Genomic DNA, 56,419 nt, shown 5'->3' with positions numbered 1-56,419 from the left:
TAGCTGGCCATGAGAATAGGGCAATGGTGCTTTGAAAAAAGGGCAGCTATTCCTTTGGAGGTAAACTTAATGCCCCACTCGGCCACCTAAGGCAAAGTCGTTGGTTCAATGGGCCTCTTGACTCACAGACATTAGCTGAACTCCTGGGCCTAGATCCTTGGTTGGCTACATCGAAACCTAGCAGGGTCCAATGGGCTGTAGTCACTCAGGCCTCAGTGGCAGCCGGGTAAATCCAGGAGCAGGCCCTTGCTATCAGTAGCTGGAACTCAAAGCAGTGCTCTGACACTGGCCAGCCCTCCCACTGATGGAGCGCGACACAGGGTTATGAACTTTTGGATGGTTGCCAATGACCTGTCTGGTATACCAGCTGAAAACCTAGACTGGCAGATTAAAGATACCTCTCTTTGAGGGGCACCTGGGTGGCTCAGTGGGTTAAGCTGCTGCCTTCGGCTGAGGTCATGATCTCAGGGTCCTGGGATCGAGCAGCAGGGAGCCTGCTTCCTCCTCTCTCTCTCTGCCTGCCTCTCTGCCTACTTGTGATCTCTCTCTGTCAAATAAATAAATAAAATCTTAAAAAAAAAAAAAGATACCTCTCTTTGGGCATTACACTTAAATAAATTGTTCAACTTCTGTAAGTTAAAAAAATGAATATTAAAATTATATACTTTTTCCTGTCATACTGCCAAAAATGACAAGTTTAGCAAAACCTAGTACTGGCCAGAAAATGGATGCAAAGCTATTCCAAAACACTATCAGTGGCATGGAAAATGTTCACCATTTTGAAAGGCAAGCTGACTGAAAATGCACATGATTTTGGCTGGCTGGATGATTCTGCTTCTGTGTATCCAAGAGAAATAATCCAACTCTCTAAGAGGCAGGTACTAGCATGTTTCTACAAGTGAGATTAACCCTCCATTAAGTTTTGCCTATGCCTTCTCTCCTGTTACCTACCATTTTAATTTCTATACAATTCCCAGCAAACTGTAATATTCAAGAATCAATACATACATACCTGTCATCTTTGAATCCCCCCAGGATTCCACTGAAATGTTTTTTTTTTCACCGTAACATTAAAACCGTAACATTAATGTCTTGGGGCTTATCTTCATCTTTTTCTATCACTATACAGCAGTCAACACAGAGTGAAATTACACTCTCTACCAGGTGCTTTCACATAGGATACCTCACACAGCAGCACATGACCGCCTTAAACCCTCTGAAGTAAGTGGTATCAATACTCTTACAGATGAGGCAACACACTTAGAGCATCTTGCCTGAGATGGCAAACAACAGTTCAGGGGAACAAACCCAGAGTAAGCGCCAAGTCCATCGGTTCTGCTACTAATGGCTGGTCCTGGAACTCTCTTGTACTGGTGTCCTTTAGAGTTATTTTCTGTTATTTAACAAAACCAAAGACCAAGATTAAATAGTATTAAGGCCTAACATACTCAAAGACCAAGTACTCTTATTATTGACTTTCTAGAAGCATATAAGAATAAGCTCATCTAAGGATTAAGAATTCAAATTCCCACATCTACAGTTACTACTGACTTACATGGAAACAACCAAGCAAATACTGTTTCGTAGCAATTGGCAGACTTTAATATTCAAGAAAAATTAAGTCCATCATACACATTAAAAATATAGGAAATTTCATGCAGACATGAAGCTTCCAATTCAGCCTTTGTGGCAACTTTTAGAATGAGAATTACATATAAATACAGTACATTTTACAGTTCCCAAACTTCATAATTTTATACTGTGATTTATACAGCTTCTCTTTATATTTTACATTTCCCATCTTGCTCACTTGATTAAAATACCCTAACCTGCACCGCTTCAGAATATGGAAAAAAGGGGGGGAAGCAAGCACAATGACCTATCTCCTCCTGCTTTATGAAAATGAAAACATTTGTGTATCAAGCTAATATAAGGAATTAGAACAAAAAATTTTAAGGCTTACATACTTTAGTAGCTAGGACTACACATAAGAAATAGAAAATTAAATCCTCCAGTGACATTTCTATTATTGACTGATACCACAATTTTCAAGTTTTGAATATATTAACTACAAAAGCAATGAGAAAAAAAGTGATGAGGATTTATGTAGAATATTTGAAAACCAGTAGTCATGATAGGAGAAGTTAAAAACAAATGAAATAACTGATTTCAGAATCAACGAAAAGCTAAGCTGTAATTTAGAAATGTAAGTAATATTATTAAAGAGTAAAACCTGATAGCCAAAATTTTAAGTAATAAAGCCGAGTCCTTGCTACCAATATATTTTTGCCTCTATGAGAAAATAAAGATCATTTGTTCTGATACAAGTAAAAAAGTGAATACCAGTCAGTGAATAAAAAGCTTTTCTATATTACTCAAAAACAGCCTGTATTCCTTTCCTTTCAGTGGATTTTTTAAATACTTAGGATCCTTTTAAACTTTTTTTTTTTCCCTGAAACAAACAAAAACAAATTTGGATTTTTACCCCCTACCAATTAATTGAAAATTCATTCACATGGTAGTTAATGAAAATTCTAATAACTGAACGTCTGCCAAGTATTGGGGGTAGAGGGAGACACAAAAAAGAAATAGTTTTGGGGTTGTTTTTTTTTTTAAACTCAAGAGGCTAAGGCCTCCAGAATTTAGCAAGTCAAATAAACTTCACAGAGCCCTTTACTGCATAACAGGAGCAAAGGCCACAAGAACTCCCTCACTGTCCACGGAAAAGCTCCTACTAATAAGATGCCAAATTGCGTGGACTCTCCCAACCTAACAAAAAAGGCCTAAAGATTCACGAGTAAGTTTTCCTATTAGAACATGACATTAATCCTACAGCACATTATTGAGATTAAGTCTATCTAATTCAAATTGCCACAGAGGTCATATAATGCCATCATAATCACCTGTGAAAATATCCAACAAGAGTACTTCCTTTTCCCAAGAAAAGGTTACAACATCAGTCATCTCTGCTTTCCAAGCTACTAGAAACAAAATAATAAACATAAAAATATATATAAAGGAAAACTCCCTCCAATAGAAAAGATCTGCTAGAGGTAGAAATTTAAAGCAGCATATACTGTTTCAACTCCAGCTATCAGGGAACAAAATTGGTGTTAATCTAAAATTACATGAATGGCTGCTGCTTACAATATTGAAGATACAGACCACGGGCAGTAAGTTATCCCTGAATTTCATATTCAGAATTTCCCCACGGTAATACCATCATGACAGTTTATTGGAAAAAAAAAAAAAAAGTGCTTGCTTTTGTGATCCAGGTAATTTAAAAAAAAGACATTATTGTAAACATTCACTGACAAACTGTATTCACTTCTAGTTTAAAATCATACATTTCAAATGGGAGATTTTATTATTTCCCCATTTTCTGAGCAGTACCTTGAATAAAGGCTTTTGTGCCTCACGAAAGAGTGTTCAGATCTCATACATTTCAGAGTGATTCATGATGAGTATGCTTTCAAATAATGTTCAGGTTAGTATGCCCCAAAGACTCTCAGTTACTTGAATGCTTAAATGCATTTTACTGGCCTGTGATCTTATTAAATTCAGCATTTCATAAAAATGAAATGGTTGATGCTTCTCTAAATTCAGCTGAGCTAGAAAAAAAATAATTTGAGTGATTAAAAGGACACACACACATTTTATGAATGGATTGCTTAGGTCCAAAGCAAACGGAAGTCCCAATTCCAGATGCTGAATGTGACAGAGGATCCTCAGACTCTTCTAAAAATAATATGTGCAATGCACACAAAACAAAGATTTGGGGGGACTTCGATACTAGTAGTCATTAATATGGCAGACTTGCAACAGACAGCTTCATGAAGACCACTGGAGATAAAGTTTTCTCTACTGAAAGACAATTCTGGGCTTCAGGGAAAATGTATACTTGAAGACATTTCCTCCATTTTTACTTCTGTAGTACAAATATGCATGGCATAGTATATTTCTGAAAAAGCGATAGACGTATTAAGAAAATAGACGCTATTTCTAAATTTTGTTAGGAATAAGAAGGCACCACTGATTTGAGGTTGTGTCCTGTCATTGGGAGAGTTGATTTTGAGTTGTTTATTTCAGGATTTGCTCTTATCAAACTCTTTTCCTGCTGATACCACTTGAGAACGTTACTGTGGTTTACGGACCACAAACAAGACACATTCATAGTAGTATTTCATCATGGAGAGATCATTCACAGTATACGTTGACAAGACAGATTCTTTTTCCACCTGGAATGCAAACAATAACCGTAATGATGGCGATGACCATGAGGATAATACAAACAGTACTTGTGACAGGTTCCACTGCAAACGTACTCTATTGACTTCTCACATACACATACCCCCTTAAGATTGGCATTATTAGCAATCGCACTTTACAAAGAACAGATTGCTCACGGTCACAGCAGTAGTAAGAGCTGGAGCTCTCCATGACTCTGTTACATTGCTTCTCTTCATTTTTAAGAACAAATCTGTTGTTTATTTTTTTTAATGAATGAAATGCTTTTAAATAAACATACAACTAAAACACAAATCAAAGTGTCATAAAACCTTCTCATCACATGATCAAAAAGACCGAACACTACAGAAGTACACACAGTGAACGCTGTCACTGCCCGCCCCACTCCGTCTGCTCCTCCAGACGCTCCTGGGTTTGGCATCTGCCCGGCTACCAGGGCCGACACAGTTGAAAACGGGAAGCTGCCATGTACTGAGAGCTGACTGATGACATCAGGGATTAGTTTTCCATTTACCTACACACTACGCCAAAGCCTAATAATTCTAAAAGCCAACTACTATTTTCACTTTGTGGATGAGAGAACAATTAAGAAGTCAAGTCAGGAAATGTCATGATATTCCCATTCCTAGGAGCGCTGGAAGTGAAACGTCGTTCTATCCTTACCTCCACCTGGAATCCATACTGCAGAACGACATTTTTTATATCTTCATAGCTCAATTCTATGGAAAGTTCATTTGCCAAATTTTCAAAGTGGTAAAGTAGGGGACCTATGGTTTAAAGATATTATGAATGAATTACTTAAATATGGTCAGGCACTAGTTGCTGTGGTAGAACTCCAAAGTGAATTATAAGATGGGTGAAACGAACAAAAAGGAGAACAGAACCTTTACATCTGCCAAGGGCATGTGTCCAGACCCCTGAAACTTTGGCCCATTCGAGTGCTGGGCCCACACCAGTGCGGAGGGAGTCCCTGTGGCACACCAGGGCTGCACTGTGACTCTCCACATAGGAGCCTTACACCTGTAACTCCGAGGTCACGGAGGGAGCACCTGGATCAGAGTCCCTACATCCCGAAAGTATACTGTAATTGTAATTCCTTAGTAAATGCACAACTGCAACTGCAGACTGCGTATCATGTGAAAACAGAAGGGTCCTCAAGCCAGCCGAGGTCTAAGAGAGTGCGTGCACATGGTGGGAAGTTACAGGCAAGGTTTCCTGGAAGGAAGATGTGACACCAGATCTGGCTCTTTAAGTGCACAACTCCCATCTCAGCTCTAACACTCACTGATCGTGGGCCTGTGGACCCGTCCCCAGCTCCGCAACACCCAGTACACTTGGCACAGAGAAGGCGTTCAGTCAGTGACAGCAACCACAGCTTTTTAAAATGACATTCCCCCTTTACTATTTTCTCATTCCATGTATCCAAGAACTATGACCTGACTCCAACCAGAGTCTCCAGGCTTTCAATCTCTCACGTTCTGCCCAGTCCGTCGTCAGCCTCGTCCAGGCCACACTATCATTCAATAGTTACTTTAGGACTAACCTAAACAATCTTCTCTTTTCCTTTCATTGGCATAACTATAAGTCCAGTGCCCATCTCACGTCCCCTTCCCCTCATACAATGTGCTAATCACAGGATTTAAGAGTAACAAGACAGCTTCTCCTCCTAAGAGGCTCATCACTCTGTGGAACATACTTACTAAGTGTTAAAACGTTTTTCTTCCTCTCCTCTTTTCTTACCCTACATAAACCACTAGGAAAAATGACTATGAATATATACGTTAGTACTCTTTTCAGAAGAAAACAATGGTTCACCATCAAACTATTCTGTCAAGCTTAACTTCCTGTTAGTTTTATTAGGACTAGCAAAAATGACAGCAGCTACCATTTACTGAGCACTGCTGTGTCCTAGACCATCCCGATGCCTTTGAAGCCCTATTATAAACACGAAGAGCCTCAGAGCAGTCCGTCCGGCTCTAAAGTGTGTTATGTTCCTGCTCCATTATTTTAAGAGCCTCCAGCATTACTGTCTTCTTAGACCTAAACACCCCAGGGATTTTTTACATACTCAGGTCATGTTGTACCTCTCTTCACGTTGTGTTCCACCTAGAGAGCTCCAATTCCCCAATGCAAGCTTTAGCCATGCTCCCAAACCTTGCTGAAAGCAAGTTTTAATATAATCCATCTAAGTTTCCAGCTCTACTGCTCACTCTCTTAATATAGCCTACTTTAAAATTCATGTAATGGAGTATGGCTTTGCTCACTGATTATTTTTCATGTAATCCACACTTTTTAACTAGATTACAAGTTACATGAGTAAAGGCACACGTCTTCAGTTTCTTGTGAGTCCACCACAATGCCCAGCAGAGCAGTGAATGTACAGTTAGCACCTCTAATTTTACCACCCAAAGAGAACCGTTATAGTTGAGTATTTTTTACAGTCTATTACAGATGGTACTTCGACAAACATTTTTGTGCGTATTTCAGCCTTCTACAAGTACAATCAACCTAATGTTTCTACGTACTGTTCTCTATTAAAAAGAACCAGGGATCCTTTGTAGGAGGGTGGGGTGGCTACTCTCAGGGCCCGGAAGAGAGAATACAAGAAGAGCCTGGAACAGTGGTGATGCCAGAAAGGAGGCGATGTCAAATGGACACAGGGGAAGGGGGCCCTACATGCCAAATCTGGGACAAGTTAACTTAAACCATTTATATCCCTAAGGTTCTAAAAATTCCAGTTAAGAGACAGAGACTGTTAGATTGGATAACAAAATGTAACTATGCTGTTCCTAAGATACATCTAAAACAAAGTGAAAGGGTTTAAAATACAGAAAAATATACAGTACACATTAACTAGAAGAAAGCTTGTAATAGCCATCTTGAAATGCCTACGTAAAGAAACATGGCTTGCAATTGTTCAAAACAAAAGAGCGGGCACTCAAACCTCAGCAAAAAATGGTACAGGCTGGGCAAGGAGCTGTTGCGGGGGCAGGTTGGGGCGGGGGCAGGGGGAGGGTGGTTATTGCCTGCTCATTTTCCAAAGCTGACTTAACCAACATCCTTCTTTTATGTCCTACATCTCATCCTTACTCTCTACTAGGTCATGCCTTCATAAATTTTATTCTTTCCCATTCATTTTTTCCAGTGAATTAAACTTCTGGTCTTTGCCTCAGCATGGACTGGAACTTGGTTCCCTAGTGATAGGGGTCCACAGGCCCCCATATGTAGATCTTCAACTTGTCTTTTTCCCCATATAGTCACTCATATTCCAGGATTATTCCAGATTCTCCATATAGCCGGTCATTTTTCAGGGTTACTACAGGTCAACTGGTTCACATTCGGTGTTTTGCAAAACTTATCCAGCTACCCCATCTGAAAAAAGGTTACATTTTGTTGTCTCCTGATGACCTTCTTGCCATTCTCTGTCATTGTTTTAGACCCTTTTTCTGTTTTTACAACCACTGCAACAAGGTCTCAATGTGTAAAGGAGATAATGTGTCAGTTATCTACCTTTTATAGGAAACCTCTCATGTTTCAAAAAACATTCAGCTTTATGATGCTTTGGTACTTGCAAGATGACAGAAAATATACACACTGGTTTCTGGCAAAAATCTCCCGAAACCCTTGTAATTTCCTAAGTGATAAGAACACTAGGAGCATCTTTTGTTCAAATATTGGGCCTGTAACTCTGGTCCCTGACACAGAGCTCCCGAAACTCATAATCTGTGGGTGACAGAAGCATCTTTGGTTCTGATGAGACAACTCTCAGTGAGGGCTGGTCACCCAAAACACCAACCCATGATTAGAAGGTTGGATTTTCAGCCCTGCCCCACTAATGTCTTGAGAAGGGAGAAGGCCTTAAAAATGGAATGGCTGATCAAGCCTCCATTAAATCCCAAGAGCACAGAGTCCAGAGAGCTGCGGGGATGAACATTTGCAGGTGCTGGGAGAGTGGCAACCCCGGGACAGAGCATAGAAGCCCCACACCCCTTCCCAGATACTCTGCCCTACGCTCCTCTTCCATCTGGATGTTCCTCTGGATCCTTCACATCCTTTAATAAAATGGTCAACCTACGTGTTTCGCTAAGTTCCGTGAGCCACTCTAGCAATCACACCTAAAGAGGGGCTCACTGGAACCTCCAATCTGCAGCCCATAGATCTACAGTTGGTCGGAAGCACAAGTGACAGTTTGGGACTAGCAGCTGAAGTTGTGGGAAATGGGGGAGAGGGTCCTGTGCGACTGACCCCTTCCCCTGTGGTATCTCACACTATCTCCAGGCAGACTGTATCAGGAGTTAAAGTGGGGGGCACCCAGCTGGTGTCACCGAGAACTCTTGTGGCGGGAACACTTACATTTGGTAATCAGACGTGTCAGAGTTTGAGTGTTTTACTATATGAGGAATAAAGGAGACACACGAGGAAGAAATACACAGTAGGGAAGAACTGGGTTTTTTCCCTTTCATAGGAAGGAAAAGACTACGAGTCTTTCTTTTTAGTACTTTAACCTGTTTATTCTTCCAGACGAAATTAGATTTCGTCTGCTAATTGCCTGCCCTCCCCTGCTGGACTACAAATACACCAGCTCACACATATGCACACCCACATGCAGTTTTCACCATAAATCACACATATGTCTTTAAGGGTCACCACGAAAAGCTGAGGAACAGGATGCACAGGCACTCTTCTACATTTTGCTAATAACGGACTTTCCCGAAGGAGGCATACAAACAGTTTCCTTAAAAAGCTCACTCTCACTAGCTATCCCTAACCTGAGGAATATTACAGTACTTCAGATCCCCTTAAAAAGATTAAAAAAAAAATTTATTTATTCATTTATTTGACAGAGAGAGATCACAAGCAGGCAGAGAGGCAGGCAGAGAGAGAGGAGGAAGCAGGCTCCCCGCTGAGCAGAGAGCCCGATGCGGGACTCGATCCCATGACCCTGGGATCATGACCCGAGCCGAAGGTAGAGGCTTTAATCCAGTGAGCCACCCAGGTGCCCCTTAAAGAGATTTTTTAAATTACCACTTGTGATTTCATAGAACATAGACAACATCTTCACTGTAATTTAACTTCCAACGTAGCTTCTTAGTATTCCACTACGGCTGACAGGGACCGCTCTCATTTTCTATGAATGCGTTGACGATCCGGTCTTCCATCACCCCAGTTAGGGTGAAACTGTCCCCCAGGGGTTGATGCACTCTCAGCTTACAGATAAAATTATTTTTTCAGGCCCACAGGACTGCGCCCAAACCATGGGAATGTTATGGATTTACTGACAGAAATGCCACTCTGTCCTGTCTCCTGGCAGCCAACCTTGTGTGGCATCTTCACACTACGTCTCTTCCGCGTTCCAGCTTTGAAACGAGACACTCACACACCCCGTCACCGAAGAGCCGCCGGGTGCCGGGCTCCGCGGGAGGAAAAGACCAGCGCCAGCGTCCGGCCCTCGCTGAGCTCACGACCACCAGAGGAAACAAAACGTATCGGGGCCCACAGCGTGTCGTGTTAAATGCTCACGGACTGTGCGAGAACGTAAACGAGGAATACAACAAACGTGTCCTCCAGCCTGAAAGATCACCTCCGCGGAGTGTGAAGAGCTCCTGGGAAAGAGGCGACGTGAGGGGAGGGACGAGGGCGGGCTCTCTAGGTCAGGGGCGGGCATCTCTGCGCAGGGCCGGGGTGGGACGGAACAGAAATAACGAAGCTCGGACACGAGGACCACAAAGGGCACCGTGCCCAATCCGGAAGAGTTCTGGCTATCTCGAGAGCTGGAACTGTATGTAGGGAGTGTGACAGGCACAGATTCCGGTGTCGGGAGGATCCCCCGGGGGCAGCATACGGAGGACTCAACGAGGCGCAGAAGACCCGAGACAACTTGAAGGTGGGGGTCCCCCACCGGAGCCGCTGCAGTCACCGGGCAAGCAGGGACGAGGGCCCGAACTAAGGAAGGAGCCGAGCTGGAACAGTGGTTCTCGGCCGGGCGGATTCTGCATTCCCGTCCTCACACCTGAGGAGGTCCTGCTGCAGTGGAACCAGCAGAAGCCAGGGATGCCGCTCCCCGCCGCCCTGGCTGCAGGCAACCCTCCCTCTCCACAGCCTCCACATGAAGAACCACCCAGCCCCGAACGTCAGTGGTGCCAGGGCTGAGGAACCCTGGCACAGAAGATTCAAGACCTACAGAGAAGTTTCCGGAGACGTGCCTTGTGGAGTGACCGCGTGCAGACGGCGAGGAAGAGGAGGGGTAAAGGAGCGCGCACCGGCTTCTGCTTGGGGGCGTCTGCATCCAGGATGGATCCGAAAAGACAAGGGGTTTTCCTGGATGTCGCAGTACCCCAGGTGGCACACAGTGGCTTGGACCAGAGATGCAGACCGGGAAATGAAAGAGCAGGAGGAGCCGCGCTGGGAGTCGCGTGTCGTAAAGGACGAGGACGCGGCACACAGAGTGAGAACGCTTTTCCCGACAGATGCCCACAGCACACCAGGAGTGAGGAAAAATCCACTCTGAGATAATCATCATTTTGTAACCTCGGCTTACACGTGTGAAGAATTTGACTTGGAAAGTACTGACCTCCCGAATAACTACTTTTAAGGTCTATGTGTCTCCATTATTCCAATGCTCCGAATTGTTTCAGAACTCTGTGGTATGAAGAGTAGAAGCTCTCCGAACTGACCTTCCCCCCGACCCAAGTGCCCTATTACCTCTGAAGCCCGAGACAGATCACAGTGCGGCCCAGCATGTCTGCTCTTATCAGTGTGCTTATGAGGAGCCAATTTTATTTGTTCCGAGCAGTTATAATTACTGTTATTACAGAACTTAATAAAATATTAATAAACCAATTAAGGTAAAAGCTCTAAGAGAAAAGTTTCTGTGAAAGTTAACACTTTGGAAATATACAAAACCTTCCCCTACCTCAGTAACCAGGGTCAGACATATTAATCACATAATTAACAAGAACTGTTAGACCCAGGATGTGCCTGCAGAACTAGCTGGTTAGGCATTCAAGCGGTTGGTTCTGGGCTGTGAGGCTGTCTCTGCTTTACATGTAAGCTCCGGGACCCCACTGCTAGTTACTTACAGCAAGATCAGACTCTCCAACTATGAAACAGTAGAAATACCATTTCAACCTAGGGTTGTTCTGTGATTCAGTAAGGTGTTTGCTCACCCGCAGGGGTAATGCAGTTGACCTTGAACATCACAGGTTCAAACTACACAGGTCCACTTCTACACGTTTTGTTTTGTTGATAAACACAGCTTACTACTGTCAATGTATTTTCTCCTTCTTATGATTTTCTTAATAACATTCTTTTCTCTAGCTTACTTTAAGAATACACTATACAATATACACAGTGTATAGATATGCACACAGTATATACAGTATATAATACTGTAGACAGTCTACCATAGTAGACAAAATACATGCTAATTATTTATGTTATCGGTAGGCTTCTGGTCAACAGCAGGCTATCTGGCTATCTGTAGTTAAGTTTTTGGGGAGTCAAAAGTTATACGCATATTTCTGATTGTGCAAGGGATCAGCATCCCTAAGGCCCACGCTGTTCCAGGGTTACATGTATCATGTTTCAATCATTCCTTGGGAAATTTTTAGAGAAATTTAAATAAGTGACTCCTTCGAAAGAGGACCTAGGTTTGGGATAACTTTCATATTACAGTTGCATTTTATAGCCTCTCTCATTTGTCCCATGACTTTCTAAACAGAAGTTTGAAAAGACCTACTTCTATCTTTGGTCTTAGTCCTAATAGCAAAATCTGTGGTGAAAGCCAGCCATTAAAAAAAGAGCACATGACAGAACCCAACAACAAGACTAGACCCATTCTGAAGGCCACGGACTCAAACTCGTTTGTTATCTCTCAGGGCTTGCACTGCTTTCAGAGGACTCCACACTAATGGGGTACAGTCTAAGGGAAATTATACAACATAACTATAACCTTTATGAATATTTGGTACCGTAAAGTTACCAAACCGAGAACAGAGTATAAGTACTCGGGTTCACATATAAGATTCTAATAAGCACTGAGGAACTTACCTAGATTTATCCAAATTCCACCTGGCTTGAGTATTTTCCATATTGTGTCGATATAATCAATGACATTGTGAGCTGTGTCTATGAAGAAACAGGTAGCAATGCAGTCCCAGGTATCTATTCGAGGAAAACCACATTACTACATTCATTACGTTAGGTTGCCTTTTCTTTTAATTACTTCTACAAATGTTACCTCTTACAGATTATGAATATTTCATTTAACCAGAAGAATACAGAAGCTAAACTCGTCCAGTCAACACTGAAGTTAGGGTAACCCAACAATCATTTATGAGCTGCTTTGCAGTTCATGAAAGTTTTTACTAATAATTTGATAATCAACTTGGAAACTATTTTGATAATCTATATAACTAGGTATCTTTACCAAATGTACCTGTACGAGTTTTGTTTGTAAATCTACTCAATGTCTAGCCTTCGTTTCAAATGGGTTAAGATGAAATAATTGTCATTTCGGTTTTAAACTGATTTAAGCCACTGTTAACCACCAATTCTGGCAAGTTTCAGAAAGGCCATATGCACTTGTTGCCAAGTGAGAAACAAATAGCATAAATATACTTAAGCTACTCACCAGTACTTCCGAGAGTCACCAGTGGAACAGGGGAACGAAGTTGTCAGTGCCCCATGGAGGCCGTGACTGGGCACAGGGACAGAGGTTGGATTCTACAAATCTCAGCGCCGTGAAGGCACTGATCCCACCGAGGATGACCTTCATCAACTGCTCTCCCAAGCCCTGCTGCAGAACAAGGTCACCTGTACTCGCCTAAGTGATGTCTTTCATTATGTCACCCCTCTCTTGAGAACTCGCTCTCTGGCCTATCCCCAGGACCTAACATTTTCCATCTCTTTCTACCTTTGGAATACGGGTTTTCAATGTCAAGTTCAGGGAAAAATAAATAAAAGCTTGACTATCTCATTACTCCCCTGCTCAAGTCCGTCCAAGGGCTTCCCACTTCTCTGAGTCCAGTCAAAGTCAGCCTCACCAAATCCTCCCTGATCTGATCTCCCACTGCGCCACTGCTCATTTCACCCCAGCCAAAGTGGCCTCTTGCTTTTCCTTCAGCAGAACAAGCACGCTCCCCACCCTAAATTCACCTGCCCTTGCCACTGCTTCTGTCTGCAACATCTCCCCCCAAATAGCTAATGGTTTGCCTCTTCACTTTTTTGAGGTACTCTGCTCAACATTTTTTTTTGAAAGTCTGCTTAGGGACCTTCCCTGGTAACTCTATAAACACAGCCTCTCCCCAGTCACTCTGTACCCCGTGACCCTGCCTCAGTACTCCTCCTCACATTACTAAATTTGTCACTGCCCCTGTCTCCCTATTGGAACAGATTCCCTGGGACCAGGGGCTTTGCTCTGTTCACTGCTCTCTTTCCCATGCCTAGAACATACCTGGGACTTAGGTGCTCCAATAATTATTTGTTGAATGAATGATCTTGCTGACCTCTAAGGATACTATTTTTCTTCTTCCTTTTACTGCCAATCCACTCCCCGACCACCCCTCTCTCCATTACCATCTCCCTTTCTCTAATGCTAGCTAAAACTTCAAGTTTTTCAAGGTGAAGTCCCAACTCGATAGCCTGATTGTAAAGGTCTTCCCCAGTCTAGTACCAGTCTACCTTTTCTAGCCATATCTCCCATTAAACTCGCAAACCAACCTCTCTTTCCCTCCCAGTCAGGCTGTCCCACCATCCCTGATTACCTGATTACCTTATTCATTTATATCTTCCTACCTCTGCCTCCCCCCCTTTTTTTTTACATTTTTATTTATTTGACAGAGAGAAGAAAGTGAGTGTGCACAAGCAAGGGAAACAGCAGAGGGAGAGGGAGAAGCAGGCTCTCAGCTGAGCAGGGGCCCAATGCGGGACTTGATCCCAGGATCATGGAAGAGTGACCGGAGTCAAAGGCAGACACTTAACCGACTGGGCCCCCAGGCACTCCTGCCTCCCTATTCTTGAAGTCACAGCCTTCTCTCTACAAAAGTCTCCTTTCCCACTAATCCTTTACCTTTACTGTATTCATTATTCATGAACTTTTTTCACATGTTGTCTTATATTAATTGACCCAGCAGAGTCTTTATTTCTTAATGATGGGATCTTGTACTTTGTATTTCCCATCATTTCCTTATACAGGACTTTGAAAATATCCTAACTTGTCAATGAATGACCAATACTTTGACTTAGTATAAAATCAGCTCATTAAATTTAGACTAAAGAACAAAAACTTTTAAATGCTTGTTTTGGACTTACTGCATTCTGAGTAGATCTCCTGAAAATCTCCTGCTGTCATAGAAAAATTAGAACCAGGAGGAAGACTGTGGGGATCAACATCAGGGAAAAAGATGGGTCGAATCTGATCAGCTGACCTCCGGTTATTGCTAAACTGATGGATCCAGGGATAAAGCTTATACTTATTAACTTCAGAACATCTGCAAAATATGAGCACAAAATTCAGTGTTAACTAAATCTTTTACCAAGAAAGTCTACTTTAAATACTAAAATATAACCCGATTGAAGATTTACTTATATAATTCATTTATACTTAAGGTGTTACCACTATACCCCAACCAATTATCTGAAAATGCACATACAGATGTAGATGAGTAACCAATAGTGAATTAAAAGACAGGAAAAAAAATTAAAGTAAATTCAGAGATATAAATGTGTTGCTCATTCACATTTTAAAAAATGTATTTCCAAACCTCAAACTCAAGTAAAAAACAGGCCAACCTTTTCTCAAACAAGTGGTATGGGTTTTGTTTGCTACCCAACTATTCTAATTCTCTCCATTTTAACTTCTCACCATTCTCTAACTCATACTGGACAACATATTATTTAAACAAGGCAGCTAGTTATTTTTTTCCAAAGCCCCTCTTCTGGCTTTAAAAATAACAACTCTTTTCCACTGTTTTCTAAAAGAGGCCACAGAAATTCTAAGAGATGTTTCCAACTCAGTCATATGAGCATACATGGCCATCCTATCAGAATTTGATTACGGGAAAAAGTTATGATTGCTACACTGAACTTACTCCACTAAAGAAACAAAGGGGTGAAGAAGTTTAAGGAACAATGAGAAAATACTCCAAAGTCTTGAAATTCTGCACAGGGAGCATTTCAGTTTTGTGGGATGTCCCATGATTTTCTAAAAAAGTCACTTACCCATCCCATTTCAACATTCTGTTAACTAAGAACTAATTAAAGAGTGGTAATTTGTATAAGCAACTTGGTTTTAATTTAAGAAACACTTATGATACATATCATAATTAAACACTATGTATTTATCTTCAAATTCAGAATTGTTCAAAAATAGGTAAGTCAATCTGATTCTGAGAAATTACTATTTCCAGCAAAAAGTAAATTAAATACCTGTTGAGTACAAAGTTGGAAGAAAAGAGCATAAAAAAACTCCATTCATTTCCTTGACAAGCATAACCTAGCATAGCTACTTCCCAGGCCAGTCTTCCTAGTCCAGCACCAGGTACCAGAATATTTACTTTAGAAGGATCCCTGAAATGAAATAAGGCAATTATGTCCAACCCCTCAAAGAAAAAAAAAAAAAAAAAAAGAAGAAGGCAAAATCCACATTAACAACTAGAAACTTAGATATTCAGTAAGAATAAGCTCACTCAAAATTGACTTTTTAAAACTAAGAAATACTTCTAAATATAAATGAAAAATAAGGGTAGGAGAAATTATCATATGTTTAAATATCGGATGAGGGTTTTATGCCCTAAATACTTTTTGGGGAAAAAAAGAAGTCGCCTTATATCTAAAGACTTATGAAGACACTCATACTCCTAGCATAGCTGTCACTTGAAAAACTATCTCAAGAAGACAAATTATCCCAAAAGGAACCCAATACACACAAAGATAGAACAAAATTATTTTATCATAAGACAGTGAAACAAAACGTTATTTCTAAATTCTATAACTAATACAGTAGGTTGTGTGATTAAATAGATGAAATATACGTAGATTTTTATGGGTTAGTTATAGCTTTAAGATCCTGTATATTTTAGCTGGCAAAAGAATTTGGAAAGAAGGTATTCTCAAGGGGAAAATGAGGAATTGCCTTCTAACCGAGCATAAATAATGGCAAGTACATCACACCAAACCACAGACTCACAACCCAAATGCTCTCACTTATTAGTATCATACTACAGAAACAAATTCTCTTCACTGTAAGATCCACCATCCATTTTCAAATGGCTAAAAAGTCTTAGCAAAGCAAGGGACTTTCTCAGAAATTCCAGCCAATCAGTATAATCCTAAGGAAACCAAAATGGAATTCTTATAGAAACCAAAGGCAAATGTGTATAATCATCATGTCAATTAAAAAAAAAAAAACTTCACTATTATCTGCATTCTCCAAATTTAATTCATAAATCATAAACAATTTCCAAACCTTCCCATGTATAATTCTCTTTTTAATCTTTATACTATATGGCCTTTAAATTTGGTGTGCTCCAAACAGCAACAGGGCTTTTTACTAGTGGCCCATACAGTAAACCTCTGCCATTTCCCACTCTGAAATGAAGCACCAGACAGAACTAAGGGGTTTTTGAAAACAGAGTCTATAAATACAGTAACATGGGAATTTGTCCCAGGTCATCCATCTGAACTACGTGTTATTTGAATAAAAACCTTCACAAATTCTATTTAATTTTATTGTTGAATTTTATATATACAGTAAGACACAACCCAAAATTTGTTAAAAGGGACTCCTGACAAATAGGCTCATTATGATTAGGAGACATTCTTTAACACTTGACATGAGGAAACTGATGCCAACCGGCCATATAAAATGCTTTCTTCTCATTTCAAATTACAATGTTTGTGTGTGAATACTCTAATTTTTAATTGACTTACTTGATTAAATTTCTCACGAAGAGAATAGGTAACATCCTCCCATGTGGTTTAGACCTACCTGTATCATTTATCTAACAAGTATAGAAAGCACATATATAATTTTAGTATTCAAATTGGAAAAGCTACTGGCCACGCTCTATGCCACCCTTTGTAGGACAGACCTGCCACTGTGGCACCCCACCGGGGCCTCTCTCTCCTCTTCTACTCCCGATCAGAGTACATAGGGAGTATCTTCTCTCTATCTACTACTCTCCCCATCTACTTCTCCCTTCTACTCCCACCAAAACCCGTACCATTCCAGAATTACCTCTTTTCTTCTCTCAGTTCCCATTTGCCCAATCAAAACATGCATTTTTTGCATGTGGCTGTGCTCCCCTTAGATTAAAAAAAGGGGGGGCAAAGTAATGTAACAAGAGTAAATATATTTAGAAGTAAACTCATAGAGTACTTAAATCGTTATAAAATATAATCACGAGAGACTAAGGACTCTGAAAAACAATCTGAGGGGTTTGAAGTGGCGGGGGGTGGGAGGTTGGGGTACCAGGTGGTGGGTATTATAGAGGGCACGGCTTGCATGGAGCACTGGGTGTGGTGAGAAAATAATGAATACTGTTTTTCTGAAAATAAATAAATTGGAAAAAAAAATAATCACTAACAATGTTTGGATGGCTGATGAGCTGAGTAGAACAAGAATTTTGAAATCATGCTAACCCTAAGGCAAAGTTGTGTTAATATTGGTACTGACAAATTTTTTTTGGTCAACTTATGGAAAGTTAACTTGATGACTACCACTATCAAATTCTCCGTACCCAAACAGGCCCAGAGAACTCTCTACCCCCACCTTGTGGAGGAAAGCGCTGTATACAACTGCTATTAAAACGCTGTCATCAAGCTGTGAAGAAGGCAGACTGTAAGCCCTTGATTAGTAAGAGTTAACAAAGATTATGATCTATCACCTACATTATGACAAAAGGATTTCTGTGGACATACAAAAGGAGACACATTAAAACAAATGCCACAGAATTGAAAAAAAAAAAGAAAGACTCAAGTAATGAATGAGCAAGATGGAGAGAATTTTTCTCTATGTTTTTGTTCTTGGACTTTTTTTCATGGTCATTTTTGAGGGACATTAACAGCAAAATGGAAAATCCCTCTAATTATAGTGTGTATAAAACTAAAGCATTTTAATAGGCAGTTTCTTCTATGACTGCATGTTAACTCTAGGGCATTTCTATGAAGGTATTTCTGGTGGAAAATAAGGGAAATAAAGTCTACAGATAGACCTTTAGTGTGATGGGACTGTACACTTGGCAAAACCTTAGAAAACCAGGAATAGAGGCATATAATATGGGGCTCAATGCTGCCACTAGAGATTCTTAGTAAAAATAAGTAAGCAAAAAGTTTACCTAGTTATTAAGGTCCAAATATGGAGAACCAGTGTATCTACTACAAATGTGACATCCCTGATAACAGCAGGAACAATTTCGACAGTTTACTCCAAACAAGCAAGAAGGAAGAGAGTACACCTATACCGACAAAACGTGGAGCTCCTGTGTATCTAGAGAACGTGGGACAGGCTGGTATCACCGTTCTGTGCTCCAAAGATTACCAGCAGGAAATGTTCCTGAGAGAGGCTTCTTTTATTAGACATGGAATGGTTTCTGCATTGCAGATGGAGATTAGCAAGTTCCAACACACAAAATACTCTCTCTTGAGTCAACATGCTGACACTTAGCTGACCCCGGGCAGTTCGGTGTGTACACACTTTCAAGCCCTCCCAGTGTTCAGTTCTATCCAAATCCCAGCAGTTCTCTGTTCAATAACAGGAAAAGCCACTCACCACTTATGGCTACTGGACACGTAAAATGTGACTAGTCTAATGTGATATGAGGGCAAAACAGATGACAGATTTCAGTATAAAAAGGGAATGTAAAACACCTTAATAATGTCACATACTGATTTTATACTGAAATAGTATTTCAGATACACTCAGTTATTAAAGTATATTATTAATTTCACCTGTGACTATGAGCAAATTTAAAATAACATATATGGCTTGCATTATATTTCTGCCGACCAGCACTGATCCACACAGGGAAATAGTAAAAACACAATTCTGAGCAAAAGTCAATTGTGAAATGACACCACAACCGTTCTATTAATTCTTACAATATAAAAAACATAAAATGTTTTGTTTAAAGGTATATAAACATGTCGTTATTATAGGAAGGTAAAGTTAGAGTAACAACTTTGTATTAGTTGTTATCTCTGGAAAAAGAGAATATACTCAGCGTGTTTTACAGGGCACGGTTTAAACTGTATCTGTAATATTTCTTTTAAAAAATTTATCAAGGGCGCCTGGGTGGCTCAGTGGGTTGGAGCCTCTGCCTTCGGCTCATGTCATGATCCCAGGGTCCTGGGATCGAGCCCTGAGTCAGGCTCTCTGCTCAGCAGGGAGCCTGTTTTCCTTCCTCTCTCTCTGCCTGCCTCTCTGCCTACTTGTGATCTGTCTGTCAAATAAATAAATAAAATCTTTAAAATAAATAAATAAATAAATAATTTATCAAGGGCGCCTGGGTGGCTCAGTGGGTTAAGCCGCTGCCTTCGGCACGGGTCATGATCTCGGGGTCCTGGGATCGAGTCCTGTGTCGGGCTCTCTGCTCAGTGGGGGGCCTGCTTCCTCCTCTCTCTCTCTGCCTGCCTCTCTGCCTATTTGTGATCTCTGCCTGTCAAATAAATAAATAAATAAATAAATAAAATCTTAAAAAAAAAAAAAATTATCTAAGAAACCTCACACAAACAAAACCAAACACTGAATGAAGTAGGTATGACAAAACTTCAAGGATTAACAGAACTAGGTATTGAAATATTTTTTATTCAAAGTAGTGAATGGGGGGGGTTGCCTGGGTAGCTCAGTCTGTTAAGTGTCTGCCTTTGGCTCAGATCTTGATCCTGGGGGTCTGGGATGGAGCCCTACATCGGGCTCCCTGCTCAACCGGGAGCCTGCTTCTCCTTTTCCCTCTGCCTCTCCATCCTGCTCATGCTCTCTTTCAAATAAATAAATAAAAATTTTCCTTAAAAAGGTAGAAAATGGGTTAGAAATACCATTAATGCCTAGTACCTTCACAAATATCCCAGTTTACCTCTTAATTAACTCTCAACAAAGCACCCCCATTATCAAACAACTTCTCACCAATTCCTTACTCTTTAGACTCCTATACACCCACAGAAACTCAGTTTAAATTACCACCTTATCTATGATGTTTTCCCCAAATATCCCAGGCAAAGCTTGGACTCACTTCTCAATAATTTCAGCACGTCATACCTCTGCTATAGTTTACATACCAAGTTTTTCTATGACTCACAGGCCAGGGACCTATTTTTGTAAATAAGGCTTTACTGGAATATATTCATGCACATACACAAATTATCTATGGCTGTGTCCTACAACAACAGAGGTTGTACCCAGAGACTACTCTGCCTGAATAGCCAAAATATTTGCTGGCTGGCCCTTTAAGAAAAAGTTGGCTATCCCTGATTTAATGCATCTTGAACATCTTTCCTATTTGTACACAGAGCTTCCTTATCTGTTTTATAACTGAATCAATAATCCACTACATGACTATACCATACAGTCTCCAAATCCTCTAATTAAGGACATTTAGATTTTTCCCCAATCTTTTGTTATTATAATGTTAAAATCTTTGGCATAAATGATCTTCCAAATGCAGGAATGATAGAAAGCTTATGCAAAATGAATTCCAAGAGTCAAAAGATACGCATTTAAATTTTGTCAGCTATTACCAAGTTGCCTTCTAAAAATTTTACTGATTTATTCTTCCTTCAGCAAGCTATGTTTCCTCATACCTTTAGTTAAGTTATATAACTTTTAAACTTTGCAATGTAAGAGGTGATAAATGGCATCTTAGTGTGGTTTTCACATTTACATATTCTTATGAGGTTGAGGATCTGGTATTTCTTTTTCTGTGAACTGTCTAGTTACACTATTTTTCCACTGAGTTATTACTCTAGATTTATAAGCACTTGAAATCCTGAACTTTAAGAGCTTAAGATTTTGTTTGAAAGATCTGAAATAAATATTTGTTTTGGGCTAAGAGGGCTTTCAGGATAAGGGATAAATCTAAATTTTCAGTCTCTATTCCTGCATTACTTGGCAGTCTACATTTCCTCCATTTTCTCTTTTTAAATGGTCTCTTTTAGCTAAGAGAATCCTTTCATAAATTACAATTTATATTCTTTAATGTAGGTAGACAAAAAATGCTTCTTTAAAGCTTACCATATAGTTTCCTAATGCCCAACTATATGAAAGAAGAACTATATTCAACTGGCGAACCGTATATCTGTTTCATTTTGGAGTGAAATGCAAAGACACGATCGATTTTTCTCCTACACACAAAGTATCACTTCATTTTCTTCTAAAGTGGGGTGGGTTAATGAAATTACCATATAAAAATATAGTCCCAACAGTTTTCAGGATTCACAAGAGAATATGGTTCTACACGGCTGTGATTTCATTTGGGGTGGGACTCAAGCTTAAGAATCTCCTTCCTTAGAAACTATAAACTTTATAGCACAAAATTTTAAAATTCAAATGATAACATGATTAGTCACCTGAAAAAGTGAAACTCTCAATACATACTGTTCAGGCCATCAAATGAAAAGCTAGTGTGCGTATGTTCATATTTGAAAAAAAGGTTTAAACTTTGAGCTCATACTTCAAGAAAAATTATACTGCTAATTTCAATGAACTGCTCACTAAAGTATAGTCCTAATCTATTTAAAACCAAAACAGACCAGAGGCTAGTAACTACCAAAATGGTTGCCATTCAGCACAATTAAAATAGCATTTCCTTAATTAGCCAGTAGACCGCAATACAGATGTCAATCTGTGGCTTCAAAGTCACTTGTGCTTGCAAACTCAGGCACTTAAAAACTCTAAGTAGGGGCGCATGGGTGTAGGTGGCCCAGTCAGTAGATCTTCCAATTCTCTATCTCCGTGTCATGAGTTCAAGCCCCACACTGGGCGTGGAGCCTATTTAAGAAAACTAAAAAGCAGAATAAAGTAAAACTCTAAAAAGAGACAAATTGGACCAACTAATAAGACAAGTGTGTTTTCACAGGAAAAAATACTTTAATGCTCACAGGTATAGCTACTTCTACATATATTTAAGGATTCTTTCTTTTATAGACAGCTCAGTTAAAAAAGGCCTTCACTGAAATTTCAAAATGAAAAAAACAAAAAACAAAAAACATACAAGCTGACATAAATGTGGATCAAAACCAGCCAAGTGTAAAGACATCAAATTCCCATATGCTTTACTGTGGCATAAACAGGATCCTGGAAACTTAACGGAGACTCAAAGTTGACCAGGATTTTCCTAAAAATCAATTTGGATGCTGAAGGGCTATAATTAATGTCCCTTTTTCAGGACTAGAGGTTTACTTCTTTATGGCAAAATTATTTAACACGGACACGAACTTTACTGTTTCATTAGTTTTATTTTTTTAAAGTTTTTTGATAGCTCATCCTATCAACTATAAGGAAACCAGTATAAATTTAAAAAGCAAAACAAATGAAATAGGAAGAGATAATAAAACTTTTCCGTTGTGTCCAATAGCACACACAAAAAATAGTTTGACAGATATCTTGGCACACTTCATTTAAAGTTTATCTGCCTGTCTACCCTTATAATATTGATTATTTTCATGGAAGGGAAATGGGTAACTGAGTAACAGTTTTAGGAAAGCAACTTTAAATCTTGTGAAGGTTTAAAAATTTGCAACACTGTAGGGGTGCCTGGGTGGCTCAGTAGGTTAAGCCTCTGCCTTTGGCTCAGGTCATGATCTCAGGGTCCTGGGATCGAGCCCCACATCGGGCTCTCTACTCAGCAGGGAGCCTGCTTCCTCCTCTCTCTCCGCCTGCCTCTCTGCCTACTCTCTGTCAAATAAATAAATAAAATCTTTAAAAAAATATTTAAAATTTTCAACACTGTGATGTGCTTTACCTAATCAAAAAAATTAATTTTGTTTTAATTTTAAAATAACCTAGGGGTGCCTAGGTGGCTCAGTCAATTAAACATCTGCCTTCAGCTCAGGTCATGATCCCAAGGTCTTGGGATTAACTCCTTGCCAAGCAAGGAGCCCGCTTCTCCCTCTCCCTCTGCCACATCACCTGTTTGTGCTCGCACTCTTGTCAAATAAATAAGTAAAATTTTTTTAAAAAATTAAGTAAAATAAAATAACCTATTAAATCCATTAAGAGTTAATTCTTTCTTCACCAGTCCACATTCTATCTGTCAATAACAATAATAATAAAATAGTAGCTAGATAACAGTAAAACAATACTCTATGTAAGTTCACTAAGTACTTTAACAATAGCATGCATGGCCTTTGGTACAGCTGACATTGTTATGCTGTTTGGACAGCATGGTAATATACATGATTCAATGATCACAATTCAATGCATAGGAACAAAGTCATGTTTGAAGACGGTAAAAATAAAGCTAACATAAGCATTTGGCATTCAGCCCTCCAAATATATGCAAACTTTTGTACATTCCAATTACAATGTCTTACTTTATAACCTACTTCTCAGAAACAGAAATATTTTGAATTTTGAGAAAGACCTGGACTTTATGTTTACAGAAGCTATTCAACTATTATCTATTATTTTTAGAGCACAGCACTGAATATATACATTGACAGAGAGTACCAACTAGAAATTTTAAGACTGTAACATCCTACAATATAATAACATATCCCACCATATATCAACATTTATAAAAGTTCATAATAATTATATCATAATTCTAACAGTTGTAGAATATTTAATGTAGGACTACTGATAAAAAGACTAACCTGTAGCATTCATTAAAGTAAACACAGGGAGCCTTTAAAAACTGTCATTTTTAGCTATTCACTCCAACTAAAGCCTACAGTTTTCAAAAGAAGCATTATTGAGGAAGGCTTCATATCCTAAAGAAAAATTAAAAGCGTATTTTAACATTTCCACCTCAATATCCCATCGTTAAAAAGCCAAAGATGTCTCCCAACAAAGAAAAGTCCTGACCAGATGGTTTTAGAGGTAAATTCTATTAACTATTTAATGATGAATGAACACCAATTCTTCTCAAACTCCCAAAAAATTAAAGAATACTTCCTGTAACTCATTCTATGAGGCCAACATTATCCTAAAATCAGATAACATCTCAGGAAAAGAAAATTCACAAGAATTTTCACAAAAGAAAAATTTTTTCACAAAAAAAAAAGATTAATAATACCCTTTATACAGGTGTAAAAATCCTCGACAAAATTTTAGCAGATTGAATCCAACAACACATTAAAAGGATTATTCAGCATGACTGAAAGGAATTTATGCAAGGAATGCAAGGGTGGTTCAACAAAAGAAAGTCAATCAATGTAACATATCACAGTAATCGAACAAAGGAAAGAAACATATCATTTCACTTGACACAGAAAAGACATTTTCTTTTCTTTTTTTTTTTTTAAGATTTTATTTATTTATCAGAGAGGGAGAGCGAGCACAGGCAGACAGAATGGCAGGCAGAGGCAGAGGGAGAAGCAGGCTCCCTGCTGAGCAAGGAGCCCGATGTGGGACTCGATCCCAGGACGTTGGGATCATGACCCGAGCCAAAGACAGCTGCTCAACCAACTGAGCCACCCAGGCATCCCGACATTTTTTTTTCTTGATAAAAATGTTCATGAAACTAGAAACAGAGGGAAAATTCTTTTTTTTTTTTTAAGATTTTTATTTATTAGACAGAGAGAGACACAGTGAGAAAAGAAACATAAGCAAGGGGATTGGGAGAGGAAGGAGCAGGCTTCCCACTGAGCAGGGAGCATGATGCTGGGCTGGATCCCAGGACTCTGTGATCATGACCTGAGCTGAAGGCAGATGCTTAATGACTGAGCCACCCAGGCGCCCCAAATTCCTTAATATGATAAGGGATATTTAAGAAAAACTTAGAGCTAACGTCACACTCAACGGTGAAAAAACCAGAGTTTTCCCTTGAAGACCCAGAACATGATAAGGATGCCCCCTTTCACCACTGTTATTCAACACTGTATTACAAGTTCTGGCCAGACGTATTGAAGGGGAAAAGAAGAGGTAAACCATATCAATCCCAGATGCTATGAATCTGTATGGAGAAAACTGCCAAGAATCCACAAGAAAGCCCCTCCAGCTTATAAATTAAGCAAAGCAGCAGGGTTACACAATCAAGACATTAAAAAATGTGTTTCTATACAACAGCAATGAATAATCCAAAGGAAATTAGGAAAACAATTCTGTTTACAGTAACATCTAAAAGAACTAAATACTTTAGGAATAAATCTGACCAAGGTCAAGAAAGACTTGTACACTGAAAACTACAAAACAGTGGTGAAAGAAATTAAAGATCTAAATAGACATTCTGTGTTCATGGACAGGAAGATTTAATATTGTTAAGATCTCAATACTATCCAAACCAAGCTACTCAGTTAACATAATGCCTAATAAAACTGCAATAGCCTTTTCACAAAAATGAAAAAGTTCATTCTGAAATTCATATGGAATTGCAAGGGGCCCCAAATAGCCAAAACTATCTTGAAAAAGAATAAACTGAAGGACTAATGCTTCTTGACTTTAAAACTTACAAAGCTACAGAAATTAAAATACTATGGAATTGCTGTAAGGGGCAACGTACAGACCAATAGAACAAAGAAGAGCCCAGAAATAAACCCTCACATGCACAGCCAATTGATTTTCAACAATAGTACCAAGACTATTCAATGGGGAAAGGACAGTCTAAAAAATGGTGCTGGGAAAACCAGTTATCTCTATCTAAAAAAATATACCACATACAAAATGAGCTCAAAATGGATCAAAAATACAAACTTAAGAATTAAAACTATAAAACTATTAGAAGAAAGTACTAGGGAAAATCTTCATGACACCAAATTTGAAAAACACTAGTTGGAAAAATACTAGCACCAGAAGAAAAAAATAGATTAATTGGGCTTCATCAAAATTATACAATTTTGTACATCAATGGACATCAAGAAAGTGAAAAGACAACCTACATAACTGGAGAAAATATTTGCAAATCACATATCCAACAAAGAATCAATACATACAAAAAAAAAAAAAGGATCAAAGATCACAAAGACCACACAATTTCATCTCTGACAAATCATCTTCAATCCAAATATAACAAAGAAGACAAAAAGCATGAAGAAAAGAGTCAGTGTTATAAAAAATTAGAAAACCCAAGCATACTATAGTTTCACTGATAAAACTGGGAATCATAAAATTTGTTAACAAGTCTGTGGACACTAATAATATAAATTAAAAGCTTCTTAAATGAGTACTATATATCTCAAGCATTTCTAATAGCTGAAGTATTTGAAATGTGCCTAGCTTTGAAGCCTATGAATAAACTTCTGTCCAGAAAAACATGTCATTAGAAACTTCCTAAATTTTACCTTTTTTTAAAAAGTCAGTGAATTATTATTACCACATTACTTCTGAATCTGGTACATCAAATATTTGGACATGTAGAAACAAGCAATGGAAGCACTGGTTTTTCGTTTTTTGTTTTTTGGGGTTTTTTTGAGTGATAACGTGGCTGGAATAATAATTTCACCTGTGCTCTTAATGTCACTCACTACCTGAGTTATTTCTGGGTCTCAGACTCAGGACACTATAAATCAGATTGAAGAATTATTGTTTTTAGAATTGATCATCAGTGAGAGGCCCCTGGATGGTTCAGTCAGTTAAGCGTCTGCCTTCAGCTCAGGTCATGATCCCAGGGTCCTGGGATTGAGCCCCGTGTTGGGCTCCCTGCTCACCAAGGAGCCGCCTTCTCCCTCTCCTGCTTCTCCTGCTTGTGCTCTCTCTCTGTCAAATAAATAAAATCTTAAAAAAGCAAGCAAGAAAGAAAATCAGTGAAGTATCACAATTGTCATCAACGATGGAATGAAAATAATGAAAGTTTTAGGTAACACAGGAATTGCACGTCTATAATGAATCTATTATCCCACCGACTGTGTGTTCAGCAGGTAACTATAGCAGTGCATGTCAAAAATGTACTGGCCACAAGTTAAAAAACCAGTGAGTGATTTTCATGGCACCCAGCTACAGATAATCTACATGGCATTCCCATGCAGAGGTCCAAACCAGGTGGATTAGCAGCCATTACCTGTTAAAGGCCAGCTAAAAGATACAAAAGCCCAAATCCTATACTTTGCAGATGATAATTCCAATACACCAAGGGTTTCCTGTGGACACAGCAGTTCATTTACTATTGAAGAAATAACTATATTTTCATGCCTGAGAGTCTGTTTCTTAACATTGCAAAGATCTTTCTATTACTCTACACAGGAAAGATACTAAAATCAATGTACAAGAAATAAATGGTGAGATGCAGAGGAAAACTTAGGAACTACTTCATTTTCTAGAAAGTGACAATTGTTACATTGCCATATTTCTAGATGAAAGGTCTATAGACTATTTTTTCTTAAGCGATTGAAGCAACTAATATATGTAAACATTAAAAATTAAAAACACAAGTTTCACTTACCCCTCCAAGCTCACAGCTTGCAAAAGGAGAATGCCTTTTTCCTAGTTGTCATTATTTACTTCAATTTCTGTATTCTTTTACATAAATCATCTGGCATTCAACAAAAAATGAGACATGCCAACCAGAACAAAAATGTAATCCACAGATATGAAAGGAAACCATCGTCAGAACTGACCCACAAAGAGCACATATGGTGGAATTATCAGACAGGGATTTGAAACTAACCATAAAAAATACATTAAAGCATCAAGGAGAAAAGGTCGATCACATGCACAAATAGGAAATATGAGCACAGAGAGAACACACGCAGAAATGTATGTGTATATGGAAGCCCTAGACATTTTTTTTTTTAATTTGGCAGCAGAGTTAAGTCTTTCAATGAGTTTATCAATACACTGGGATAATAAACAATCAGTAAAATTCAAGTAAGGTCAATAGAAATGATCCAAACTAAAATATAAAGAGTTAATGAGAAAAGAAACATCTGACAGGTACCTGAGACACATTGTCAAGCAGTTTCATATACAAGCAACTCAAGTCCCAGAAGAGAAAAAAAAGGTAAGAGCAAACAATCTCTGATTTGGTGATACTTACCTACCCAAACCTTCCAAAGTAAAACAAACATCAAGCAGGATAAACTCAAAGAAAAAAACATCTAGGCACCTCATAGTTAAACTGCTGACAGAGGTCAGGGGTGGGGTAAGGAGAATGGAAAATAACTACCTAATGGGTATGGGATTTATTCTGGGTTCATGCAAATGTTTTCAAACTCTGTAGAGATGATGGATACACAATACTGTGCATCTACTAAATACCATCAAATTGTTTACTTTAAAACCATCGCTTTTGCTCTATGCATTTTACCTCAACTTTATTTATGTATTTTTTAAAGATTTTATTTATTTGTCAGAGAGAGAGAGAGAGTGCGCATGCAAGTGAGCTTGAACAAGCAGTAGGAGTGGCAGGGAGCCCAATGCGGGATTCACTCCCAGGACCCTGGATCATGACCTGAGCTGAAGGCAGATGACTGAACCACCCAGGCACTCTTCACCTCAACATTTTTAAATGAGGGGGAAAACATGAATATGTATGTAGTTCTCAAAACACAGTATAAAATGGCCCTTAAACATATGAAGATATTCAATTTCATTCATAAGAAATGCAAATGAGAAGTAGGCCAAGATATGTTTCTCCACCCATTAGATTGGCAAAAGTTCAAAAGCTTGGTAGTACGATATCTGGCAAAGCTGTGAGTAAACAGGCACTTTCATAAATAGCTGGCAAGAAGGCAAAACAGTACAACGCTTACAGGCATATGTGGCAATAACTGGCAGAGACCCGAAAGTGGCCCCCACCTACCGGTGTCCACGCCTTTTTATAATCCCCTCCCTTTAGTGTGCACAGGGATCTATGACTTGCTTCTAACCAACAGCCACCCCTGAGATGACTCCACATTATAGAAGACTCCCCTGAAAGCCTGCTTGCTCTAAGACTCTCCTCGCCTGCTTGATGAAGTGACCATTTTGGGAAAGCTCACAAGACGAGGAATGGCAACTGGCCTCTAGGAGATGAGGCAGGTTTCCAAGGCAGTTAAAACAAAGCCAGAGCCCTCAGTCCTACACACATACAATGAAGTCAAGTCTGCAAACAACACGAGTGAGCTTGGAGACAGGTATTTCCACAGTCAAGCCTCCAGATGAGAACACAGCCCAGGAGACATCTGGATTGCAACCCTGTAAAATCCTATGCAGAGGATGCAATTATGCTATGCCCAGACTTCTGACCAAAGAAACTGTGAAATAATAAATGTATGCTGTTTTAAGCAGTTAAGTTTGTGGTAATCTGTTGCACACAAAAGGTGACTAACACACCACACTACATATGCATTTACCTTTCAGACTCAGCAATCCCATGTCTAAGAATTTATACTATAGATACACTTCCAACAGTACAAAAATACCCATGCATATGGTTATTAACTGTAACATAATTTATAACATAATTAATATATAAGATACTGCCAACTACTTAAATAACCACATACGGAAGATTGGTTGAAGTACTTCACAGCTGTAAAAAAGGCTGAGGAGCATCTCCATGAACTGCTATATAGCTACTTCTAAGACACACTGCTAAGTGAAAAAAGCAGAGTGCAACATAAAATACACAGAATGCTACTGCATTTTGTGCATGAAACAAAAGGAGGTAACTAAGAAGAAAACACCTGTATCTGCTTACATAAGAAACAAAAAATAGGGGTGCCTGGGTCGCTCAGTGGGTTAGGCTCGGGTCATGATCCCATGATACTGGGATCGAGCCCCGCATCGGGCTCTCTGCTCAGCATGGAGCCTGCTACCTCCTCTCTCTCTCTGCCTGCCTCTCTGCCTACTTGTGATCGCTATCTGTCAAATAAATAAATTTTTAAAATATCTTAAAAAAAGAAACAAAAAATAAAAACAAGAACGATAAACAAGAAGTTAATGATACTGATTACCTACACGGGATGTGGGATTGAGAATACGGTGTTGAGATGGCTACTAAAGGAACAGGGAAGGGAATACCACTTTTTCTGGATATCACAAGTTGATAACTAATAGCACACAAATCAAAAAGTAAATTTAAATGAACAAGGATGGGGAGTGGGGGCAAGACAGAACCCTAAAAATGGGAAGCAAACAGAAAAATAAACCTCAATATACTGAATTTCAAATAAAAAAAACACAACCACACTGAGGATAGGGGGTTGAAGCAAAGCTTATGTCAGTAACTTGTGAAGAATATTTTTGCGAATACTCTTCACTTAGGGGAAAAAATAATTGCTAGCAAATCCTAAACACCTGCTGGCAGTTTGTTTCTCAGAGTAGTATGGAGGCAGCAATTCTGAAACCATTATGTGAATACTACAGGACTGACTGAATGAGTGAATGTACTGATGTTGTCCCAAGCCAGGCTCTCACTGTGGGAAAAGGCAGACAGATGTAAAGAACAGGGGAAGCCAAGAAGGAAACCTTTGGGGTTGGACTGGAACTGAAGGAATCAATATGAATGAATGCTTTCTAGTATGTGTCTATGTGTGTGTTCTCTGCCTACTGAAAGGCTCAAAAGCTGTGACACCTGTAACAACGAACATGTCTAGTGCCAGATCTTGGTTCCTACATACAATTTGACATTAAAGGAAACAGGTCCTTGGAAAAACATCCAATTCCAGAACTAAAGTAGGGAAGATACATGATGGGACTGAAATACCTTATTGTGCCAGAAAATAAGGAAGCGCTCAAAAAGAATTGGGCTACGTGAAAGGACACAAGGGCCAACTTGAAGGGATTCCCACTTGCTAAATCTGAGGCAGCAATGACAATAAAAAAACAAAAGTAACGGATCATAACCCACTGAATAAAATAGGAACCATTTGTCTTTTCAGGTAATAGTTTATAGATACAGTAGAATGCTGACTGATAATTATAAATTTAGAAAAGCACCATTCCATAATCAGCACAGGACAGCCCAGTTCATGCAAGAATCATCAATGGCTGACAACTCTGAGGCAGACACTATATGACTTTCAATGGGATATCCTGAGAAGAACGATCAATTACGTATCAATTATGTATTATTTTGAATAGGGGCATATAATCCAGATCCAATCATAAAGAAACATCAGATAGGGGCACCTGCGTGGCTCAGTCGGTTGAGCCTCTGCCTTCAGCTCGGGTCATGATCTCAGGGTTCTGGGATCGAGCCCCGCATCGGGCTCTCTGCTCAGTGGGGCCCTGCTTCCCCCTCTCTCTCTGTCTGCCTCTTTGCCTACTTGTGATCTCTCTCTGTCAAATAAATAAATAAAATCTTAAAAAAGAAAGAAAGAAAGAAAGAAACATCAATAATCTTAAACTGACTAATATTCCATAAAATGACTGCCTTATCTTCTTCAAAAACCCCGTCATGGTCAAAGAAAGGCCAAGGAACTGTTCCAGATTAAAGACTAAGATGTTCTAATGAAATATCCAGGGCTGGATTCTAGACCGGACAGAAGAGTGTTATAAAGAACATCTTCAGGATAATTTTATAAAACTTGAATACAGACTGTAGATCAGGAAACAGTATTCTCAGTTAAATTTTCTCAATCTGATAAATACACTGTTTTTATCTAAGAAAATATCCTTGCTCTTAAGAAATGAATTCTGAAGTATTAAAAGCTAAAAAATAATAATAATAATAATAATTTTATATATATATATATAAGCAAACTGATCTTTCAAATGGCTTAAGTAATAAGTGTGCATACATGTCGTTTTAGACATAATCATAAAACGGGAAGGAGGGAGGGAAGTAGGAAGAAATAATAAAATGTAAAACGTTAAGAATTGGTGATTAGGTGGAGTATATGAGCACTATAAAATGCAATTTAACTTGAAGTTATTTTGAAGTTGTTGAGATTCTCAAAATAACACATATTGTGGTATTTTCAAAGATACAGTAATTACACTTGCTGTTAGATCTTATTTAATGCGATACAGGATACAAAGCATGTTCCAGCATAAATGTGCTTTTTAATATTTTGATAACTAATCTTCAAAATTGGTTTCTTTGCAATCTTATGCATTTTATTTGATTCCTTTATAAATGCTATTCTGAAAAGTGGACTGCTGAGGCTTTTCATGGCACAAAAAAGAAACTCTGCTCTAAGCTACAGATCCCTTATCTACTTACAAGTTTGTCATAATGAGGAAAATGCAGAGTCTGCAGCTTCTTGCATTGCCATTAGCAAATTATAAAAGAAAACATCATTGATAATGAACACTCAATCTAACCTTATTAATTTCCAGAAGGAATGATTTCCCTTCAGTGCTAAATCGAGTATCCAAAATATTGACTACAACCCCACACAAAGCATCTACGAACACAGACAACACCACACACCCTTATGTGGAAAAATAAAGGCATGCAGCAACTATAAACATGAATCAGGACTGTGGAATTTCTTACAGAGAAACTGAGTGCTTACATATCTTTAAAAATTGGTTAAGAATAAGTACTATTTACCATCTTTCTTTCGGAAAATTTTTTAAAATTTCTTTAATGATCGGTTGGTAGCAAGCTTCCCTCTCTGCTTTCCCAGTTTCACTCCAGTCTCTCACAAACTGTTTCAGTGTAGATTTTAGTTTATCCATGTCAAATGTAGATGCTGGCATAATCTTTCCATTCCCCTGTTTAAAAAAACAGAAATCAATTAGCTTCTGACCAAGGAAATCAGTCTTGAATATGATCAAATAGACATGCTACTACAGGGCTATATGGATGGTTTAGTGGATAAATCACTAGCCTCTCACCTCAAACAGGGTTCAAGTGCAGCTTGAGATCCTACATGAAAAGAGTCTGGGGGTCTCACTTCTACCCTCAATATATTTAAGGTCCATTAATCATGAAACCACCATATAACTAAGCAGTCTTTACTCAGGGAGGACCAGAACTGAGCTGCTATGGAGACGGAACATCTTCTCTCTCTAAGAGAGGGAAGGAAGTCCCTCCAGGTCATTGACGGGGCAGCATGGAGAGGCTCACACAGGAATGACCCAACTGTATCCATCCTGTGGATACAAAAAAAGGACTTCAGTCTCTATTACTGCCAGTCCCTTGAGATTCATAAGTGAAAATAACTTCTTAAAGTAAAAGATAAGTATCGATACAAGATACTGAAAATGAATTTAAGCAAAGGAAATTTTACACAGCTAGAGTTGGTTCTAAAAGTTAAAGTCACTAACTCTACATGCTAGAACAGTTAGAGCACAATGTGAATCAAACAGCAATATGCCAGCAATTACCTTACTACTTTTAGGGGAAAAAAAAAAAATCTGTGAACAAATCCAGTTTCTGGCATACTATTCTAAAAAGTCTAATCAAATACTTGAACATGTAAGTGAAAACATTCTCTGAGTAGAGCAAATGGCCCATGCAAAATATAAAAATGAAATCCAGAAAGATAAAGACCTCAAAATGCAGAGATTAAACCCTAAAATAAAAATAGAACAAACTTTCACATACATCTTCTCCATATTCTTTATTTTCAAACATATGTATGCAATCATTCACAATGGTCAGTAGTATTTCTTGATTATGATCAATGCATTTCCGAATCTTGTCCAAGTGAAGAAGAAACTGAGGAAGTAGTTTCTGTTGATTATCTGGAAGTGATCGAAATTGTCTTTCTGTTCGGTTCACTCGCTCATGCATACTGGTGCTAAAACATAAAAGGTGTTTTTTAAATTGGCAAAAGAATTCTCATGAGGGCCAATCTTATTTTAAGGTTGTCTTTCTGCACAATTATTCCTTTATAATGTCGGGATACTGCCCTGTGATTTACAATCTTTTGGTTTCTTAAACGATATCAACTTAGGAAGTTTTATGTTTTTACCTTATTACAAATTCTCTAAGCAACCAAACAAAAGACAGTTTATAAGAAAGTAAACATTTGCACCACTTAGAAGGGAAAAAGAAAGCATAAAGAGAATTAATGTACAATTAGTTTATTTTTATGATTTTCATTTCCAAACTTAAAATTTTCAGCAAAATAGATGAATACTTTAAATTTCTCCATCAAATAGCAGAACACTGCTCTGAAATTAGTTTAGAATATACAAAATGTGTTTTGAAATTAAGAACCAACCAAGATGAATTTTTTTAAAAATACAAAGGATCCTATGTACTACGAAAGTAGTAAACAGAGGAAAAATTGAAATTCTATAGCATTTTACGATAGTATTCACAATTTGCATTCCAGAAGTTTCCAAATAACTCTAAAGGTCACTTTGGAGATTACCAATTTACAAAACCTGAAAACAGGGGCACCTGGGTGGCTCAGTGGGTTAAAGCCTCTGCCTTCCGCTCAGGTCATGATCCCAGGACCGCCACCCCCCCATCGCATCGCACAGGGCCCTCTGCTCAGCAGGAAGCCTGCTTCCCTTCCTCTCTCTCTGCCTACTTGTGATCTCTGCCTGTCAAATAAATAAATTAAAAAATCTTAAAAAAAAAAAACACCTGAAAACAAACAAAAAACCCCACCATTTTAAAAAGCTGATTATTATATTTGTAATGACTGCCATTTTACATCAATCAGATGGGCAAAATCTAAAAGCTTGACTATAGGAAATATTCCAAAAATATTGAGTAACTTGAATATATATACATACTGATTGATGAGAGGTACAATAAATTAGTACAACCACTTTGGAACATAATTTAGCATTACCCAGTAAAGCTTAGTATGCACATTCCCTAGCAATTACAGTCCTAGACACATACTCAAGAAACTCTTACAAATGGGCACCATGAAACATAAACTATCTTCTTTTTTTTTTTTTAAGATTTTATTTGTTTATTTGACAGACAGAGATCACAAGTAGACAGAGAGGCAGGCAGAGAGAGAGAGAGGGAGGGAAGAAGGCTCCCTGCTGAGCAGAGAGCCCAATGCGGGACTCGATCCCAGGACCCTGAGATCATGACCTGAGCTGAAGGCAGCGGCTTAACCCACTGAGCCACCCAGGCGCCCTAAACTATCTTATTAGCACGGTTATATATAACAAATAAGAAATCTGCAAACAACCTAGTGGTTCATCACCAGTAAAATGAATGAAGTGCAGTACAATGGAATGCTATTAATCAACTACAACTATACACAACATGGAGAAAACTCATGAATGTAAATTATTTGTTGGAAAAAGCAAGTTGCAGAAAAACACACAATGTACAATTCTATCTTATATAAAAATAATATTATAGGGACTGAACACACATAAAAAATAACTACAAAGAAAGCAAGGAAATGAAAATGAAAGAAAGTGATGTTCTTTCAGGGGAAAGGATTTTTTTGCATACCAGGTGTTGGGTGCATGGGTATTCACTGCATCATTCTTTGCATTTTATATATACAAACAAATAAGTAAGTGTTTGTGTTTCTTCTCAACATTCTTTGGCATTTACTCCATACTAAATGAAAATGAAAAACACTTTTTCATTTGGTTGTCCGAATCTTTCTATCCACCCAAGTAACTGTCTCGTTTTTATGCCAAATTACTCTCTAATTTCTGGATAATAATTAAGAAGCTCTGAAGAAGCTCTTGAGTGAAGCAGTAACCTGACCAGGTTTTTAGAAGCTTGTGTGTGGTGGTTGTGGTGGTCAGAGGCGAGGAGGGAATGGCAGGGTAATGGTAAAAGATTAAGTTGCCAGTGGCTACATTGATGTTTGCTTTTGTCCCCCAAAGAGACAGTGTAATAGTGAGCTGTGGAGTCAAACTGGGTTGAAATCCAGGTTATGCCACCTATTGCTGTGCAACCCTTGGGAAGTTACTTCCTTTCTCTGTGTCCCAACTGTCTCACATAAAAAACAAGGTAATACATAACAACATGATGATGATTAGAGAAGCTAACATTTACTGAGATTTAATAAAAGCCAGGCCCACCACTAAGTCACTGAAAATGGATTACTCTGGAAAATAGCCATAAAACCCCACAAGGTTACGTACTATTATATTCTTCTGCCAATCCAATGGGATTTCATTGAAAATGTAACAAAGTAATGCACACAAATCACTTAGCCCAGGGCCTAAATGGAACATGGCAGGTACACCTCAGTTATGTAACTAATACGTTCACAATGAAAATACAAAAAATGTAGAGAATTAAAAGTACTCCAGGAAAAAAAGCTACTAATAATTCCTCTTTAAAAGGAATCACTTCTAACTTTTTGGCATTATTTCCCCTTGCTATTGTTAAAACAAAACCATTTAAGTGCCTCTCTAGTCAAAATGTGATACAGAGAACCGCACTTCACTTGGAGATAACTAGAAACGAAGCAGCTCAGGCCCCACCTAAGACCTCTGAAATGCAATCTGCCGTTTCACAAGCTCTCCAAATGGTTCACATGCACATCAACTTTTTAGAAGCACTTGGAATTCTTCATCTTTATCAAAGAATTTTCCCAGATCAGAAAAAACTTCTCTAATGACTACAGGGCAAATGACTGTAATGACTATTCATTATCCCATCTATGCAACCAAAATTTACTTAGTACTTCTCCCTAGGCATCTAGATACTTTCACTTGTCTATATGATGAACTTTTCTGTGTTCCAAATCTGTCTATATTCTAGAAAGACAAAAACAGTACAAATTCCCAAAGGAAGAAATACCAACTTAGAAAGGACAGTACTGAGGTGCTTGCGTGGCTCAGTCAGTTAAGCGTCTGACTCTTCCTTTCAGTTCAGGTCATGATTTCATGGGCTGTGGGATGGAGCCCCGGAGTGGGCTCTGAGCTCAGTGAGGAGTCTGCTTCTCTCCCTTTCCCTCCCTGACCCTCCCCACCCCTCCACCTCCCCTACCCCACCCATCCCTCGCTCACTCTAAAATAAATGAATCTTGGGGCGCCTGGGTGGCTCAGTGGGTTAGGTCGCTGCCTTCGGCTCGGGTCATGATCTCGGGGTCCTGGGATGGAGTCCCGCATCGGGCTCTCTGCTCAGCGGGGAGCCTGCTTCCCTCTCTCTCTCTCTGCCTGCCTCTCTGCCTCCTTGTGATCTCTGCCTGTCAAATAAATAAATAAATAAAATCTTTAAAAAATAAAATAAAATAAAATGAATGAATCTTTTTTTTTAAAGGAAAAAAGGTAAGTATTTTTAAGGTTCTTGATACAAACTGATTTTCAGAGGGATCATATCAATTTACATTCCTGTAAAATAGAGTAGGACACTAAAGGAACTATTTAAGGTGACCATTAGGTGTTAGGCAACAGCAGAGTAGTGAAGGGTTACAACTCAGAGCCCACCTGGTTAAACAGTCTCACAGTACTTCATTTCTAGTATTCTTGGGCACTAGATGCCCCATAACCTTCCTCTCAGCATATCTCAAAATTCAACATATCCAAACTGAACTTAGCACATGATCACCTCCTACCCCAATAAAACCCCTGCACTTCTTCCTGTATGGCTCACATTGATGAATGGTATACCATACATCCACTCAAGTCAGAAACAAATGAGTCATCCTAAAATGCCTCTTCTCACAGACCCCACAACCACAAGCTCCAGATCCTTTTGATTCTACTTCATAAACTCTCTGCAAATCACTACCTCTCTCAGGCCCTCATTAGATTTCTCAAAGATTCCCAAGAGGCCTGCACCCTAGGAATGCTGTCCCCAAAGTCTACCACACCCAACGAATTCATCTAAAATACAAATCTTGTGTTTGTCCCAACCGAATCTCCAGATTTCAGCCTATGCAAATAACAATCAATAAATACTCAGTTATATACCCCCTTGGTGCCATTTTTCATTCTCCATGAGGACTACTTAACTTCCATGATTGCCGGGTAGCTGAGGTAAGTTATGTAATGGTCCATAGAGCCCACACATATCTGCTGTCAGTAACTGATAACAGAAGTGAGGTACAGAACAGGGCGAGTTGCAGCACATCTCCTAACTCTTGATTTTTTTTTTAAGATTTTATTTATTTATTTGACAGATAGATCACAAGTAGGCAGAGAGGTAGGCAGAGAGAGAGGAGGAAGCAGGCTCCCCGCTGAGCAGAGAGCCCGATGCGGGGCTCGAACCCAGGACCCTGGGATCATGACCTGAGCCAGAGGCTTAGCCCACTGAGCCCCCAGGTGCCCCTCCTAACCCTTGATTTTTAATGGTCCACAAAACTGTCCATAACATACATCCACAGTGAGTCTCCTGAAATAAGTGAGGTCTTCCTGAAGCTGACACAAGAGTCCACTCTTTACACTATTTTAAATGCGGCTAACTTCACTATTCTGGAAATGCTTACACTACCAATGTAATTTAAGGCAGGGGTGGGTACACTATGTCCCCCGGCTACTAGGTCCATTTTGTAAAGACTTTTACAGGAACATAGCCATATCCGTTTGTTCACATACTGCCTATGGTTGCTTTCACACAGGGGCAGAGTTGAATACTTGTAACAGAGACCACCTAGCCCTCTGACCTTAAGATATTCATTGCTTGGCCCTTCAAAGAATTTCCCAATGCTGCTTTAAAGCAATGTTTTACAACCTTCAGACTCTCCTTGGTTCTGAACTCAGTCAGAGTTCAAGAGGCCTATGCAAATAACAATCAATAAATACTCAGTTATATACCCCCTTGGTGCCATTTTTCATTCTCCATGAGGACTACTTAACTTCCAACTTAACTACTTAACTACTTATCCTCAATCCCATATTATCCTCTGGTGATTAAGGGTCGAAAATAGAGTGGCCAGCCATATTTCAAGAGTATCTCTACCTTCGGCTCTCTCCAGAAGGCTGGTCTTTTTTTTTTTTTTAAGATTTTATTTATTTATTTGTCAGAGAGGGAGAGAGAGCGAGTGAGCACAGGCAGACAGAGAGGCAGGCAGAGGCAGAGGGAGAAGCAGGCTCCCTGCCGAGCAAGGAGCCCGATGTGGGACTTGATCCCAGGACCCTGGGATCATGACCTGAGCCGAAGGCAGCTGCTTAACCAACTGAGCCACCCAGGCGTCCCCAGAGGGCTGGTCTTGGCAGTGACCCCCAACTCTGTCTCTTTTCATTAGGGTGGGTCAGATACTGGGTCTGAGCCAAGGACCAAGGTCATAGACCCCTTTCTTTGCACCTGTTGAACTACTCTAGCAGTCTAAACAGGAAAGTGTATCTTTTCAGAAGGAAAATCTGACCCAATCCACTTCAAAATTCATTAAAATATTAAGTTAAAATTGTCTTACTAGGATTGCTGCTTACTAACGCAGTGAACCATCTTGGATTTCAGGCCAGACTCTACCACAATTTGGTTGTATAAGCCTGGGCAAGCTGTTCACCTTTTTATATGCCTGTTCCTGCACCTGTACAAAAAAACTCTACATCTCAATTTTTAAAATCTTACCTAACTGCTATTTCTAAAAGTAGGCTGTTTCTGACAAGATCTTTAATTTTCAACTGTAGTATCTTCTAATGTGAGTATCTTCATTCATAACAAGACTGGTATCTTAGGGATGGCAACTTTTTTTTTTTTTTTTAACTATTTGCTACAATGCTACAATCATTTTTGCCTTAATCAAAATATGTCATCTAAGCAAAACCCATAGGCAACACAAAATTAGAAGCCATTGGAAAAATATTAAGACATCTCTTGCCCTGTGACCTTTAAGCTAAATCCCCTATATAATGACTAAAAGGCATTTAACAGCGAAACTAAGCTCTCCAAAATTTAGAAGTACTTGCTAAAGGTTTAGAATAGATTGTCCATCAGAACTTACTGCAGGGCTTACATGTGCCCTGTCCAAATAGCCGACACCAGCCACATGTGGCTACTGAGCACTTGAAATGTGGCTAGTAAGACTGAGGAAATGAATTTTAAATTTTATTAAATTTTGATTAACTTAAGCTTAAATTTAGCCAGATGTGATTAGTGACTATGGTATTGAACAGCACAGGTCTAGATCAGAAAATGTTGCAATGGAACAACCCAGTTTGTTTTCTGCTGCAAAATGCTTTCCATATCCCTAGCCCTTCCACTGATGTTTTTTAAAGCATATTTTTAATACTATCTTCAGTCTACTGGAAGTGGTTTTTTTAATAATTTTTTTAAAGATTTTTAAAATTTATTTGACAGAGAGAGAGATCACAAGTTGGCAGAGAGGCAGGCAAAAAGAGAGGGAGAAGACACGACTCCCTGATGAGCAGAGAGCCCGATATGCGGCTCTCGGTTCCAGGACCACCCAGGTGCTCCCATTGGAAGTGTTCCATAAAGAATACACACAAATAAAAAGGATTGTTTTTAATAAATGAAATTATCCTCAATCCCATATTAAACTGCTGAAGAGGGATTAGAGTATAGGAAATTATACCACAACCATTAGAACATGCACACAAGCACGCTTCTCTACATTGCCACACTTGAGCCCTACTTCCAGGTCAAAGGTCCCTATTGGCCCACACAAGGGCCCACTTGATACCTAATCTTAACTACCAATTTTAGATTAGCCTTAATATATTAGAGCCAGCACAGAAACACATCTTAACTATCTGGGTCCACTATCTTTCCCAAATATAGTCCAGTACCCTTTTCTAGATTTTTCCATAATAAAAAGTACCAGACTTTTCTGTATCTACCTCTCCCAGCTATCTAAATCTAGTGTTAGTTGTTTCTCCTCCCTGCGTGATTCTTAAGACACAATACTTGCATCAAATTCAATTCTGTGGTTGCCTGCCTTCCTGCCTCTGTCCATACCAAATAAAATCCCCACACTAGTTAATTCCCTTTTGGGCTCCACAGGTAATGCAGTCTAGTTCCTATGCCTGGGTTTAGCCAGTAAATTATTTCAAGATCTTTGTACTTCAAAAAACTCATGTTACAAAAATGCAATGAGATTCTCAATCACTTTAGGCTTTAATTAAGCAAGTTTCCAAATTCAAATAGTAACAAACTACCGATTTGTCACAAATTCGCAAGCTATCTGGGAAGGACAAATGTATTTCTTTGCTACTACTTGTCTTATTTGTTAAAAATAGAGCTTCAACAACATATGCCAAGCACTGGTGACACAAAAATAAATAAGGCTCAGTCCCTGCCCTTGAAGCGGTCATAGTCATTTAAAAAAAAAAAAAAGTTAGTTTGCACTAACTATCACAACAGGAGCCCATCTAAGGGAACAGTTTTACTAGTGCGGGTCCTATCTCATTCCCACTGCAGACTCAGAACATAGTCGTCGGTGGGCTCAACTCTAACAGGAATAAAAGTGCTCTATTTCCCTGAAAATCTAAGTCCCTTTCAGATCCTGGAATTATAATGTTGCGACTACGTTATTTTAACATCTATCTAGAAAGAAGAAAAGTAAAGTTAGGGAGTTTAAAAGTCCTACCACAGTGCCCAGCCCATAGTGAGAATTCGATACATGTCTGCAGAATAAAAGATCATAAAAGCGGTTCTTTACTGTGCCTTCTCTCATTTCCCTCTTTAATAATTAGCAAATTTGAGAACATCCGGATCACCTTCGACCTTAGTTTCACCCACCAGTTAAAGACACTGAGCGCCATCATTCACCACCAATGTGCCTGCACGTTCAAAGCACCAAGGGGGTTGGGGTGAAAATCTGATGCAGCTCTCACAAGAACTGGCAACAGTTTGGGAAAATTCGTCCTACGGCATCCCACGTGTAGGTGAACTTGGGTTCTCCGTGTGTTCGGTTTGGAGGACATCGACAACACATAAAGATCATGCCCAGCACCGGCCGATTTTACCACCAGCATCTTCTATCTGCAATTGTTAACAGCACTTTTCCGGTCACCCCCACCGGCCTCAAAGCCAAACCTTGAACGAGGGATGGAAGGCAAGAGAGCTAATCTGATCCCGAGGTGGGAAGACACGAGGCTGGGCAGCAGACGGCGCGGCAGACACGCGGCGGTGCAGGGCCGGGAGGGGCTAAGGTGGTACGAGGTGACTCAGGGGCCCCGAGGTCAGATCTGGCGGCCCGGTCCCGGCGCCCCGGAGGCGTGGCGGCCGAGGGCGAGCGCGGCGGGCGCCCCCGTTCCGGCGGGTCCGCCGCGACCGGCGGGCACCTCGATGGGCTGCGCCGGGGTCCGCCACGGGCTTCTTACCCGTAGTAGCGGAAGGCATTAATGATCTTCCAGAAGTGCTCGCGCTCCAGCCGCTCCTCCTCCTCCTCCGTGCTGCGCGCGGCCGCCGCCGCCGCCGAAACCGCCGCGGCCGAGGCCAAACGCCCGGCGGAGAACTGCACTTCCACCTCCTCGCTCCCGCTGCGGCCGCCGCCGCCTCCCCCGCAGCCCTCGGGCAGCTGAGAAGCCGGCGGCGGAGGGCGCCGCCGTCGCTGCATCGCCGCCGCGGCCCTAGGCCTGGCTCGCTTGCGTCTCGCCGCGACTGAGAGCGTGGTGGCGGCTGCTCGGCCTTCCTCTAGACGGCGCCCGCCGCGGACATGCCCCCAGCTCGCGGTGCGCTCCGCCCCCGCCGCCCTCAGGCCTCCATCCGCGCCGGGCTCCGCCAGGTCTTCAGGAGCGCCCGGCACGAGCGCGCATGCGCCTGCGAGGGTACGACGGAGGGCCGCCGCCGCCTGCGCTCATTTGCTGGCGGCCTTCGGCGACAGCGCGCTGCCGTAACGACGACGCGCCCAATGGGCGGGGCGAAGGGGCAGGTGGGCGGAGTGAAGGAGGAGATCCCTCTTGGGGTGGGGCTGGCACCTGCGGGAAGCCGCGTGGGTTGGTTTAACAGCTTGAAAGTGCTGGATTCTGGAGCCAAGTCTAAAGGAAGGAAAGGTGGAAAAAGAGTTCGGCTTTGATGAATTTATTACGAATTTTTATTTAAGAAAATCTAGTGGGAAGATTTAAGCTTTATTTTCTAAATATATTTCCATTTTTTAATTACATAGGGAAGAGAATCACCATCATCTTTTCAGTGTTTAGAGGCTTGCGAAAGTCCTATTCCCGTCCTGACTGGTGACGGCAGCAGAAGAAGATGTTAAAGCCAAACCCTACCCGGTATCCACGGTTTGGAAGACCACCAAAATGCACAGGAGCCACAGTGCCTCAACACTGGCCCCAGGCATCTCATGGTGGCCCTTAGCAGTGCAGGACTTAACGTCTTTCTCTATATACACTTTCTATCTCACTTGTCTCTGACCTCATAGTTAAAATAGGTGCCTCACACACATTTAATATTATTCTTAGGAAATAACTCATTTTATTCAATTTTATCTACACTCAGCATATCAGTCTTACAAAAAAGTACTAAAAGAAAAGATTGCTTTATTCAGAAGAGTTAAACATGCCCAGGAAGCAAAAATTCTATATAAAAAAATACATAAAATCATACTGAAACGGAAGTGGTTTCATATTTTCATAATTTAAATTATTAATTTAAGGGCAAAGCTTTAAATAAAGTCCTGTGGTTATTCTATATTAATGTTCCGGTTTTATACAAGATTTTTAGAAAAAATCTAAGTCTTTTTTTTAATAGTAATGCAGAAATATGTGGTCCAGAATTCAAAAGGAAAGTACAAAGGGTTACAAATGTGGAGTTTCTGTGCCCTTCTCCCTAGCCATCTTTATCCCCTACACAGACACAATGTATCAATTTCTTGGCCATTCTTGGGCATTTTCTATCCACTGTGGATAGAAATAACCCAGTGTGGATTTTTCTTAGAGACCCCTGTGTGTTTGTAAGTTATATATATATAGTCTCATGCTATTAACTGTTAGCTATACTGTTTTCATATATACATGTACACATCAATATACAAATTATCTATGTAATAATTTTGATGCATTGGTATAGGTCTAAATGACCTAATAAAGGCCAAAATGCTATGGATAATTATAATCAGCATGATGCTTTTTATCATCCTGGGAAGTATAACAAACCTTTCTTTTTGAGAGAGAGAAAGAAAGATAGCTGGGGTGGTGGAGTAGAGGCAGAGGGAAAGAGAGAATCCCAAGTAGCCTGCACATTTAGAGCAGAGCCTGACAAGGGACTAGATCTCACAACCCTGAGATCAGGACCCACGCAGAAATCTAGTCAGATGCTTAACTGACCCAACCAGGTGCAACATTTTCAGATTAATTTCTTGATCCCGCCTCATTACTAGGTAAGAATCTTAGGGTCTGTGTCATTAAGGTGCTCAACCTTAATCTCAGTTGTGATTTCACAGATGAGGAACCTAGGGAAACAGCAATTAAGTGATTCCAGGGACAGAGTACATTACTGGCACTATACCTTCCTAGCCAAGTCTCCTGCCTATATTTTGTCAGTATTTGGTTATGACACTGACTGAATTTTATGCTGTTCAACATTTTACATTTTCCAAATTGTTTTTCCCCCCTATTGTATCACCTTATTTGTTCACAACTCTGTGAAGGAGGTGTTATTATTGTCTTCCTTTAACAAATGAAGACACAAACTCAGAGAAATTAATAGTCTTGCCAAGGGATACATTAACATCAGAGCTGGGGTGCCTGGGTGGCTCAGTGGGTTAAGCCTCTGCCTTTGGCTCAGCTCATGTTCTCAGGGTCCTGGGATTGAGCCCCACATCGGGCTCTCTGCTCAGCGGGGAGCCTGCTTCCCCTTCTCTCTCTGCCTGCCTCTCTGCCTACCTGTGATCTCTCTCTGTGTGTCAAATAAATAAAATCTTCAAAAAATAAATAAACAACAGAGCTGACTTTCATCTATTCATTCATTCCTTTCAACAAATGTGCTGATTGCCTCCTATGTTTCTTGCACTGAGTTAAAGGCAGCTAGAAGCTGAGCTTTTTAGTCTCGACTTGCCAGTTTGCTGTGACTGTTTGAAAAGTAATTTGAGCCATCAATTACATTATTTCTTTAAAAAAAAAGATTTTATTTATTTGAGAAAGAGCAAGCGCACCACCAGGGGAAGGGGCAGATGGAGAGGGAGAATTCGACTCTTCACTGAACAGGGAGCCTGATGTGGAACTCACTCTCAGGACCCCAAGATCATGACCTGAGCCAAAGTCATGAGCTTAACCAACTGAGCCACGCAGGTGCCCCTTGATTACATTATTTCTAAAATGGACATATAACCCTTATTACAGGGTCATCAAGAGGAATAAATGAGATAAAGAATGAGAAATGACTAGTATATCTGCTCAATAGATGTTCGGTTTTTTGTTTTTGTTTTTTTTTCTCTTCCTTTCAGAGGTCTTTAGGATAAATTTTTAGCCTTGTTTTAAAACACTTTTAGGACTTCCTTGACCTTATTTCTTTACAGTGAGTTTCTCCTATAGAAATCTCCCCAAACCAAGGGGTCATTTGGGCTGAAACATTTTCATCAGAAAGAGGTCAGTTAATCTCCAGGAATTAATAACCAAAAAGCCATCATTCTTCCTTCAGTTATTCTGAAAAACTATTAGTTAAACAGTTACAACTCACACACTCATATATACATACACTGCTGATGAGAATGTAAAATGGAACAGCCACTGTGGAAAAAGGTATAGCAGTTTCTTACACCCAGTAATTGCACTCTTGGACATTTATCCCAAGGAAATGAAAAGAAAAATGGATTCCCACAAAAACCTCATTTCCATGAATGCTCATGGTAGCTTTATTTGTGAAGGCCAAAAATTAGTAACAACTCAAATGTCCTTTGGCAGATGAATGGTTAAAGAAACTGAGGTGCACCCATACCATAGGATACTTACTTGGCTATAAGAAAAGGAAGATTTATTTATACACCCAATAAAGCAAATGAATCTCAAAAGAACTACGGTTGGTGGGGGGAAAAAATCTCAAAGGCTTACAGATACTATATGATTCCATTTACATATTTTATCTTGAAATGACAAAATTATAGAGATGGAGAACAGATTATTGGCTGCCAGAGTTTAGAGATGGTAAGGAGGAGGAAGGGTGGTGTCTGTGGCTGTGAAAAGGAAACTTTCTTTTTTTTAAGTGTTTCATTTATTTGGCACAGAGCTAGAGAGCACTAGTAAGCAGAGCAGCAGGCAGAGGGAGAGGGAGAAGCAGGCTCTCTGCTGAGCAGGGAGCCCAATGTAGGGCTCAATCCCAGGACTCTGGGATCATGACCTGAGCCGAAGGCGAACTATTAACAAACAGGGCCACCCAGGCGCCCCTGTAAAAGGAAATCTTGTGATAAAACTGTATCCTGACTATGGTGGAGGTCACACAAATGTACGCTTTGATGAATTGCATAGAAACTAATATACATGCCATATATGCATAAATGAATACATACCAAACTGGTGAAATTGAATAAGGGCCATTGATTGTATCAATGTCAACTTGCTGATTGAGATATTATGCGATAGCTATGCAGGATATTGCTATTGCAGAGAAGGATATAGGGAATCTGTCTGAATTATTTCTTACAACAGTAAACCGATCTACAATAATGTCAAAACAAAAAGTCTTTAAAATGACACATAAACCTGTGACTTCAACTTTATTCTTATCGATACATTTTTATATTTCAGCCCAGAAGACGTTTCTAAGTAAATTACGTTTCTTATTTTAAAAAATTTGAATTATGGGAATTTTCAAACTGAAAAAAAGTAGAGATAAAAACATAGGCAATTGGGGCACCTGGGTGGCTCAGTGGGTTAAGCCTCTGCCTTCCACTCAGGTCATGATCTCAGGTTCCTGGAATCGAGTCCCGCATGGGGCTCTCTGCTCGGCAGTGAGCCTGCTTCCTCCTCTCTCTCTCTGCCTGCCTCTCTGCCTACTTGTGATCTCTGTCAAATAAATAAATAATGATTTAAAAATAGGCAATCTATTATATTATTGTAATCCTTCATCCAATTTCACCAATTCTCAACAGTTTAGTAATCTTGTTTTATCGAACCCCACCTTGTGGATTGTTGCTTCTTCCCCTCTCCTCTTCTTATCATGCCCTTTTTTGCCTTTTTTTTTTTTTAGGAAGCTAGATCATTTGACCTGCAGAATATTCCATATTTTAGGGGCGCCGGGGTGGCTCAGTGGGTTAAAGCCTCTGCCTCCGGCTCAGGTCATGATCCCAGAGTCCTGGGATCAAGCCCTGCATCGGGCTCTCTGCTCAGCAAGAAGCCTGCTTCGCTCTCTCTCTGCCTGCCTCTCTGCCTACTTGTGATCTCTGTCTGTCAAATAAGTAAATAAAATCTTAAAAAAACAAAACACCAAAAAGCAAAATATTCCATATTTTGGATTTGGCTGATAGTTTTCTCATGGCACCATTTCTTGCTTCCTTCACTCAATACTATGTTTCAAAATTTTATCTACATTGTATAGAGCTATGAGGTACTCCTGGGGTGAATATATCACCATTTACTTTTTATTAGATGACATCTTACTTTTTTTCATGTACACCCCAGCTCCCTTATCCATTTTTATTTTTCTTCAGAGCACTTAGCACTACCTGACATTGCACTCCTGTAACAGCTAATTTTAAACATCAACTTGACTGGTTAAGAGATGTCCAGAGAGCTGGAAAAATATTATTGCTGGGTGTCTGGACAACAGATTAGCATATGAATCAGGGGACTGAGTACAGAAGATCATTCTCGCCAATGCAGGTGGGCTTCCTCCAATCTTCTGGGGGCCTGAGGAGAAGAACAACAAAACAAAACAAAACAAAAATAAAACAAAACCAAAAAAAAAAACAGCAAAAAACAACAACAACAAAAACAGAAGAAGGGTGAATTTTCTTGAGTTGAAACAATCAGCTCTTCCACCCTTGGACATCAGAGCTCTTGGTTCTCAGCCTGTCGGACTCAGACCTTGACGTACACCGTCAGTCCTCTATTCTCAGGCCTCCAGACTTAATTTGCTTCATTTCCTTTTTCTTCTCAACTGTGAATCTGCTAAAGGACTTTTATCACTAAGAGTCTGTTGGACGCTACTCAGCCTGAGTCAGATTTTTTAGCTGCATACAACAGAATCCATTTGAGCTGTTTGAAGCAGAAAATGATTTATTAAAATGTTGGCACACAAAATTTTAGGAAAACCCTGGCAACCCAGCTTGAATACCGTACAAAAATAATACAGCACTATACCTGTTGTTCCAAGGGAAAGGGTTTCAATGGACACTAATCCCACTTCTGCCCACCATTCATCACTTATAATGTTAAGGACCAAATACAAATAACAAAGCCTGTGCTACAATCACCCTGAAAAAAAACAAATGCTTCTGCCATAAGATCAAATTTCCTCATATGCAGCCATACCACGTCATGCTCACGTCCGCCTTCCAAGTTAGAATCTTAGTTACAAAGGAGTGTGGGGATTGTTTTTCGGCTTTCTAACCTCTAAGGTAAAGGAAGGAATGCAGGAAAGTGGAAGGAGATGGTGTTCGGAGAGCTAATCTATGTAACTGCCAGAATGACTATTTGTGTGTCACTCATCGGCCCTGTAAATGCTGGCTGGCTGGGTCCAAGTAACAAGCAGCAGTGCAGTGTGGAGTCAATACACCAGATCTGGCTTAGGAGGTGTGGGCTATGATGTTGACCTGACTTGAGTAGGTATATGACCTTAGGGACAGCAACCAACCTCCCTGGACTTTGCCTGGATCTATAAAATGCAAAGACTGGACAATTGTTCTTTTCTTTTTTTTTTTAAATTTTTTTTAAAGATTTTATTTATTTATTTGACAGAGAGAGAGATCACAAGTAGACAGAGAGGCAGGCAGAGAGAGAAGGGGAAGCAGGCTCCCTTCTGAGCAGAGAGCCTGATGCGAAGGGGGGCTTGATCCCAGGACACTGAGATCATGACATGAGCCGAAGGCAGCAGCTTAATCCACTGAGCCACCCAGGCGCCCCTGGACAATTGTTCTTATACCATCCTTCTATGATTCAAAAATAACTTAACAGGCAATATCCTTTGATTTCAAGCAGTCTTCTTCTTCTTCTTCAAAAAAAGGGCCGTCAGTCAACAAGTTTTATATCTGCAGTTTTTTGTGTTTTTTTTTTTTTTTTTTTTTTTAAGAGGGAGAAGCAGGCTTCCTACTGAGCAAGGAGCCCTGCATGGGACTCGATCCCAGGACCTTGGGATCATGACCTGAGCCAAAGGGAGACACTTTACCAACTGAGGCATCCAGGCTTCCCTATTAAACTATTTTTTAAAATACCCTGGTATCCAGGATGAATCCCTAAACACCATTTCCAAAGCTGATCTTCCACTGATATACAGAGTGGATAGACATGATGAATTAAAAGAAGGAAACTCCATGCTCTACTATCTGAACAAACAGTTTGAACTTGCTTTCCTGCTTTTGGTAAAATGGTTAACGAAAGCCTCCCTTAGTTGTCCTCATGTGCCAATGAAGTAACTCCCTCATAATTCTCAAGTCCATTTCATAACGATTCAATGTTTGAAAATACAGGCTCAAAAATCTGAAGACCTACTAAGCCTAATTATAGAGGATTATACTTACACAATGAGAAGATATTCCATTGGAGGTTTATATTTATATATTATATTGGTTTGCCTTTTAGTCGGCTGCTTCACCTACTTCTTTGAGGGTAGGAGGCATATTTGTTTTGTTCATGCCCAGATCCCCAACACCTGGTACAGTGTCTGGCACATAAAGATTTTCTGTGGGTGCCTGGGTGGCTCAGTGGGTTAAGCCGCTGCCTTCGGCTCAGGTCATGATCTCAGGGTCCTGGGATCGAGTCCTGCATCGGGCTCTCTGCTCAGCGGGGAGCCTGCTTCCCACTCTCTCTCTGCCTCTCCGTCTACTTGTGATTTCTCTTTGTCAAATAAATAAATAAAATCTTTAAAAAAAAAAAGATTTTCTGTAACCATTTTGTGAAATAAATAAATGCATTTATAACTTCCAGGTTCCATGCTGAACACCGCACATATATAATTGCATATAACTTAATACAATAGTGTTCCTATCCTTTTTTTTTTTTTTAAACAGATGAGAACACTATAAAGACTTCAAGTGACTCTATCAAAGTCACGCAGCTATTAGATGGGAAAGCCCTGATTTGGAAGCAAGTCTACAAGGCCCAGAAAGCTATTAACCACTGAGTCTACTGCCTGTAGTGAAATTGGTCTTGCTTCTCCTTAGACAAGTTTCATGAAGTCCCTTTTCTTTGGAAAAACTCATTAGCTTGGAAATAATTATTTACAGAGATTTAACACTCTTAAGTGGGCAAGAAGAGAGACAGATGTTGCTAACCAAAGCTGAGAGACTAGGTTGCCCCAGGAATATGTTTGTGGAGACAAATGGTTTCTTATTCTTAATGTGAAATATCTTGATTTTATATCAACACAGACTCAAATTGCTATTGACCTAAAAATCTTATGGAAAAAGGAAAAGGTCACTTGGGACTTCCTTGGCTCACTAAAAGAGTTCCCAGGTAATCATGAACCTTGTTCTAGGATTTATAATTTTTATTCTTGGAATTCCTCTTCTGTTTATTCTGCTCTTTATGGGTCCAGTCTTTATCTTAGAACTAGCTTGTTTTGCCTTTGTGTGTGTGTGGTTTTTTTAAGATTTTATTTATTTATTTGGCAGACAGAGATCATAAGTAGGCAGAGAGGCAGGCAGAGAGAGAGAGGGGGAAGCAGGCTCCCTGCTGAGCAGAAAGCCGCATGCAGTGCTCAATCCCAGGACCCCGAGATCATGACCTGAGCGGAAGGCAGAGGCTTACCCCACTGAGCTACCCAGGCGCCCATGCCTTTGTGTTCTTTGTTCTAATACTTGGATCTAGACGAAGTATACCATCATTTAGTCTTAAAATAACAAGCACACTCTCCCCTATAAAACTAGAGATATGACTCCTGTAAATAGTTTCCTTGTACTTTTTGTGATTTTCTATATTGTTAATCATAGGAGTCAAGAGCCAGTTGTAGTATTTGTATGCACATTTTATTTTAATGTTCCCAATAGTTATTCTCAAATTTGGCATGAAAATTCTATTTCTATTGTGTTTTCGTTTTTTAAATAAAAAGTGAAGATGGATTTCTGTGTAAATTGCAAATGGTAGTTGGTTTACAAAATGTATCATAGCTTATCTACTGCTAGGGGTCACTCTTTCTTCCCAGGAACACTAAAATGATCCTTACACAGTTATCTTTCCATCCCACAAACTCCAAATCTTTTTTGTTGCTGCCATTGGGGAACACTTCAAATTAAAGAGATGCTTTGAATTGACATTATTCCAAGCTTTCCCATCCAAAAATCTAGGGTTCAGTTACCCTATAAGCTTGCTCATGTCTGATTAAGCTACTAGCCAAGCAAATGTACTTCCAAAAATCATTTGGGAAGAATTATATAACTATTACTTCCAAAGAAAGATTCAAAGTAGTAATCATGGGGGGAAAAAATCAAGAGTTTGGACTTGCAAGTGTGTAAACCTGGCAATTCACAGACCTGTACCCCTGGGGATAAAAATACCTTGTATGTTTATAAAAAAATAAAAAATAAATTAATTTTTTTAAAAAAGAGTTTGGGCTTCCTTACACTTATTTTACTGATTTTGTTGTTGCTGGTAGTGGTTCAAATTACCTACAGTGGTGAAGATGCGACTATCACCGAATTTTCAGGGCCAAAGGCCTATACAGTCATCTGAAAAGGTCCACAAGAAGCATGGATTTGTACTTTGTCTGGGGACCTCACACAAGTAGGAAAGACACCTTCTACTTCTCTCTTTTCTGCCCAGACAGTCTCTAAGAGCCTGTCCTTGTTCTACCATTTGTCCCTCAACTTTCCTGAAATTATTACGAAGACGTAATATTGGCCTGCTCTATTTGAATGATCAGAATCACTATTATACTATGACTTCTGCTCTCCCTTTAAAAGTCTTCAGTTTCTGAGAGGTTTCCCCTTTGTCTAGCCTTCCATGAGCTACACCCGTTGCCTACATTTGCCACTCAAGAGCATGGTCTTTGCACCAGCATCATTGACATCTTCTGGAAATTTCTTAGAAATGAAATGCAGTATCTCAGGCCTTACCTCCCGAATCTGAATCTGCCTTTAAACAAGGACCCCAGGTGATTCATAGGCACACGAAAATGTGGCAAGTCCTCCTTTAGAAACAACCCAGAACATATATCTATGAATCCGTTTGCTGATAAACCAAAAGCTCATATGTATCTTTCTCTCTGGGAGCCTATGTCAGAATAAGCAGAACACCTAACTAAAAGAAGTTTCAGTCATAAGGACATGTACCGTCATAAATAACATGAAGTTCCAAGTTAAGATAGCTCCAGGTTGAGTCCTCCATATCATCAACCCAGTCCCTGCCTTCCTCCCTCTGCTTGAAAAGTATGTCAGCGTATCCCTCCCAATCAAAATGGTTGCCACAGCTCCGGGCATCACACCCAGATACAACAAATCTAGCAGAGAAGAGAGTCTGTTTCCTCCTACACCTGTCCCTTTTCTTCAGTAAGTACACCTTTCCTGGAAGTCTCCCAGAGACTTCCCATGAGTGCGTCACATTCCCATTTCTAAAATAATCATAGGCAAAGGATATAAATTAACTTGACAGGCTTAGACTAATTAGTATCTTCTTCATAACCCTGAAACACATACCTGATCTTAAACCACTCAGGTCTCTTACCTCTTATCAAGAAGAAAGATGAAGGGTGGGGTGGAGATGGGGAGTGCGGCGTTTGCGGAGGGGGTAACTGATAACAACTTTATCTTCAAGTGTAAACGGAAAAAAAAGAATAGAGCGGGGATGATGGAAATCCTCTCTAAGGAATGAATCCTCACTGATTTAATAGATGCCCATGCTAGAAGCATAACTAACTAAATATGCATATAATTAATGTTTGGCTTCAGTTTACTTTATTGCACTCGATGCTCTATGCCAAATGAACCCCTGATATGTACTTTACTTGCTAATAAATAGGCCTACATAAAAATGATTTGGGGCAGGGCCTGGCCTCAGTAAAAAAAAAAAAATCTGGTCTATTGCAACCCTTCTAACTTATCTGCCAGCCTTCCGACTTCGCTCCTGTGTATTAGATATGGAGAGATTTCATGTGATTCTTTTCTTTTTCGATAAATAATTTTCTTTTCCAAAAGTCAATTGATAATGTTGCTTTTCTGAGTCAAATCCCTCAGTGGTGTTCCACTACCCTTCAGATAAATTCCAGGTTACTGAGCATAACATAACAACCAAACAGGTGCCCTCTGCCCAGTGGGCAAGAGGCAGTCTTTCCTGTCGCGTTCCAGCAGTCAGCTCCCACCCCTCATCCTCACTCCCCAAAGTCACTCCTTCCTTTACAATTTCAGAGTTCTTCTTCCTCTGGTTCTGTGTTTCTCACGCTGCCCTGTAAGTAGTTTTTAAAATATCTGGCTGCCCGATGTTGGTTTATGAATATAAATTTAAAAATTTTAAAAATTTTAAAAAATAATTTAAAAGGAGGGGCGCCTGGGTGGCTCAGTGGGTTAAAGCCTCTGCCTTCGGCTCAGGTCATGGTTCCAGGGTCCTGGGATCGAGCCCCGCATCGGGCTCTCTGCTCAGCAGGGAGCCTGCTTCCTCCTCTCTCTCTCTGTCTGCCTATCTGCCTACTTGTCATCTCTCTCTCTCTCTGTTAAATAAAATAAAATAATTAAAAAAGAGAGACATAAATAAAGACTTATCTTTAAGTCTGGATCCCTAGCAGGTTGTGAGCTCATTTAAGGCACAGACTGGCCCTGCTCCCAGGACTGTGCAGGTAAATCTAGAAACATTCAATGAACATAGATAGAGCAAAGGTTGGCACAGAGAAGCAGATAGTAAATATTTTTGGCTTTGCAGGCCATAAAGTCTGTCCCAACTCCTCAGCTCTGCTGTTATAGCACACAAGCTGCCACACAGAACATGTAAAGAGATGGGTGTTGCTGTGTTCCAACAAATCTTTAGTTTTTTTTTATTTTACTTTTTTATTATTTTTATTGTTTTTTAAGATTTTATTTATTTACATAGAGAGACCCAGCAAGAGAGGGAACACAAGCAGGGGGAGTAGGAGAGGGAGAAGCAGGCTTCCTGCCGAGCAGGAGGCCTGATGCTGGGCTGGATCCCAGGACCCTGAGACCTTGACCTGAGCTGAAGGCAGACGCTTAACAACCAAACAGGTGCCCTAATAAATCTTCATTTAAAAAAACAAAACGGATGACAGTCTGTATTTAGCCCATGGAACATAATTTGTTTGCCCCTGTTATAGATGAATAAATGTTGAGAATAAAGATGTATGTTGCCGTAAGGAGTTTTCCTCTTTTTCCCACACCATCTTATGGCCCGTGAGGGCCTCGAACATTATCTCTAGGTCATTCTTTACTGACCTGTCTACTGGATGACAGTTTCCCAGTGTCTGGACCCGTTGGCCCTTTCCCTGTTTCTATCCAAAAAAGTGGAAGGAAGCGAGACAGAATACAACCCAGAGCCCTAAGAAGGGTGTTTCTCACACACCAAAGTTGACTCCCAAGTTTTACAGACTTAGCAGTTACTCAGGTGCTGCTAATCCTGAGGTGTGAGGTCGGGGAATTGAACCAACCTGTAATATCAACTAGCTGAAACTCCAGATTTAAAATATGAAACACGAAACTGGAGTCTTGGTTACAAAAGTGCCAGAGTTTCACTGTCTTCCTAAAATCTCTAGAAAAATATGGTTTTTGGTGGGAGGTAATGTTTCTTTCCCACTCTTGGTGTGTCCCTCCATGAAAAGGGACTTGAGCCTAGCAGGACCCCCTGACAGTCCCTATTTTCTACTCACTCTGCCTGGGCAAGGTGGGTTGTCTTATCTGATTGATACATTTGGGAAGAATAAACTGGGTGTGCTTGACTCATCTCCTGACCTTTTTTTCCCCCCTCTTGGAAGTAAGTCTGCTTGCAGTTAGCACAATTTCTTGTCTCTTGGGAAAGGTGTCCTGATCCAATGCCTATGACCACATGAGTAAGTCTGACTAATTCTGGATGGAGTTAGAAGGTCTTACTTGCCTCTCATGTTAAGATGCATTCTCCAGGGTGCCTGAGTGGCTCAGTGGGTTAAGCCTCTGCCTTTAGCTCAGGTCATGGTCTCAGGGTCCTGGGATCGAGGTCTGCATCAGACTTTCTGCTCAGCAGGGAACTTGCTTCCCCCCTCTCTCTGCCTGCCTCTCTGCCTACTTGTGATCTCTCTCGTCAAATAAATAAATAGACTCTTTAAAAAAAAAAAAGACACATTCTCCAGTGTAGGCTTTCTCAGTAATAGAAGGAGCATTTTGTCTATCATCAGCCTCTCCTTTGTCTTATTGTTCAATGTGTTCTGAACCTGGGTGGGAAAGAGGGGACTGTGTTCACTATATGTTCTTAATTTCTGTATTGGTGATACTCTGCCATCCAGGACCTCCTTGACTGGAGCTAGACTGCCCTTCCAGGGTGAGCTAATTTCCAGAGATAGAAAGTAACTCCCGAGAACCTTTCATATGCAAACTGATGAATCCAGAATCCACATCCCCCCAACCATCTCCTTTATCAAGCTCTTACACACTAAGCCAACATTCCCCTTCCCTAATCAATCCAGGACCAGGAACCAGATAATTTAGGACAGGCCCTATACCCTAGAGCTCGCTGAAATTTTTCAAACCAGCCAATCCTGAACCTGCTCACTCTGCCTTGCTTTCTTGCTTTGCCTTTCTTTTGAAGACCATGATAAAGACTGTCCCCCTGCTCCTTCTAGCTGCAGAAACCCTCTGTGCTTCCCCACGTGGTCCTGTATGGTGTGGTGTGCCCCCTCCTCTTGAGGACTGAGTAACCAACTATCTTTTCAGTGGAGGTCATCTCCTGATTTATTGGTTTCACCATCCATGAATAAAAATGAAACCCACATTCTAGAACAGGTAGGTGTTATTGGGCCCCTCCAAAGGCTTGAACAGATAGTTTCAGAAGTTGATGCAAAGTGTGACTTTATACCACAGTCACTGGTATTGAATCCCCTTCTCTCCCCCCATATTTGTTTTTAATCAGGAAGATGGGAACAGAATTATCCACAGAGCAGGGCTCTGATTGGCAACAATTTTGCCCACTTTTCATTTACTCTTGAGATTCTGACTGTTGACTTCCTAGGGCAAAGTAATTTAACCAAGGATTTATCAGTCAGTCTACATGTTACGTGTGAAACATTCTTAAGTGCTGTGAACACAAGAGAAATGATTGGTCCAACCTTTTAAGCACACTGGGAAAGCAAAACTA

General features: G+C 40.0%; 1 protein-coding gene across 1 annotated transcript; it reads right to left on the bottom strand.

The window, feature by feature from the left end:
- Window positions 1-1,579: 1,579 nt before the first annotated feature.
- On the bottom strand, window positions 1,580-42,684 carry CARNMT1 (carnosine N-methyltransferase 1). The gene is made up of 8 exons (XM_044265877.1): window positions 42,389-42,684; window positions 33,819-34,014; window positions 32,820-32,983; window positions 15,676-15,816; window positions 14,560-14,738; window positions 12,298-12,411; window positions 4,912-5,015; window positions 1,580-4,238 (listed from the first exon to the last, which is right to left on the bottom strand). Exons 1-8 carry the CDS (start codon window positions 42,622-42,624, stop codon window positions 4,137-4,139), a joined length of 1,236 nt encoding a protein of 411 aa, XP_044121812.1. The 5' UTR covers window positions 42,625-42,684; the 3' UTR covers window positions 1,580-4,136.
- Window positions 42,685-56,419: the final 13,735 nt, after the last annotated feature.

The sequence above is a fragment of the Neovison vison genome, chromosome 9, assembly GCF_020171115.1.
Source record: "Neovison vison isolate M4711 chromosome 9, ASM_NN_V1, whole genome shotgun sequence".
NCBI classification, from domain to species: Eukaryota; Metazoa; Chordata; class Mammalia; order Carnivora; family Mustelidae; genus Neogale; species Neogale vison.
This window is presented reverse-complemented; position numbering and strand designations above follow the sequence as displayed.

Coding starts and splice junctions, on each gene's coding strand:
- CARNMT1 (XM_044265877.1), bottom strand. CDS start 42,624: ATGCAGCGACGGCGGCGCCCTCCGCCGCCGGCTTCTCAGCTGCCCGAG. Junction 32,984..33,818: donor ATAAAGAATATGGAGAAGAT/GTATGTGAAAGT, acceptor TTTTTTAAACAG/GGGAATGGAAAGATTATGCC. Junction 12,412..14,559: donor GGAGATCTACTCAGAATGCA/GTAAGTCCAAAA, acceptor TTCCTCGAATAG/ATACCTGGGACTGCATTGCT.